At 46.4% G+C, this 71,694-nt stretch overlaps 1 protein-coding gene and 1 long non-coding RNA gene across 2 annotated transcripts in view; one reads left to right on the top strand and one right to left on the bottom strand.

The window, feature by feature from the left end:
- LOC130153552 (uncharacterized) overlaps nt 1-4,440 on the top strand; it is a 5,153-nt gene extending 713 nt beyond the window's left edge. The window contains exons 2-3 of the long non-coding RNA XR_008823453.1: nt 629-826; nt 3,436-4,440. This is a non-coding gene — a long non-coding RNA (uncharacterized LOC130153552). The remainder of the gene's footprint in view (nt 1-628; nt 827-3,435) is intronic.
- A 21,697-nt stretch (nt 4,441-26,137) lies between these two features.
- LOC130153711 (heat shock factor protein 5-like) lies at nt 26,138-54,418 on the bottom strand. Its single transcript, XM_056348956.1, has 8 exons — nt 54,207-54,418; nt 52,853-53,526; nt 49,742-50,116; nt 46,402-46,499; nt 40,882-41,399; nt 36,013-36,172; nt 29,927-31,750; nt 26,138-29,160 (listed from the first exon to the last, which is right to left on the bottom strand). The coding sequence occupies exons 1-5, from the start codon at nt 54,416-54,418 to the stop codon at nt 41,124-41,126; spliced, it is 1,635 nt and encodes a 544-aa protein (XP_056204931.1). The 3' UTR covers nt 26,138-29,160; nt 29,927-31,750; nt 36,013-36,172; nt 40,882-41,123.
- Between the last annotated feature and the right edge of the window lie 17,276 nt (nt 54,419-71,694).

Here is a 71,694-nt window from a genome sequence, read left to right as displayed (position 1 = left end):
TGGCAAGTGCCAGGTTAGAGATGAAGATGGAAAAGAAAGCAAGTGACGCACACGCATGGTGAGCCTGCCACAAGCATGCTGTGTATTGACCTGGGAGAACGCTGCAGGGACTCTCAGAAGTCAAGGTTTTCAGTGCTGTTTCTGTGTTTGATACCCAAGGGATGGTTTCCCTCTGCATGCGTTTCTGGGCAGGCATGTGCATGGACCATAGGTGTGTCTCTATGGTGCGGTAAGTGGGACTGCTGGTAGCTTTTCATTTCATTCCAACTCAAAAGTAAAGAAAGATTGTACCTGCAAAAGAATTCAAACGGCCGTCTTTGTTTCCCAGAGCGAGCATACAAGCATGGGGGAGCGGTTTACAGGTTCAGAACTTCAGCCAGCTCTGGATGGTAAACCCTCAGGAGAGGAAAGAGAAGCCCCACTTTTTTAACTAGAGCTCTGCTTCCCTTAATGTGTCTTCTTGTTAGATTGTGTCGGTAGTCAGATTAAAAGCACATGATTAAACTGTGCTTCTTTATGAAGATATTTGAGGGTAATTTACTGTCTTCAATCCTCTTACGAGTGGGGCACTTTGTTGCCCTGTGGGCAGTACAGTGTCGTGACTGGTAATTTTCCTTTTCTTGCCTAGTGTACGGATGCATTTATGAAGGCAAGTGTTGGGTCTTATTGGCGCCGCACAAGAAACCAACGTGTGAAACCCAGACATTCACTGTTAGAAACAGGAAGAAGCTGTGGGCCCTTGCTTCAGATTCTGCAAAAGATGTACCAAGGCTGAGGAAATTGGCAAAAAGGGAAGAAATGCCGTAGCATAACTTTGGGATGGCAGGTGAGGTTTCCATCAGTCTTCCTCAAACGTAGCAGCCTCATTTGGTTTGCGGATGTGGTGTTGAACTCAAACTGCGAGACTAGTTTCCTTTATTGTGGGTGGTACTGTAGCACACGTACCTTTCATGTCCCAAGTGAAGTTGCCAAGGCTCTAGTTAAACTTCTGCAGAACCACCTCAAATTTTCCATAGTGCGTGATTTCCTTCAACAGTCAAGTCCAGGTCTGTGGCATACAATAACCCCTACCCCATTTGGGATCTGGATGTGGTTGATTTTTAATTCAGACTTATCTGCTGTTAGAGATGTTCGGGTTTTGGTCCAAATAGGGAAATGCTGATTGTTTCATTCTTTTGCTTTTTCATAGTGTTGTTCCATGTTTAGTCATTTGTTCCTTACAAAAATAATGTATGGGTGACTATGGAGCTGGAGGTGTTTACGTTCTTGTGGCTGAATGTAGCAGTGGAGCTATCTTGCTGTATTTAAATCAAGAGGAGCATAATGTAACTTCACTTAAAATCTGGTCTTGGTAGGCAGATCCTACCCTGATAAGCATTTAAAACAAAACAAAAAAAAAAATCAAAAAAAATCAAATCTGTGACAAGGTATAGGTGGAGCACCTGAACGGGTGCAAGGCAGCAATTCTCTTGCTGATATCCACACATTGCAGAACTGTTGCCATCATGACCTTGAAATAGTGAGCCGTTAATGTTAACTACTAGCAGCTTGTGAACCTAACACCTAAAGGTAGAAAATAATTTCCCACTGCCACCTTTTTTTAATTTTCTTTTATGTTTTAAAGTTTCTGATTTGATACTTTCTGATGTATTTGAAACCTGTGTCATATCCTACGAAGTTTGTGACAAGTGTGTGGCAGATGGGACTTTTCTGCTTGGAGAGGTAGTGAGATGGAGAGTGGAGAATGGTTTTATGGCACAAGTGTAGAAGTATAAAAAGAGATTAAGAGGCTTGTGTACCTTGCTGCCAGTTCAGTGGCATGAGAATTCCTGTAATAACAAATTCCTTCTGGCTCTGAAGGAATGAACGTGCCAGCCTGCTGAGTTTCCAACCAGAGCAACACTAGCAACGGATGTCGTTCCCAAATGGTGAGGTGGTTGTAAGCTTCATCAGTAGTAGAAGCTGTGGAGAAAGTCACGAATCATCTGCCGTTCTGCAAGTCAAGTGCTTGGCTCTTTTGTCACTAGTGTTGATTTAAGGGTGCATTGCTTATAAATAGCACTTGACCTTTGTAATTCTTCATACTGCTAAGTTCTGGGTGCCATCAGAGAACCACTGTGCTGTGAAGGCCCTGTAAACATACGGCGATGTTTGTGTTTATCCATTTTGCCTTCCCTTAGATGATGTTATTTTGTCATTTGAAACCTTAGTGGCAGGATTTGGGGCTTTATCCTGATCAGGCATCTAAGGGCCAGCTCTCGGCTGCAGCTGCAGCATAAGTATTCAGGTGGTTTGAGCACCAAATGAAACTTCCACTTGGCTGTCATTTTGGCTTTTCCCTTCCTCTTAATTTTCATATTTTAATTAAGAGTTTTAAGTATTTGGCTTCCTTACAGAAAAAAACCCCAGTGCTATCCTTGTCCTGTTATGATAAGGCCCTAATCTGGAGGGCAGAAAGCTGAGACCACCAGGAAGATGTTGAGAGGAAGGGGAAGAATGTTAGAGCCATGAGTTGGGTGTTCTGAGATCTGAGGAGATGGAAAAGGTGCCTCCCAGGTAGCTAAAGGGAAGTACAGGAGAGCAGCTGGGAGCCAGAAGTGTGGTGTGGGCATATGGAAGTGCTACGCTGTGGTGTGTTAGGCAAATTATTTTTAGGAACCTTCACGTTTGTTGTCATTTCCCAGGCTCCTGAGGTGCAGGAATGCTGGAGGCAAGAAGCTGCCAGCATCAACTACGTGGAGAATGAACACTTCTATCTCCATTTCACTTTCCTCACTTCTGTGTTGCGGTGGCAGGGCAGTACAGACCCTGACCCGGACCCGGACCCTGACCCTGACCCTGCGAGTACGCAGGCAGCTTGTGTGGCCAGTGCCGGTGTGGTTCTGGCACAGAGGATCAAGCTCTTCATGCTTCAGAGCTTTCAGGCTGACACTCTTCAGCACTCAATGAAGCTCTAAATTACAGCTAAAGGAAGACAGAAGTTTTGCTTCAGAGCTTGATAATGTCATTCTGATCCATCCTTTTGCTTGTTCAGTGGCTACAGAAGGGAACCACTGCCTTGGTAGGAGCATCCATTGAGTTCTTCATGTGTGATATTAGAGGATCATTGTGTCTGTTTATGCATGAGACCATTACAGTAGGTGTTTTGAAGATGTTCACGTGTGGTACATAAAACCTTTGCCAGTAAAACAGTAAATCCACGCAGTGGGGTCTAAAGCACACAGATCCAGTGCGATCCTCCAAAGAGCTTTGAAAGTGTCTCCCCAAGGGTACAGACCTGGCTGTTAGTGATTCTGTTGAACTGCCTTTTATAGCAGGTTGCTTGGAGAAGTTGCTATGTCTGAAGTCATCTTCTGGGGGCCGAATGCTGCAAATGGTAGAATGTTTAAGGAAGCAAATGAATAACCTTCAGACTTGATTTTACTCTTTTAACAGATTGTACACAAATGGGAGGCCTGAGCAGGCTGCATTTAGCAGGGGAACATGACCTGACTGCACAGGAGGCAAGGAACTCTCTTCTCTCGCTGACCATGAGCCCTCAGTTTCAAGGCAGATGTGAAGAGGAATATTTGACCCGTGGGAAATGCAACTTCAGATACGTAACCCAGGTGGGACTGCCATGTGAGCCCTGTGATAGGAGCCGTGTATCCCAACCGTGAACGTAGAGGTTGGGCCCAGTTTTTAGCTTGGTTCAGTATGAACTCTGCTGACTGATTCTGTGATCAAGAGCAGGCAAGTCTGCCCCCTGAGAGGATGTTGTCGTGGGTGGAAGGGTTGAAGTGCAGTGACTGAATCAACAAACAGGTGGTTTGAAAAGTCTTTTGGGCGAGGATCTGGTACGCTGGTGTAATGCCTTTTCCCTTTACAAAGGTGTCCAGTAAACACAAGTGTTCCTGCATGTGTCCAGTAGCGCAGAGACCTCTGTACTTTCTTTGAACTGATTGTTGTGTAAGATCTGGGGGTTTGGGGACAGTTCTGAAAATTGTTCAAAAGGTGTCTTGAATGTTGGGTGAAATGGGTCATCACTTCCATAAACCTCTAGCCTGTAAAGAAGAGCCATGGATGTAAGGAGATTTTCTTTTTTTCTCTTTTTATTGTTACTGGGAGGAAAAGCAGTGATTAACTATTGGCCTGTGATACCCCCAGGTGCAGACTGTGCAGTGCATTTGAGGTGGATCACTCCTGTACTGCCAGGACTGAGCCCAGACTCCTCAATGCTTTGCACACTGGCACTGGAAGTCCTTGTGCAGCTGTGGGTACTGGCTTTCTGTGCTGCAGTGTGAAAAACACAAAACACTGGGGTTAAGGTTTGCAGAGAAGTGGGAAAAAGTTGATTATTTTGTGCTAGGAAGGGAATGTCCTGTAGTTTTCAAACTTTGCACCTCTCCACTTGGCATTTAAAACTGCTTTTAACTCTGCTGCTATGTTTCAACGAGAGGGAAGGTGTCTGGTTGTCACAGATGATGTGTCCCATCAAGAAGGATCTTTCCCTTCTGAGTTGAGCTTTCTTTGCTTGACGTGGAAAGTGCCTTAACCTGAACGATTTCAGATGGCAGTGAAGGAATTACATCGACATGGGGATTTAGAGACAAATCCAAACGTATGTCGTCTTACATTTCAGTATATGATTTTTTAAAATCAGGATTTGCTGGGTTTTGAGCAGCAGACCCATTTTGCATGTGCCTACATAAACCCCATTTTTATGGATAGATGCATGCAGTATGTTTCGTGATGTGATACTTAATTACATATAAGCTGTTCTATGCTGTGCTTTTCTGGGATTGTCGTAGTCCTTTGAAACGCAGCCCTGCGCATCAAAGGGGCAAGCTGTGTCATCTGCTTTCCCCCACAACACAGAGCAATGTAACTGTCATAAATACAGGCTGAGCAAAACTAGTTGAGAGATTTGTGGGCTACTGTTAGCATCACAGTGGGCCAGGAATTAGCCCATGCTTACTAATAAGTTCCTGTATTTTAATTGTCCTATGCCACCTGAGAGGCAGGACAGTGTCAGGACACTTTCCCAGGGAATAAAACTGGACATGTTTGCTTCTCTCCGAGGGTCCCCTATGTACAAAGCATCCTTCAGCACAATCTGGGTGCTTGGTGTTCTCAAAAGGACCCAAAGGGATGAAGTTCACTCCTCCTGCCTGTGTGACAGCAGGAATTATGTCTGCAGCTGTGCTTCTGCGCACTTCGAAACTGCCTCCGTTTCTTTGCTTAGCCAACCAGAGAAAAAAGCCAAAAAACCCTAAGCTGAGTTGGCAACAGTGTCTTGCTGTCCTCTCTGAAGGAAGTAATTTACCATCATCTCGCAGCTTGTCAAACGTGCACCAAGTGTGAAGAAGAACATGACGTGCACTGTCCTAAGCTCTCAGCAGGTCAGGTTTTGCTGTCCTCTGGAAACTGTCTAGCTCCTCAGTTTTTCTCCACAAAGGACACATTGTTTGGAGTAGTGATGAGGTGGCCCCCCAGATGCCCCAGCTTTATTTCTAAGTCCTATTGAAGTATTTTGCCTCCTGAAGAGACTGTGTTCCTCATGAGGAACGGTTACTTCGAAATAAAGTGACCCCCTTTCCGTCTAAAGGGATGGAGCTTGAGACTGTGGAGGTGGAGGTGCTTGGTGAGGGAGGCAGTCAGGCAGGGCCAGTCTGGGGTGCCCAGCTGCGCAGGGCAGTGATGGCACCCGTGTGCCTGGCGAATGCTTCTCTCACAGTGTCGCAGGGAGAAGGTGTGAGGGTGCTGGGAGAGAGCCGGCGCCCCTGGGAATGACAGCAGCTAAAGGTGAGGGCTGGCTGCGTGGGCAGCAAAGGGTGAGCCAGCCATTCCCTTTGCAAATGCAGTGGAGAGGGAGGGAGCCCCTCCATCAGCACAGCAACGTCTGCTGGGGCAGGGCCAGAGGCACCGGCACCCAGGGCAGGGCTGGCAGGGGGTCTGAGAGAGCCACTCCGCCACCGCCTTGCTTACTGACCTTGTGGGGAAATCGCTTTGGGGGCAGCGATTAAAAAGTGCGTGCAAAGTTTTTAGGTCCAATTGGAACACTGAGAAGGGGTTCGGGGCCTTTCTCAGAGCGCCGCACGTTGCATAGTCATGTGTCATACACAGGTTTGGTGGCTGGTTTCTCGCTTCTAATGCAAACGCGTACGCATCCTCAGTAGCACTGCTGAAGTGTTTTACGGACTACGCATGCTCCCCAAGTGGGATTTTGGCCTCTTTGGGGCAGAACTATTTCAGTTAGAGGTCCCCATCTCCCACTGCCACCATTATCTTTGTCCTATTTTAAACTCATTTTCTGTTGATGTCAGTGGATCCCAAGACCTGATCAGCTTGTGTTCTCTTGCAGCCAGAACTTTCCTCATTGGAAGTCTTCTTCCTGCGCAACTTAGATAATGGTGCTCTTTCCACTACCTGCTCTTTGTTTCTCACCCCTGCCAAGGCTGCCTCCCTTGATGGGAAGTCCCTTCATTTGTAAATACTTTAGAGAGTGGGTCAGCTCGGTGGAGGTGTCACCTCGACAGAGGAGAAGGTGGAGCGTCAGATCTCTGCATGTGGCAGGGGCTGCATTAACCCTCATCTCCCACTGCGTGAATGACCGCAGGCAGAGGCACTGTGCAAGGAACATCAAACCTTTAATGAATTAAGAAAGACAGATCTGGTAGAGGGCTGGGGCTGCAGTGGGTGGGTGCAGGTCACACGTCAGAGGGATCTGTGCTCCACACCTTCTCTATCAATATATCAACGGTGACTGGAGCAGCGTGGAGCACCTTGTCTCCTGGTGTTCCTCAGGGTTCTGGCTCGCTTGCTGGGCACGTAGTCGCTATTGGATGGCCTCTGCTTGCTGCTGCCCCCCTGCTCCCCACTACAGCCCACTGCCGTGGCATCCCTGTGTGGCTTCCCCTCACAGAGGGTTTTGGAGCTTTTTGCCACCGGGCACACCACCATCTTCTTCCTCTTCTTGGGTGGCATGCTGCCCCATGGGGACATCTCTGGCATCCCGAGGGTGTCAGCCAATGTGGGGCGCTTGGCCTGTTTACCAGCAGCCTTGCCTGATCTGGGCACCACCCGGCAGGAGAAGATGCCCGGTGGTGGTGGCAAGCGGGTCAAAATGACCGGGGGCTGCCTCCGCAGCACCTCCTCCACCAGCTGGGCCATGCGGGGCGGATGATGCTGGGGTGCAGTCGGGGGGCTGGCCAGGGGACTATTCAGCAGGATCTGCTGAGGACCCTCTGGGAGACCCTTGTGGGCACCCTCTGAGCATCCCTTCAAGGGGCTCTCCTCTGAAGTGTCCATAGGACCCTCCTGAGAGGGCTCCATGGGGCTCTCTGGCAGCCGGGTGGGGAAGACCGCTGCCAGCCCACCCTGCTTGCCTTTGGCGTCCAGCAGGGGGGATGTTGCCACCCTCTGCCAGGAGGGGTTGGTGTCCTCCTGCATTGCGGCCACCACTTGGTCCTTGGGACAGTTGCCCTCCATCATGCACTCCAAGAGGTCAGGGATCCTGTTGAGGGTGGTGGTCAAGACAGGGACATCAGGGACACCACGGTCGGTGTCCTCGCTGCCCCCCAGCCCTGCCACCAGCGATTGCTCCTTGGAGCAGCCGCCCTTTGCCATGTACTCTGAGAACTCCGGGAACTTGTTGAGGAGGGTGGTCAAGCAGGAGCCGCTGAGAACTTCAGGGAGCTCCAGGATGCTGTCGAGCCAGGCGAGCGGGTCGCTGCTGTCCACGGTGGACGAATGCTCATCCTGAAACTGCAGATTGTCCTCTGCCAGCTCAGGGAAGGCCTCGTTGAAGGCATCTGGCCCCAGCTCGGGCAGGTCCAGGAGATTCTCTGGGCTTGGCGGGGTGGTCACCACTTCTGAAAAAGCAAACGAAGCCAAGCCACCCCCAGGGTGATGCAAGCCTTCCTTGGTGCAGGTCACCCCCTATGGGCTCTGCCACCCTGCAGACCTCACCTTGGTGCTTGATCCTGCTTCTGCCAGAGAGCATATCCAGGGCGGGCTGGCAGGGGGTGTCAGCAGGGACGCCATCCTCACTGGCCACCACGTCGTTGTTAAAGGCCTCCAACAGCTTCTGGGCGCTGCCAGGATGGGTGCGGAGCACAGGGGAGACCTGCACGCAGTGCTGAGCCGCAGGGTGTTGGGGTGGCAGGGGCCCAGCATGGGCAGGGACGTTCAGCACAGTGCAGCCCGTAGGGTAGAGGGGCTGTCCCTGGCCCACGTCCCATGGGCCCAGCCCCGCTGGCTGGTGGGGCAAAGTGTCCCCATCACCACTTGCTGTCCCTGGCCATAGGCAGGGGGACAAGGAGCAGGCAGCGGGGGCAGCTGCACACCGCTGGGGAGCTGCAGCACGTGTGGCAGCTGCACGACCTGCCCCGAGTCCCCCAGGGGGCCCTGCACCCCCTGCCAGGTTGCCAGGGCGGGCTGGTGGGTGACAATGTGGAGCTGGGAAGGCCGAACGGTGATCAGCAGCCCCGGGACAGAGGGCAGCACACCAGAAGTGACCGGTGGCGGCATGGTCAGGGTGGTGAAGCTCATGCTGGGCACCTCTGGTCCTGTCGGCAGCTGGAGGGGGAACCTCTCTGTGGGCAGAAGCGAAGGGGGGTGATGGGGTGAGATGCTGGCCGGCACAGCTGGTTGGGGGTTACCCGAAGGGCAGGAGCACCACGAGGAGCGTGCTGCTCTGTGCTGCGGCAGTTGGCCAGTGTGGCATTTGTTGGGGCAGTGTTCTGGGGTTCCATCTCCATGGCGATCATTATGCCAGCACCTGCGTCAGCCAGCGTTGTGACAGTTTGACTTTTAATGACAGAACAACTTCCCAACTCAATGGTTTCCCATCCTGCTGATGCCTTCCTGCCCTCAGCGCTGATTTCCCACCCCCACCATAGTTTCCCATCACAACTGTTTTTTGGGTTGGGAGTTGAGTTTCATGTCAAAGGGGAGTTTTCACCTAAATTTCTGTTGATGTCAGTGGATCCCAAGACCTGGTCAGCTTGTATTCTCTTGCAGCCAGAACTTCCCTCATTTGAAGGCTTCTTTCTGCCTTCTTTCAGCCAGGGCAGGGCTGGGAGGGAGTTTGAGAGAGCCACTCCTCCACTGCCTTGCTTAGGGACCCTGTGGGGAAATTGCTTTGGGGTGGGGGCAATTCGAGAAAAGTGGGACCTCAGAGAAGCATAGTATTACAGGAAGCTTTTTAGGGTAAGAGACAGCTATCGCTTTCAGGATGGCTGGCATTCACCATCCTAAATGTGTGCTGCCACGGCTCCCTAAGCAGCGCAGCCTGCAACCTCAGCACGTGCTGACAGGAGTAACGGGGGCTGGAGCGGAGTGGAGAGCCCGCGGCCAGGCCCTGTTATGCTCCTGCAGGAAGGGGAACTTGACGGTACCACAGAGCTGATGAGATGTCCACTGCCATGATTTTCCCTTTTATAACAAATTCTACCAGGGACGAGCAATGACGGAAAAGGCAGGAATATGGTTATGCCAGTACTTCACAGTCCCTTGAACTTGTTGTAGTTCCAGCGTACTGGATGGGTTGTGCCCAGATTCTTTCTTTTCCAGTGTGTCTGGTGGAAGAGAGGCAGCTCCTGCAACCCACCAGACTCCTTGGAATTTAGCTTCTCGTGCTGGCCCTTGGCACTTTGACTCTGGGACTTCCAGTCCCAACTTGATTAGTGTTGCCCAAATGGTTTTCATTGCATCTGTAATGCTTTCTGGCCCTTCTGCCCTGCTGAGGATGCCATCGATGTATCGATAGACTGTGAGGCCAGGTGGAATGGTGATCTGTGCTAAGGCTGTGGCCAGAGCATTGTGAGCGATAGTGGGGCAGTGTTCGTATCCTTGCGGAAAACTGTTTGAAAACATACTGAGTCCCGCTCCAGGCAAAGGCAAACCGGGCTTTTTCTTGTGCATGGAGCAGAATCACGAGGAATACATCTCTAACATGTAAAGCATCTAAAGCTAACCTAACATCTATGCTAACCCTAATGTCCCACAAGAATCACTGCGTTACTGACAATGAAGGGAGAGGAAACAGCACTGTGAGAACGAAAATATCCCACTAAGTCAATTTTTTTGTCTACCTATACAGCAGAAGTGTTCTTTCATGTTAAAGTCAGAGTATGTTCTGATTTGCACTGCCCCACTAAATGGTTTTATGCTGGAAAGGTTTACTAAGAAATAATTGTTAGTGTTCTTCCTGGTTATGCACCCACATCTTATAATGAAAAAATTAGATGATAACGTCTTTGCTGTGCTACACTGTTCTATAACTGAGAGTTAGGTTGTGTTTCATTTTAAGCATTCTCAAAAAAATACGGATAGTTACAGCTTTTACTAACAGCACTGCGGCAAATGTGAATTCACAGGTGGGCTTTTAAGCCTCACCTCAGCATGTTTGGTGTAGGAACAAACATTACAAGTACTCTAGTATTTTTGCCAATGCTTTCCTGCACAAATTGTATTAAAAGCATAGATTCTTCTGGTCTTCCATGCAGAAAGTATGGTGAGAATAAATCTGATATTAAAATGACTTCTTCAGATGTCAGAGGTTTATTTAGAAATATCCACTACCTGTATTTTTTCTTATATACTTGCAGCGGGTCGTAACAACCTGCAGAGAAGATATGCAAAGTATGTCATCCCTATTATTTCCATTCCTGGGTTATGATAGAATTTGGCACAGAATATTAGATCAGTTGCAAAAAGTAGTGCTGGGCCACGCATATTCGGATTGATCCATGATCCCAGGTAGCTGTATGGGATTTGGTAATTTTCTTTAGTAAGTAAAGGAAAACTGCATGTATTATAGAAATGAGAATTTAGTGAGACAAAGGGCAGGTCCAGTTCCTTTTCGACTACTACACAGAGATATTCTAACACATCAAATGAAAAGAATTTCTAAAGAACTAGACCTTTCTGAGCTGGAGAAGAGGTAGATGAAATAGAAAAGATAGAACTAAAATCTGCAGCAAAATATTGCCTCTAAAGGAAGATGTGTTGGGGTTTTTTCTTTCACGGAAACAAATGAACAATTACTCTGCGATTCTCCAGACTGGAAATTTGCAAAAAGCTGTGTAGTGTGGTTTTCAGTAGTATAAAAAGCAAAAGCTCTTCAGGGTTTCAAGTACACCTTTGCAACAGCTGTGAAAAAAATGCAAGCATGCAGATTGTTCCATTGTATGAAAACACCTTCATTTACTACTTATTTGTCATACAGGGAATAAACTAGCTGTGACGACTGTTGGAAAGTTTTAGGTGAATAAAAAAATCCTCCAAACCAGGAAAAATACTGTGCTATCAGGTAGCTGCAGCTTTGCTGTGTGAGCTTAATATTCACGTAGAGACTTTTTCTAAATGTGTCACTTAAGGCAGGGATGGCTTCTAATTCTAAAAAGTCATATGCCTAGAGCAGTCACTCATGTGCCACATACAGGATTTTTATGCTAACACTATTAAAAAATTTCCCTAGAAAATTTTCCACCTCCTTCGAGTAAATACAACCGATGTCCCTAACTGTCTCAGTTTCCTATTCCACCATAGGTTGCTGTATTTCAAAGACAAAGTTAACCAACGGCTGGTTACTAACCGAGGGCTCAAACCAATTTTTGCAGCAGTCAGGTAGAGAGTGGCCATTTGGTCTGGACCCACTGAAGTGCCAATGTAAATACAAACAAAATAAGGTCTATCAAACTTTAGATTCTCTAGCAAAACAACGGAAAGGATATGAAGAACTACGTCTTGTCTACTGTCTGTTTCCCATACGTGTTGTGATCGGCTCCCTGGAAAACAAGAGGCTGGACTGGTCCTGGCTGTGCCCATGAGCTTGCCAGCTGAGTGCTAGGTGGTAGCAAGGAGAGCACTAGAGAAAAGCACAGACCCATTGACCCAGCACCACCGTTCTCGTGTTCTTCATGCATGTGAGGCCTGTTAGCCATTGTACTTGTATTTATTCTAACACGGGACATCAGTCAACAGTCACAACACCGGTGGATTACCAGCACTTCCGTCATATGCTTCACATATAGTGTTAAAGGAGAAATTTACACAGACGTGGGTACCACTAGGTTTGCTTTAATCGCCACTCAGAGCTGGGCCACCGCCCCAGCGAGTGGCAGAGAGCAAAGGGATACAGCACAGCTTATATACACTTATCAAATCATTAGTCAACGTCCAAAGTTTTTAGAAGTTTCCTTTGGTCTTGTCCATTCTGCAAATCCATCACCTGACCCTGTCCCTGTTGATTCATCTATTTGCTTCCAGTCTCTGCCTCGGTTCCAAGCTCCTCCTCGGATCGTGATCTTCTTTCTGCCTGCTTTAACTCACACACTCCTTCAAGCACACTTAGTCTTTGAACAGCAATTCCTATTCACATATACTGATTTTTTTTTCTTGAAACACCTGCATTTCTGTGAGCACCTGTGTGCACAAGGTGATCATCTGTTGTTTCTCTGTTCTCCCAGTGATTAACTGGACTGGGTGTTAAACCAGCCTTGGATTAGGGCTATACTGGGGACGAGGCCTGGTTCTGCCACTTAGCTGCTTTAGCACTTTAAATTTCTGAATTCAAAACACATTTTCTTTAACAAGCAATACCAGAACAATGGAGAACAATTAACAATGGTTTGGTCACTGCCGTGACAAAATAATGACAATTATTATTTCTGGTGTAGGTTGCTGTATGTCGTATTTATGAAACTAGGATTTGCCGGAAGAAAAATGTTCTATTTCACACCCACAGATGAGCTCCCTGAGATGAGCATCCATGTTTTAACAAGCCTTTACATCAAAGGCTGTAAACGAGTGTCAGTCTGCACAACCAGCTGGGAATCTTGTGTTGTTCCAGGCACATATTTTTGTCCCATTCAATACCTTGTCTGTGTGATTTGCCTTTAGTCTGTCCTGTGCTTTCCTGCTAAAGATTTATAGGCTTCAGTCTTCTGATACTGCTCCAGCTCCCGCATCTAATGCTCCTTATCTCTGTCTGCTCCATCAAGGTGTCGCTGAAACAAAGAAGTCCAAGAGTACCAGGGAGTTGCCTCCCCTTCAGGAGGACGGGAAGAAAAACAGCTTGCCAGATGAAGTGCTGATCCATTTCACCTATGCAAACAGGAAAGGAGCGAAGAAACAATGAGAATGTACGTGAGATGCAAAGACGCAGGATTTCTGGATAATATTGCTGTATTCTGGTGTGTCGTGTCCGTGTCTCCCCACCCTCCCGCCTTTCCCTTTTTTTTTTTTAAATTCAAATCACTGTTCTGTTAACTCTTTTATTTTTAGATCAAGCTTTAACGTTCAGACCTGTCACAGCAGGGTTCCAATACGCCCTTGGTTTTTTGCCCCACAGAAAAAAATGCACTACCATTCTACAACCACACACTTTTCCCATCTGAGAGGCGAACAAAACATCATGGCTATTGGAAAAGAGTAGCATAAAGATAAAAGAGCCTAGGTGATATCAATTTAAGCTATCTACCTTTAGGTTAAAAGAAAACTTCAGGCTAGGAAGAAAAAAAATATTTCACACTTGCATAATAGAATGAGCTTAACTGGAGAACTCTTTAGGGGGAACAATGAACTGAAAACCATTTAAGGAGTGGTCACAACACTTGCTAAACGGCTCTTTTCCAGAAAAAAAAAAAGTTGCTGAGCAAGTTTTTCATCCAATGAGTTTAAAATTCAATGGAAATAAGTATTCAATCTGAGTGAACATTAGTCACTGGGCATGCCTTTTTATTTTCATTACGTCATCACAAGAATACATGCAATAGTTATAAATTTCGTGCATTTGCAAACCTGTTTTGATGCTGCTGAGGACACAGTTAACGTTCTAGATTGGGGTGCAAATTTAGTGATGCTGGGTTTGCGTTTCTGTTGGACACTGTATTCTTCCAGAAGACATTAATTCTTCTCTTCTGTCTCCAGCAATGTGCTGCTGACAGAGTACAGTAACCGACTCAAAAACAGCAGAAGTGTTTCCTCAGCTTGTGTCTTGGATGGATTGTTTTGAATCACTAAGGAGGAGTTCTACTCTACTACCTGTAAGTAGATGTCCTAGGTTTTCTAGCACAGATCTATACAGTTCTTTAAATATTTCTTTATATATATATATATATATGTTTCTTATAAAACTTAAACAAGAAGAATGATTTTTAGGGTGTTTGCTGTATAACTATAGTAATGGTCTTTTTCTAGGGGAGACTCGCTATTCGGTCAGCTCAACCAGTCCTTATTTCAGTCAATTCCAGCCAGCTCAGCGGTCCTTATGCTCACCAAACACAACAAGCAGTAGCAGGACTGCAAGGCTGGAACAGGGGAAGCGCGAGGCTTTCCCTTCAACTGTTGTATCGGACAACTAGTTTGCTAGTTGCTGCAGCTCAGACACTTTTCCCCTGGGTTGCGGGACACTCACCCACACACAGTAGTATACTATTGTTATCGATTTGTTAATAAATTAAGATTGATTGACTTTATTTGATTGATTATTTGATTTTATAGAATTATTTTATAGAATAGAAATATAGAAGGATAAAAATATATTTTGAGGAAACTTATAATTGCTCAGTAAAAGCTGCTATGAGACCCTCTGTACATCCTGTACCAAGGCCAGAAGAATGGGCTGGAATTATTGTTGAAACTTCGGTAATAATTTAGGGTTTGAAAGGTTTCTTTGTATCTGACCAGTCTTCTGTATGTAGAAAGTGTATTGAGATGTCAGAATATGAGATTAATGGAAATTGGGAGGAGTCGACTGGAACAGCTTGTGGTTACCTGCCAAGAAACCGTGAACTTTAGTGGCAGGTAATTCCGGCAGGGGGAGATCGCAACCACCGACTCACATACCACCTACCCAAATCGTACCCCAGACCCATTTCCAGACCTTTCTAAGCTCTACTGCGCAGAATCGGATATAGGAGGAGAGTATGTTAATGATTTACTGGAAATGTTATGATTATGTATGAATACTTAATATGTATGAATAAGTTCTATATATGGTGTCTGATTTTGAGACCTGGCGTGCATTGATCGTGAGAGGACTCGCTCACGCACCCGACCGTCAATAAAGAAGTGTCTGCTTATCTACATCACATTGGTGTCGGTAAGTTCTTCATTCCGAGATTTCGGTAACAGTTTTGGCGACCCAGATGGGACCTCGCTGAAGGAGACCGGAGGAGTCGGGGACCTGATCGGTTCCAGCCGGCACCGAGGATTTCTCGGGGATACCCATCGATCCCCGATCCGTAAGGCTCTTCGCGACGTTCCCTGGATTTTGGTAAGACACTTCTTCTTGTAATTGTAGTAAGTGGGTAGGAGTCCCACTATAATAAGCGTATGGTAAGGAGTGGGTTGGAGACCCACCAGTGGGTTTGAGTCTCACTGAGTAAGTCTGCCTGTCAGACGCGGTGAGAGCTGCGCAGGGTTGGACTATAAGGATCCTTGTGGAAGAGGAAGCCTAGGCGCCTGCCCGTAAGACATAAGCGAAAGCTATTGCAGGGTTGGACAAAAGTGGAAACAAGAGAAACTACATGCTATAGTGTTCTCTAAGGTTGTGCCTCTAACAAGAAGTTAGAAGAAGTTTTGGGGGTTTTTTGTTGTTTTTGTGAGTTTGTGTATTAAGAAGAAAATTAAGAGGTATAATATTGTGTTATATGTTTGTTTAAAGTAACTGTGGGAAAGTGTGAGTGTGGTTGTAAGGGTGAGATGTGTAATTGAGAACAAAAGCGAGTGTGGAGTGTGGATCCGCGGATCGGAGTGACAGAGTTGAATAATTGTGTATTGTATTGTGAGTGATTACACAATGGCAACTAAATTAACTCGGTTGTTTAAAAGTAAAAGCATGGGTAATCTTGCTGTAAATGATAAAATCCCGAAAAATTTTTTGTTGGGATGTTTATTGGCACATTGGGGAAATTTATATGATGATCTGCAAAAGAGCCAGATGATTGAGTACTGTAATAATTTGAGTATTGTAATAATTGGTGGCCTTTGTGTATATTGGATGATCAGGAAGAGTGGCCCACGAATGGGACACTGAATTATAACACTATTCTGCAGTTAATGCTGTATTGTAAAAGAGAAGGGAAATGGAATAAAATGCCAAATGTGGATTTGGTTTTTTTTCCTTAAGACAAAGAAAGGATTGGCAGGATGAATGTAAGGTAACTATTAGAGATAATTTGGTAATGGCTATAACTTCTGATAATAAGAAAGTGGAAAAAAGTGTTGTTCAAATTGTGAGATTGGGAGTGGATACAGGAGCAACATTTTTTTTATTAAATACCTGTAAAGGAAAAATTGGAACAAAAACAGGCCATTCCTGCAACCCCTGGATTTGAAATTTGGAAATAAGATAATTGCACATGAATTTTTGTGTGTACCAGAATGTCTGATACCCTTCTTAGGAAGAGACTTGTTATCCAAATTAAATGCACAGATTGTTTTTGACGAAGGAGAACTTTTCTTGAAAATACCTGAGTCAAAACCGGGAGAAATCCTGATGATACAAGAAAAGGTAAAGGATCAAGAAATTCCACTGGAGGTGGATTTGGCAGTGATCCCTACTGTATGGGAAACAAATATTCCTGGTAAATCGAAACTAGCAGAACCGGTTAAAATAGATTTGAAGGAAGGCGCAGGAACAGTGAGAATTAAACAATATCCAATCAAATCAGAAGTGAGACAGGAATTGAAGAAATTGAGTGATAAATTTTTGGAGTATAAAATTTTGGAAGAATGTGAATCTCAGTATAATACTCCTGTTTTACCAGCCAGAAAACCTTTGGGTGAATATAGACTGGTACAAGACTTGAGAGCAGTAAATCAAATAGTTAAGGACATTTATCCTGTAGTAGCAAACCCTTATACACTGTTAACAGCATTAAGGGACACTTGTCAACGGTTTACAGTGCTTGATTTAAAAGCTGCTTTCTTTTGTATACCTTTGGAAAAGGGAAGCAGAAAACTGTTTGCTTTTGAATGGGAAAATCCTCAAACCGGGCGAAAGATGCAGTTGACATGGACTAGATTACCCCAAGGATTTAAAAACAGTCCAACTATCTTTGGAAATCACTTAGCCAAGGAACTTGAAATGTGGAAACAGGATAAATCAAGAGCTGGGCATTTACTTTTACAATATGTGGATGATATATTGATTGCTACAGAAGAAAGACTTACCTGTATACAGGTGACTATCGACCTCTTGAATTTCCTGGGACTAAATGGATACAAAGTGTCCAGGAAGAAAGCCCAGACAGCCTGCCAGACTGTGATATATCTGGGCTTTGAGATTTCAAAAGGACAACGACAATTAGGAAAAGATCGCAAAGAAGCTATTTGTGGTATACCTGAGCCGAGAAATATTCATGAACTCAGAGCATTTTTGGGAATGACTGGGTGGTGTCGCCTTTGGATCATGAACTATGGGCTAATAGCTAAACCGCTGTACGAGGCCCAAAAGAACTCTCCCTTTGCATGGGGCCCACAACAGCAAAAGGCTTTTGTAGAGTTGAAGCGTGCCTTAATGTCTGCACCTGCCTTGGGACTGCCGGATCTAACCAAAGATTTCCAGCTGTTTGTTCATGAAAGGCAACACCTTGCACTGGGCGTGTTAACCCAGAGGATAGGAAGCTGGAAACGACCAGTCGGATATTTCTCTAAACAACTGGACACAGTGAGTAGAGGGTGGCCAAACTGCCTTCGAGCAGTGGCAGCAACAGTGATGCTCATACAAGAAGCTCGGAAATTGACTTTGGGAAGAACAATAACAGTCTATGTCCCACACATGGTGATAACTGTCCTAGAACAGAAGGGGGGACACTGGCTGTCTCCCAGCCAAATGATGAAGTACCAGGTAGTACTGACTGAACAAGATGATGTGATTCTAAAGACAACTAACCTGGTAAATCCTGCAGTGTTTTTAAGTTCCATACAGGAAGAAGGACGACTGGAACATGATTGCTTGGCTGCCATCGAGTATGTTTATTCCAGTCCTGAGGATCTGAAGGATGTACCACTGAAGCGACCAGACTGGGAACTGTATACTGATGGAAGCAGCTTCATGGAACAAGGAGTCCGATACGCCGGATATGCGGTAACAACAGAGACTACAGTTATAGAAGCAGGAGCATTGGTGAGTACCACATCAGCCCAAAAGGCGGAACTCATCGCTTTAATTCGAGCCTTAGAACTAAGCAAAGAAAAGAGAGTAAATATTTGGACTGATTCAAAATATGCCTTTGGGGTAGTGCATGTCCATGGAGCTTTGTGGAAAGAGAGGGGGTTATTGTCCTCTCAAGGATCAAACATTAAGCATCAAAGAGAAATTTTATGATTATTGCAAGCAGTTCAAAAGCCAGATCAAGTAGCAATCATGCACTGTAAGGCACACCAGATTGGGAATACAAAAATAATAGCTGGGAATAATTTAGCTGATAGAACAGCAAAAAAAAAAAAAAGGTAGCAAAGAAACAAGCATCGCAAATGGCAATAATTCCTTCTAAAACAGTAACCCTTCCTAGGGAAAAACCGAGATATTCAGAGGAAGATGACAAATTGGGTCAGTTATTAAATGCTAAGAAAAACTTAGCGGGATGGTGGGTAACTCCTAATGGACAGTTAGTAATTCCACCTCTTGTGATGAGAGAGAGAATTCAAACGAGACATCAGGAATGTCACTGGGGAGCAGAAGCCTTAGTAACATCTTTACGAAAGCAAGTAATATCAGTTAAGATGTTGGGAATAGCTAAAATGGTAACTCAAAGTGTGAAGTATGTTTGAAAAATAATCCAGTGATTAAGAAAAAGGTTCAAAAGGGTAGACTGAAATCTGGTACAGAACCTGGAGATGATTGGCAAGTAGATTTTTCAGAGTTACCTATAGACAGAACGGGTACCAGTACATCCTGGTAGGGGTTGATACTTTTACAGGATGGCCAGAAGCCCTTCCCTGTCGCACCACACAAGCAAAAGGAGGTTGTGAAGTGGTTATTACAAGAAATAATTCTGATATTTGGAGTTCCTATTGGAATTTCCTCTGACAGAGGTCCACACTTTGTTGCTGAAGTAGTCCAAAGTGTTAGCAAAGCATTGGGTATTAATTGGGATTTGCATGCGTCTTGGAGAACGCAATTTAGTGGAAAAGTGGAGAGGATGAATCAAACTTTGAAACGACAAATAAGTAAAATTTGTCAAGAAACCAGTCTATAAAGTGGCCTCAGGCACTTCCATTGGCATTATTACGTATCAGGGTACAGCCAAAGAGTGGAACCTCACTCAGTCCTTATGAATTATTATATGGAAAACCATATGAGTCTCCAGAACCAAATCCAAACGTACATGTAAAAGGAAAGCAGGATGTATATAACTATTTGCTTTCTCTAAGGAGAACTTTGGCTGCAATTCGGAGTGTAGTAATTTGGAATAGACCTTTACCCCTGGAAAATTCAGTGCATGATTTCCAACCAGGAGACTATGTCTATGTGAAGACCTGGGCCTCCGAACCTTTGCAGGAGTGCTGGAGAGGACCTTTCCAGATACTGTTAACCACTTTTACAGCTATCAGGATAGCAGAATCAGATGCTTGGATCCATTATACTCGAGTGAAGAAAGCACCTATTCCATGGAAGATTGTCAATCGTGACCCAGAGACTTTAAGATTGACACTGAAACATGTCTAATTTTTATATTGGATTTTATTTTGGTCGGTAGTGTTGGTGGGATCATGGGCCGGCTTGGTGGACAGGAACAAAAGACAAATAGAAACAGAACAAGTGATTGACATTCCCAAACAAATGGCTGAGGAAAATTTGATGGTAGGATTGATTAAAGAATTTGCCAATTTACAAAATGTCACGCAGATCACTGCTTGTTTGCCAATACCGAGGGCAGTAGGTGAATCTATTCCATGGGGAATTTTAACTATGAATCTGACTAATCTGGAACATAAAAATGAAACCACCTACTGTGAACAAAGGCCAGTAACTCAATGGTATGAACAAGTAAAGGTTATTAGAAAACAGTGGAAGTCGCCAGGTAAAGAAACAGATTGTAAAAAAAAAAAACAACCAAACTATTGAATTATGATTTTATAACAGGATCCTGACCTAGTGCCATAGCTTGAGTTCTTCTTCCTGGGGGTCCAAATCTCCACTTAGGATGGTGTTCTTATGATGAACAACTTAAAACCAATGTGAGCAGAAGTATCATGAAATGGAAGTGTAACAAAATGGGCCAAGGTACCCAATTAGTAGCACAATGGGACTCTATATGGTCTATGACCTTATATTCCCATTTTCAGTATATGGCAAGAACTTCTTGGTGTTTTACCTGGGATGGAAAAGTTTTTTCAGTATTACCCTGGGTCAATGATAGGTCAACTTCATCGGGAGAGAAGGAAAATAAAATAGTGCCATGGTGGAAATGTGAAAAAGTGTATGATTGCAGTAATGCAGACTTAGTAATCCAAAGAATTCCTCTGTAGGCCACTGTTTTAACATATGGTTGTTTTTGTCGAGGTCTTAAGAACACTCTCAATTTAACCAGCACTTTTATAGTTAGAAAAGGAACTTTGTTTAGTTGTAGTAAAACTACTATTTGAAGTCCAGGACATTTAGTTCGGGCATTAAGAGATGGAACCTGGACCACTCATCTACCATTAGATGGTAAAGTGAAACAAATTACTTTAGGCGTGCCAACATTGTGTCCGATTTGGAAGAAATCACCATTTAGAGGATCCCTAGAGAATATAGAACTGAAACGAACAAAGAGATCTGAGACAAATGATGGTACTTGGAATGAACCATCTACAGGAGTGAAAATTGGCTGGGCACGTGAATCACTTTTAAATCCTATAGCATCATATAGAAACAGAGCATGGCTCTATCAGTTAACTGGTCAAGTGGAAAAATTAGCAAACATTACTAAAAAGGGGTTTAAGGAATTGAACATACAATTACAGGCGACCTCTAGAATGACTTTACAAAATAGAATGGCACTAGATATGCTCCTACTTAAAGAACATGGAGTATGTGGATATCTCAAGGATGAACTGGAGCACTGTTGTATCCACATTCCAAATGCCACTCAGGATGTGGAACATGATCTAGACCTATTAGGAAAAACTGAAAAAGAAACTGAAACAATTCAAAAGGATATGTCAGAAGAGATTGGCTTGGAAAAATTTTTAACAAATTAGGATGGAACTTGAGTGTTGACGGCGAGGGAAGTCAAGCAGGCAAACTCAATATGAGTGATAGAGCAAGCTTCGATTTATTACGGCGCGATTATGTCTTATATACAGTTCCAGTTAATTATGCCTACAAGTCATCTGCTGATTGGCTAAGCTCTAAAGGGTTACATTTTCATACGTCCTCCTACTTGCGGTTTCTGCGGTTAGCTAGCTACATTTTTTTTTTCTCTCTTGTCTACGCGAATTCCTCAAAGTTATTTACAACATTAGGCACAAGGTCAGTTTTTCTCAGCTTCCTTATCAGCATGCCTCAGCACAGCTGCAAGGCCTGCTTCAGCTAACTTACGCTAACTTTGTTTCACAAAGATCTTTAAGGGAGTCATGGCCGTGATCACACAGCCATTCTGCAACACTTGAGCTCTTGGATACAATCCCTAATCAAAACTTTGTTTTTGTTACCGGTTGTCTTTTTGATGATCATGTTGGTATATGCATGTTTGAAGAAGCAGTTTACCAATAGAACTGCAATCAATCATATGATTATGAGAGAAGTATCAACCAGTCCACCAAGGTATAGCCACCACCAAAATATGTTGAAACAAATGATATGTAAATAATGTGAAAGTATTGAAATAATGATTTTCAACACTTTCAAAGGGGGGAAATGTTATCGATTTGTTAATAAGTTAAGATTGATTGACTTTATTTGATTGATTATTTGATTTTATAGAATTATTTTATAGAATAGAAATATAGAAGGATAAAAATATATTTTGAGGAAACTTATAATTGCTCAGTAAAAGCTGCTATGAGACCCTCTGTACATCCTGTACCAAGGCCAGAAGAATGGGCTGGAATTATTGTTGAAACTTCGGTAATAATTTAGGGTTTGAAAGGTTTCTTTGTATCTGACCAGTCTTCTGTATGTAGAAAGTGTATTGAGATGTCAGAATATGAGATTAATGGAAATTGGGAGGAGTCGACTGGAACAGCTTGTGGTTACCTGCCAAGAAACCGTGAACTTTAGTGGCAGGGAATTCCGGCAGGGGGAGATCGCAACCACCGACTCACATACCACCTACCCAAATCGTACCCCAGACCCATTTCTAGACCTTTCTAAGCTCTACTGCGCAGAATCGGATATAGGAGGAGAGTATGTTAATGATTTACTGGAAATGTTATGATTATGTATGAATACTTAATATGTATGAATAAGTTCTATATATGGTGTCTGATTTTGAGACCTGGCGTGCATTGATCGTGAGAGGACTCGCTCACGCACCCGACCGTCAATAAAGAAGTGTCTGCTTATCTACATCACATTGGTGTCGATAAGTTCTTCATTCCGAGATTTCGGTAACACTATGACTCCACCACTTGCTTCGAGAACAACTTCGCTGTCGTTAGCTAGCCAAAACCAGGCTTACGCAGCATTTTGGCTGCGGACAAGTGCAAAAGGCCGCGGTTCCGCATCTCGCCCCAGAAAGCGGGCAGCACAGCTCTTGTGGTGCGCTGCACATGGCTACCAGGGCAAAGTGAGAAGCACCACCACGAGAAGAAGCACCAGCCGCCCGTTCAGAGCTGCGGCGGGCGGGGGCTGGGCTGCCGTTCCGCGCCGGGCCGGGGCTCGGTGCCGCCGCGGGCTCCCCTCAGCCTGCCGGCCCCGGGGCTCTGCGGGGGCCGCCCGCGGGGTGCGGGCTGTGCCCACAGCGGCTGCCTGGGGGGGGCTCGGTCCCGAGGCGAAGCTGCTGGCCGAGAGCAGCTGCCGCTCGGTGTCACAGCCCCCCGGCCCGCCGCTGACCCCGCCCTGCAAGGCGCTGCACTTGCTTACAGACGCCCTGCCGAGAGCAACCGAGCTGCCCCTGCGAGCGGCTGGCACGGCGGAAAGCAAATCCTCGCCGGAGGGTACCCGCTGCCGGGGGGCGGGGGGCGGCGGGTGGGGGGGAGGGAGGGAGGCAGGTGAAGGAAAGACCCCGCTCCCTTGTCCCACCTTTCAGCCCTGCCGCGTGCTCTGCACCCCTTCACTCCGGTAACGGCTCACTTTCCCGTCGCAGGGAGCGGCTATGAACGCAAGAGCTCGTGATGGCTTAGTGGTGCAAGGGGAAACCTAGTGGGGGCTTCTCCTAAGCCACACATTTACACCGCTCGTTTTTCCCTACTCAGAAAGTGCAGTCTTGCAAAGTCTCTTCTCTTTTGTAAAAAAATAATTTAAAGGTGCTGTTACTAACAGCTGCTTCCAAATGCAAACAGAGCAAATGCACCCGTTTCCCACAGCGAAACAGAGCGCATCATACGCAAAGGACTGAAATGCTTGAGGCACGTAGATGCTTTTGCATACGGAGGCAATGAGTGTGAATGCCGGGCTGCGAGTGGGCAAAGGGCAGAGCGCAGGGAACCCCGCAGCCGCAGCGAGCACTCCCGGGGCCCGGTGGTGTAAACTGGGCTGAGACCCGGCCCAGTGCTCGCCCGGCCGGTGCTCAGCACAGGGCTGGTGGGGACATGCTGCCACCTCCTGACCAAACGTGGGTACTGCACCCGCCCGGGACCTAGACCCCTGGGACCGGGACCCCCTGCGGCTCGAGACCGGGACTGGGACCCACGTGACTCGGACCGGGACCCCGCGACTCGGGACCGCGACCGGGACCCCCGCGGCTCGGGATCGGGAACTGGGACCCCCGCGGCTCGGACCGGGTCGGGGGCCAAGACCCCGGGACCGGACCCCTGCGCCTCGGACCAGGAACCGGGACCGGGACGCCCGCGGCTGGGGACCGGGACCCGGACCCCCGGGACTGGGACCCCCGCGGCTCGGACCGAGACCGGGACCGGGATTCTCGCAGCTCAGGACTGGGACCCGGACAACTGTGGCCCGTGACCCCCGCGGCTCGGGACTGGGAACTGGGACCCCCGCGGCTCGGACTGGGTCTGGGGCCAAGACCCCGGGACCGGACCCCTGCGCCTCGGACCAGGAACCGGGACCGGGACGCCCGCGGCTGGGGACCGGGACCCGGACCCCCGGGACTGGGACCCCCGCGGCTCGGACCGAGACCGGGACCGGGATTCTCGCAGCTCAGGACTGGGACCCGGACAACTGTGGCCCGTGACCCCCGCGGCTCGGGACTGGGAACTGGGACCCCCGCGGCTCGGACTGGGTCTGGGGCCAAGACCCCGGGACCGGACCCCTGCGCCTCGGACCAGGAACCGGGACCGGGACCCCCGCGGCTGGGGACCGAGACTGGGACCCGGACCCCCGGGACTGGGACCCCCGCGGCTCGGACCGGGACCGGGACCGGGACCGGGACCGGGACCGGGATTCTCGCAGCTCAGGACTGGGACCTGGACCACTGGGACCCGTGACCCCCGCGGCTCGGGACCGGGACCCCGGCGGCTCGGGACCGAACCGGGACCCCGGGGACCGGGACCCCCGCGGCTCGGGAGCGGGACCCGCACCCCCGGGACTGGGACCCCCGGCTCGGACCGAGACCGGGACTGGGACCGGGATTCTCGCAGCTCAGGACTGGGACTTGGACCACTGGGACCCATGACCCCCGCGGCTCGGGAGCGAACCGGGTCCCGGACCCCCGTGGCTCGGGACCGGGACCCCGGGGACACAGACCCTAGCGGTTCGAGACCGGGACCGGCACCCCCGGGACCTTGACCCCCGCGGCTAGAGACCGGCACCGGGACCCTCGGGACCGGGACCCCCGCAGCTCGGACCGGGACCAGGTCTGTGACCTCCGGGGCCGGGACCCCCGCAGCTCGGGACCGGGACCGGGATCCCTGGGCCAGGACCCCCGCGGCTTGGATCAGGGACCGAGACTGGGACCCCCGCGGCTCGAACGGGGACCAGGACTGGGACGGCCGGAACAGGGACCCCCGCGGCTTGGATCAGGGACCAGGACTGGGACCCCCTGCGGCTCAGGACCCTCTGCGTCTCGCAGCGAGACCAAGACCTGGAGCCCTGGGACCGTGACCCCTGCGGCTGACGGCTCGAACCGGGACCGAAACCCCCGTGGCCGGGACCCCTGCGGCTTGTGACCTGGACCGGGACCCCCGGAACCGTGACCCATGCGGCTCGGGACCGGGTCCGGGACCGGCACCCCCGCGGCTCAGGCTGGTTCCGAAACCAGGACCACCGGGACCCCTGCGGCTCGGATCGGGACGGGGACCGGGACAGCCGGGTCTGGCGCCCCCGCGGCTCGGGACCTGGACCGAGATGTCTGGGCCCGGGACCCCCGCGGCTCGGACCGGGACAGGGACCGGGACAGCCAGGACAGGCGCCCCCGTAGCTCAGGCCGGGCCTGAAAACAGGACCGCCGGGACCAGGATGACCGGGACCAGGACCCCCGCAGCTTGGGACAGGGACTGGGACCCCCGCGGCTGGGGACCGGGACGAGGCTCTGAGGTCAGGACCAGGACCGGGACCCCCGCAGCTCGGGACTGGAACTGGGACTGGGACACCCATGGCTCGGGATTTGGACGACCGGGACCGGGACCCCGCGGCTCGGACCAGGACCGCGACCCCCAGGACCGGGACCCCCGCGGCTCGGGACCGGGACAAGGACCCCCGGGCTCGGACTGGGACTCACCGGACTAGGGCTCGAGACCTAGACTGGGACCGGGAACCCCGGGATGGTGACCCCTGCGGCTCGGACCAGGCCGGGACCGGGAACCACGGGGCTCGGACCGGGACCGGGACCCCGGGACCGGGACCCCCACGGCTTTGATAAATGAATTGTAAAGGCAAACCAGCTCGTTTTGTCATGACTTGTGGAAATGCATCCGTATCCTGTGCTGACGTGCTGTTTTGTTTTGCTGCAAACCACACAAGTCTGCATCTAGAGAGGACAACGTATTAGTCATCACCAGTGCCCTTACACAGCCTCTTCACAGCCTCACTGCCTGGACTGCAGGCGTGCTCTTGCCTTTTCCAGGCATCCGAGTGATGGGTTTTGCCTCAATATTGCCTCCACAATATTTTATTTTTCCTCAGTATTTTCAGATGACTCCTAATACAGTTTCACATATGAAGCACTTTACTCACTTGCGTAGATCATTCGAAACAAAAAAACCCCACCCACCCACCATGAATAGTGTATCTACGTATTTTGCCACAATGCAGGTATGGTTTTCAATTATAATTTCCAATTCAGTACCAGGGTTAGTTTAAATAATTTAATTCTTCTTCTAAATGCTTTACCAAAACACGTAACAAATTCTCCCTCTATGAATGCTCTGCCAGCGCATGCTATAAGCTTGGCAACTTGATCGCTTGCTCAAAGTGATGATATATTGAGCTGCTTTTGCTTCACAAAAGTATTTTGCTGAGTTGTCAACCCATGTTTCAGTCTTAATATTTTAACTTTTCTCACTTGTCCGACCAAAGAATCATATTTATCTTTATGTTGAGTTTCGTAGTGTTGACGCAAATTGTATTCCTTGAACGCAGACACTGAATTCTGGCATATCAGACAAACAGCTCGCTCTTTGTACTCCCTGAAAAAATAATCAGAAGTCCACTTTTCTTGGAACACCCCGCACTCGGAGTCCATTTTTCTTTTTTTTTGACATGATGGTGCGCGCGCTTCCCACTGGTGCTGGCTTGCTCGTCCTGCCCGGGAGCTGGAGGGAGGGAGAGATGGGGGAGCCGCCCCCCTCCTCAGCCCGGCCGCGCAGTCCGGACAGGGTGGCCAGAAGGGACTGAAGGGACTTTGCCGCGCCGGGGCTCTGGCGACTCGCCCGAGTTGGCTGGGCCTCGCAGTGCAGAGGCTGCCGGCTGAGCTTGCCCGGCAGAGGAGATGCCCGCGCCTCTCGCCCGCCGCGCACCGCAGAGGAGGAGGAGGGGGAGGAGGAGGAGGAGGGGGAAAGGAAAAAGCTCCTTTCTTGAAAGTGGAATGGCAGAAGGTGCCATCGTGTTTTAACATATGTGGACAAAATTATTCTTTAGAGAGCCTCAGTTTACTTTTAAGTAAAGAACTTACTCAAGAACCCAAAGCCAGAGTATGCGGTGCATTTGTAGTTTATCAGTTGAGTTTTTACTCCCAGATTCGTTTGGAGCACAAGGCTAAAGTGCATCTGATACCATCAGTACATGCCATTTAGCCCACAGCAATCATCCAGAAAGCATCAAGTAACCTCTCTGTTATTTTCTGGCTGTAAAAGTGCTCATCCACAACGCAAAGCCAAACAGCTTAGCTTGAAACAAGAAAAAGCCGAGAGAGGGTTTACACAGCTGTCACCTAAAGGTTCCCAGCTGAGAGGCACGTCTACAGGTGCTTTCGTTTCTCAAGTCTCAACTAAACTCCTGGCTCACTCTGGCGTGATCTGAAGAGCCCGAGACTGAGCGCTCAGCCATGGTGCTGGAGCAACGCCCGCTGGTTTCCCGCTGCTGCCCCGACAGCCACTGCAGCATGAACAAGGCAAGGTGATGCTGAGCGTCTGTGAGGAGCTCTCTCGCTAACATAGTCCCAAGGTCTTCTCAAGGTGGCTGTGCAGACAGAGAGTAATAACGAGGAGCGGCTGGCATACAGTGCCCGTCTGCCTCTGCAGTCAGCTGAATAGTTAACTGCATCCTTGGCGTTGTTTTACACAATTCACTGTTGTGCCTGGAGGCTCCTGCATCTCTGCTGTACATCTCCACTGAGGACCCAGAGATGGAGACCTGAACTTCTGCTTTGCCTAACAGCTAAATTACACTTTGTATAGAAAACTGATCACGTGGTACCTTTGGTGGCAAGTTGTATAGATCTGTGACCCAATGAATTCAGAGTTGCTCTCCCAAAGCTCTGAAGTCTACCAGCCTTACGGTTACAGAGTCCCTACAGGGATGCACACACTCCAGCTGGGTTCTGCGCTCTCTCCTGAACTATGAGCAAGGAGGAGGAGGAACTGAGCGTAGGGCTTCTCATCTCTTCCCCTTTCATGCAGCACAAGGCACTCCAGAAGCAGCCACGGCCTCACCGAGCCTCCTGGCCAAAAGACTTCGATCTTGAGGGCAAAGGCTGAAGAGTGCATGAAAGTGAGAGAGACACAGGGGCAAGCACTCGTCCCACCTTGCAACATCACTTGTTGGCATCTTCTCATCTGATCCCAGGCTGCAAAGGGTCGCAGCTCCACTTGTGAATTACTGGGTACCCTTACAGCGGTATTATCAAGTAAGGAACAACGTTAGAGTAGCAAAAAGACACGGCTCTGCCCTCGGCTGGGGAGGCACACTGGGACAGCCTCCAGCGCCAGACCATTTTTAGCAAAAGCAATCACAAATACAGTTAACTTCTTAGCTGACTTGTCTACAAAGAGGGAAAGGCTCCATACGATAAGCAGCACCCATTATTACTCTGCTGCAGAATTTAGTTCTTCCAGAAGTAATACACTCTGTTTTGCCAGCATCTAACAGCAAACCATATAACACGAAGATGCAGAGTTAAGGTACCTGTAAATGCACTGGTTTTGTTTCCCGGCTTTTGTGCTTCCCAGGGCTGTCCTTTGTTGTGCAGCTCTGATATTTTCCAATTTTTTTATATTTGGATATAGTAATTGCTAACACAGAGTCTAAGGCTAGCAATCATAACATCTATTTACAACACGCACACTGGCTGTGTGCACCTATTCCACCAGCCTCCCGTTTGCTTCAAACATGTCAGTCTCCCTGAGGACACGTTCAATGAGAAACCACCCCCCACCCTGCAAAGCCCTGCTTTACTTGCTGCCGAGCCTCCTGCATCCCCCTGGGCAGATTACCTTTGGAAGGCTGACCAGGGAATATTTACCAGCTATGGAATCAACAAAGTTCAGCCACATGCCAACATTTCATGCTGTTACCTAAACGGTGTCAGAACTCTCAGAACTCCATCAAAACAGAACTGGTTTGCACTTTGGTATTAAAAGTTATGTCCAGGCCTGAACACCTCGTTGAGGGCTGGGCCACACAGCAGGCTCCTCTGGGCAAAGATTTCTTTTCTAAGCAGCCATTACGCAAGTACCAATCTGTGAAAAAAATCTGAAACTCAAAGAGAAAGAACCTTGATTTGACATAGTGCTCTTGCTGCATGTCCCGTAGAAGGGAGGTCACCCACATCTTTAGATCTAATGGAAAGTAGGAAAGAAGCACCAAGTGCAAGGTTCTGCATGTGGGCTGGGGCAACACCAGGCTGGGCAGAGAACGGATGGAGAGCAGCCCTGAGGAGAAGGACTGTGGGGTGTTGGTGGATGAGAAGCTCAACTTGGCCCAGCAACGTGTGCTTGCAGCCCGGGAAGCCCAGGGCCGGGGCGGGTGGAAACTGGGCCGTAAATCCTGGGCCAGAGTTATTTCCTGCAGCTTCAGAAAACTGCGTGGGTCTGGTGATGTCTGGTCGCTGTTTTTAAACCCACACCCCCCCCCAGTCGGTATTTCTAATAACAAAGGGTTAAAAGCCAGCAGGCAGTCCCCGCGGTGGCGCGCAGGCAGCAGGCAGGCAGGTGCCAGCGGAGCCCAGAGCCCCCAGCAGCATCAAGGGCAGCACCCACCGCCGCAGGCAGCGCGGCCGAGCAGAGCGGAGTGTCCGCAGCAGCGCGAGCCCCGCGCACCGCCCCCCCGCGGGGCGCCCCCCCTCGCTGCCGCAGCCGCCCCGCAGGAACTGGGACGGGGTGCAAAGGAAGAGCGGCCGCCGGCCTGGGAACTGCTCCGCCGGGCAGCGGCCGCTGGGTGATACACGTGTCAGCGAGAACCGCTGGAACAGGAAGCAGCTGTTTCTTCCAGCTGTGACACACTCACCCCTGGTCATCGAGAACACGGAGAGAACACCGATGCGACACCCGTTGCCGTGCCAAAGCTCCATTTCTTGCAACATCGCTACACGTCTGACAAGGGAAGCCAGCTGGCAGCTGCTGCACATCTGTCACCGCCAGAAAGCACCCCCGCTTCCAAGGGGCGTCCACCAGCAGACGGAGATCTAGGAAGAAAAGGGAACGCTGAGTACACAGCAGGGCTCGGGTATGTTTCCCTCGGCAGCGTACAGAGCAACCGCATTTCTGTCGGGCACTACAAAATACGCTTCCAACGGCAGACTAGAACCTGATCACCTGAGGCCGACCCTGCCTGGGCAGGGGTACAACAGGGCACACACGGGAAACCACATCCCACCCTGCTCCCGGTAACAAGACTATCGGTAAAAACATCTTTATTACAGAAGGTGCTACTTATTTAAAATACCTTATTACAAAACATCTTATTACAAAAGTTATTTTTAAAAAAGTAGTATCTTGTTACAAACCATCTTATTACAGAAGTTACTACTGGTTAAGAAAGATCTTATTACAGAAGCTGTAAGGAAAGGTTTCGCCTCAGTTCATCTTACTGCCCGGTGCTCCCTTAGCACATCCCGGCCACAGCTGGGAGCTACACAAGCCGAGGCGGTCCTGACAGCTTCTCTGCTCCCTTCTCGTGCGTTTTGCTCAGGGCTGGCTCGTATGAACACGCATGAAGCCATTACATGGATGGTTTAGGTGCTCTTCCACATGGATCTCCTGAACACCACAAGTAGAGGATGTGCCCCCTTTATCCTTCAAACAGTATTTTAACATGAACACAAATGTATAGCTATTAAAAACTTAAGATCTGCTATCAACATAAGTACAATCTTCCTCTAAAAGTTTAAAAAATATTTTCAAGACATAATTAGAACAGAGTACTAGAATAATAAATAACTTATCATTACAGATACCATTAGCATCAAAAGGAAATTATTAAACCAGAAGAATTCCCCAGGAACGTAAAAGATCAGCAGCTGTGACATACATACACTTGCTGGTGAAACAGAGAGCTGGTTCAGGAAGGAAGAAGGTTTCCTGGTTAATCACTTAGAAAATTAGCTCATCTTTCCTTTAGCTGCTCTCCTGAAATCTCAGACCCATTCAGACCCAGAATCTTGCGACTTTCCAATGCTTTTGTTTCATACACGATCCCCAGTAAAGGGCCACGGTACGACTGCAAGCAAAGACAGCGAGAGCACCAACCACCACCTATGCCGAGCATACTGTAGCTCCCAACAACGTTAAATAGATAAATAAATAAGTGAAACAGATTCCTAACAGAGCACTAAAACCCATCTGCTTCCCAGTAAGGATGTCTCAAGAAAGTGTTTAAGGGTTCCTGTAAAGTTCAGACTTTCCAAATCTAAAGAATACAAACAGCTAAGGAATTACTTCATATTAATTACTCTGACCACTCGGTGCTTTATAACTTGACAGGTAGAAAATGTAATGAAAGAGGCCTACTGAACAATACCCTACCAAGTTAAAAAGAAAGCAAAAAATAGAGTGGTGTGGGGCTGGTTTTTTTGCTGGTTTTTTGTTGTTTTGTTTGGGGCTTTTTTGTGTGTGGTCTTTGGTGTTTTGTTGGGGTTTGTTGTTTTTTTTTTTTAAACACAGCTGAAATGATCCAAAGTGGCTGTTGTGGGCAAAGCTCCACGGCTGCTGGAGTCTGACAGGGGAATCCAGCTGGCAGCTGCTGCACATTTGTCACCCACTTCTCACTCTCTTATTTCATCCTCCAGAAAGCACCCCCGCTTCCGAGGTACATCCACCGGTAGACGGAGATCTAGGAAGAAAAGGGAACACTGAGTACGTATCAGTGCTTGGATATGTTTCCCTTGGCAGCATACAGAGCAATTGCATTTCTATCAGGTACTATAAAATATGCTTTCAATGTCAGACTATAACCTGATCACCTGAGGCCTACTGTTTAAAGAAACAGGAATTCTTCCAATTTTTCAAAAATTTAAATATAAAACCCCAAAGCAGATTATAAGAAAAGTGCTCCCCTTCTTCAGTATGTATTATTTAGAAATGCCTTTGCCACCATGGATACCAAAAGCCAAACATTAATTACTATAAGCCCCTGGCAGTATCTACAGAAAGGCCTGACCTGCTTGTGCCATATCCCTTTGTTTACCCAGAAAAGGCACAACTGCCTCAAAGCACACCACAGCCAGCACCAGGATCCCAGAAAAAAACTCGTGGCGTCACAGAGAGGACAGACAAGAGGCTCCTTTTTTGACAGTTACCTCGATCCACAGCAACACAGAGATACTTCCCACGTATGGCCAGATCTTGCAGGTCAAGAAAGTGAACAAGTACCCCGATAAAGTCACAACAGCGCTACCACTGCAAACATCACCCACAAGAAATTTAACCTCTAAACAAACACATTCACATCTTCCAGCCTCTGTTCGTTCTCTGTACTACAAAGTTCCTGCCCAATAGGCACCACTTTTGCACTTTCTGACACCTGTCTCCTGCCAAAGCAGACTCTGTTGGGAACACATCTTGAAAACGCATAGGGATGGAGAAATGAGGGGGCTTGTAACAATGCACCTCTAAATTATGGCAAGTTAAGACACAGGGTATGACACCCACTCATCCCAAAGAGCAGACTGCCAGGACAGGCAATTTGAAATGCCTTCAATGAATATATAATGACGTCAAGGTAATGGCAACTGAGCTGGAGCAAGCAGCTGCCGCTCGGACTCCCGAGAGCAACTTCGCTTTGGGCTTCACACAGATGTTCAAGAGCTCAGGGCCAGGCCTGTCCCCACATTAACTCTTAACACCTTTGTAGGAAGAGATCTCACTGTGACCGGATAGGAAAACTAAATGAACATTAACAGTATTTTTGGCTGGAAGGTGCAGGAAACAGTTCAAGGGAACAGATGACAGCATGGGAGACCTTGCCTGAATGAAGATTTGCCCTTAGCAATTGCACCTAGAAATCTATTTACCTTGGAGGGAATGAGAGAGAACACACAGTGACACAACTGCAGCGGCATGGGAGTGGGTGGTAAATGTCTAGGGCACCTTGCAGCATAAAAAAGAAAAAAAGTCAGAGAAAGTCATCAGATTATTTGCAGGACTAGACGACTCACAGAAAATATATGGTCAGCCATCGAGAAAGAAAGATTTTTTGCTTAATGTCTCAGCATCAGCTTAAATGCTTCAATCCACAAGTAACAAATGCCCCCTGCTCCATTCTGAGATGCCTATTTCCAGAAAGACGGGCTGCAAACAAAAATTCCTCCCATCAGAATCTGGTCCTTCTCCCGTGCTCTTTTAGAAGAGGAAGCACAAGCCACAGATATTAGGTCCAGTATAGCTGTGCTCACGAGCTGAGTGTGCCTGTGGAGCACAATGCAGAGGAGATGGGGAAGGAGACTCAAAGTATTTACAGAGTTCCTCTTAATCCTTTGTGAAGTCCAAAAGGACTCCTGTTACAAGTGTGTATGCTGCCAACAAAAGCGGACAGATTTATTTCAAAACTCCCATTTTAACAGACAAGCTCAGCTAGAAAGTAGTGGGAAAAGCAGACGCATCATCAGCACCTTCAAATCTATGTCCTAAGAGTGAGCTTGGGGCTGAAAAAAAGCAGTCCCTGAAAGGTGACCTATTCCTTGCACCTCCGTGTGATAAACACGGCAGGAGCTAGAGCACCATACCCATCGCCTCTCAAGAAAAAGAGTGGGAAGGGAACAGATGACACAGCCCGTAATCATTTGCAATGATGTATCTTAGCGCCGAGTTAAGTTCTGCACCCTTTGTAGCAGACTCTGGCTCCCGGGAGGACTCAGAAGTAGTTGAAGAGGAGGGTTCTTCACCCGCTGTGTAGTTAATCTGCATTAATGACATTAACTTACAAAAACCACAGTGGATGCTAAATGTTTGCACAGCTTCAAAAAGGGACTCTAAAAATCAACTGAAGGTTACTGAGGCCTTTTCTGCTTAATGGTACAGAAATGCCGAAGACACTGTTGGAGACAGGACAATGAACTAGAGACACCTTTCATCTAGATTCTGCTGGGCAGAATGTTCTTAAAACTGGTAAACTAGAATTTAGCTGAGAAGGCTGGTTAAATACATTGGTTTTCCATTTGAAGGAAGCAGATAACCCATCTCAGTGATTTATGGTGCTGCAGAGATGGGCTGGCAGCTACGGAGGGAAACCCTGGGGACGGTGTTTTAGGGAAAGGACGCTTGTCTTTTCTTGCTACAGAACAGCTGTGAAATGCAAAGAAGTCCAGTCCACTCTTTGGAGGGAAGCAATGCCTTCTCCACAAAGGCGGGTTTGATTCTTGGTGCGTTTTTACAGATTAACAGCTCGGGTTGGGCTCAGAGCTGCTCCCAGTCACTGAAATGTACCACATTATATTGGCTCTCGCTGTGTGGTATCTAGAACGTGGTGTCACCACGTAACAAAGAAAAGTGATGTTAAAGAAAAGTGACATTAACATAGAAAAAAACAGCCTACTGAAATAGATGGAAGAAGAGCCTTTTTCACAGCAGGGTGCATGTATCAAACTGCAGGCTCAGAAAACTTGCAAAGGAGTGCCCAAAGGAAAACAGGAAAACAGAGAGGACTCCATCACACTCAGAGGGCAAGTTGCCAAGAAACACCTGGAAATCATCGTGATGCATTTTAGCACAGAGAGATTAAAAAAGAAGTTGTTTCCAGAGTCTCACAGAGGACAGGAGGTGCTGACAGACAAAGGTGTAGTCAGAGCAGCAGAAGTCAGCTTGCACTTGAGCCTGCCTGCTTCAGGCTTACAGCTGACATGCAGCCGACAGGCTATGCCAGCTTGGAGGCTTCTATCATGCACCCAACTGACTTTGGGCTAGCTTGAGCCTGATCACGTTTGGCTCAGGTGTGCTGTCTATCTCTACCCTTAACACGCACACCAAGCCCCAAAGGTACAACAGTGGAAATGCAGACCTGGATGACCGTCACATTTCCCAGAGAGTAGACTATGCCAATCGTTGCTAATTAGCGTTAGCATAACAGTGTTTCATCCCTGTGGAACAATCCCATGGGAATGCTTTCCAACATGTTCCTGTACATAACTTTACAACTGGCACGTTAAGCAAATGTTTTGCTTCAGATATGAAAGCTGAGAAGTTTGCTAGTTATCTGTGATACCAGGAAGTAATTGAACAAGAACTCTTGATTATGTGTTTTAAACAAAAGCTTGTCTTTTTTCAAGGTGGCATCCCACCTTTTTTCTCAGCTTCCTGACAGAAAGACTTTATTCCTTACTTAAATGTTTGAAACTGATGGGCATTATGAGCTGAACTATTAACTAGCATCATGATCTGGAATCTAGAAACCACCCTTTGAAGTGAGCAACAGCTCTTCAAACCCCACCATCGGCTCTTTGATGAACAGCTGTGAGGGAAACAGCTTCTTAGAGACTTGCAGGCTGAACCAAATTCCCCTCTAGAATGGATCCCAAGTACTTTTTGTGTCCTCTTACGTCTCTCTAATCTGTGGACATTTAGGTTTTCCCTTCAGTTACTAGATTTGTGAAGTTTTTAGCCTCAGATACTCTGTGGCTTGTTTTTCTCATGTGCTTCAGGACACTACCAGACTGGTACAATGTGTTCAGTGATCTGAGACAAAGAGTTCAGACTTCTACACTAGCTTCATCAGTTTGGTGGGTTTTGCCCCTGGAACTTCCATAGTTACCTCATTACTCAGTGTTTCCTTCACAGCACTGTCGCCCTCCAGCGAACACGTCTATGGACTTAATCTCAATATTGTGACATCCAGGTTTCTGGCACAACTCCCAGAACTTCAAGTTTTATTTACTTACATAATTTATACCCTTTCCCACATCAGAGTAATTAGCATACATGTCTCTATTGAAGTGTGTTGATAAGTACACTAAGAGGTTGTACAAGTTTAGTATTTTAACTGAAGGAACAATGAGGTATTTACACGGCAGACAACAATTCTTCTACTCTCCCCTTTCTGTAATAGTTAGTTTCAGAGTAGCTGTCACCGTAATCTCTGAGAAAACGTAGAATCTTTCTTACCGAGAGAGTTGCCTGTGTCTGAACTGCGTCTTTTCCAGGAGAAAGATTTTACAGATGAATCTGTCTGTTCTACAGATTCGTTCACAGGCTCAGCTCCTGAAGTGAATTGTCTCTCTTCTGTCTCCGATGTCCTGGATTCACTTTTAACACTAGTATTCTCCTTAAAAAAACACAACACAACACCAAAAGAAATAAAACCAAAGATCACTCAATGTTATCTTATAATAAAACTAATATAAAACCAATAAAACAAAATAAAAGCTATTCTTCTCCACTCCAAAAGGGCATCTAACAGGTGGTGAACACTGCCTAGACAGTTGACATAGTAAGTGTTTTTAACTCAGAATTAAGGTTGCTAAATTGAAACAACCTCTTACAAAACATCATATTAAGCAAAATATGAGATCAGAAAACTAGAATACACAAAGTTAGGGTACATGTCCCCACAGTCTGAACTTTTCCCTCAGTTATTAAAATAGCTAGAAGAAATAAGCTAGAAGAAATATAGGTGCACTCATTCTTACCAGCACGTGTAATAATAACGACAGATCTAGCTCAACTTGACAGAGCTGTGTGATGCAGAACCACACGTGAACCACACATTTCTGGTTGGGAATCTCACCCCACCCCATCCAGTCGTTAAGACGTTAAGTTACAACGTGTTGCTTGCTTTTTAGAGCCCTCTGCTGCTGCTCTACATGTATTTTGCAGGCAACCATTTGGCAAACTGGTACATTTCCATGATCATGTGGCAAAAACCTGTAGCTTAAAAAAAAAAAAAAAAAAAAAAAGACCCGGACAACCAAGTTCTGTTTCATTTTCACTGAGGCAGTACAGGCCCAAAGTTAAGCACCTGGAATCTACCTTTAGACAGAAAAATTTTCACCGTATCACCTGTTCTAGAATAGTCATCTCTTCTGCAAATATCTTATACATCAATAACCTAAAGATGAATGACTGCTCAGAGCCTGCAATGTTTCCTTCTATTAAGGGGAAAAAAAGCTTTTGAAAACCATTATGTGTGAGTTTACAGAAGACAAGAGGTCACACCTGGTAATAAGATAGTCTTTCCAAAAATCATGCTCACCACCTTGAGTCTGTCATTACTCAATGTTGAGTATATAACAGGCTATGTGTATACGTATCAATAGAAACACACATACATTGCTTGACAAAGTTGTATAATAACATTCAAAAAGGCCTGTGCAAATACAGTAATGGAGTACTCCAGGGAGAACTAGTTCCCTCCCACACACCTCCTGCACTTGCTGGATACCCATTTGACTCGGTTTTTCCTCTTTGAAATGTGCTGTCTGGATGTATTGCTTTAGTACTGTTAACAAGGCCACGTGAAAAACACGTGGCTAGCAGTGCCTTTTGTCTGATGTCTGAACCACAACTCCTTCCCAGGCACAAAAACAAAGAAGGCAGGCAGGCTGTAGGTCACTACCTTCACCAGCTAGAATCCAAGTCTCACGAGTGATGATGACTTCTCTATTCCTGGTGACATTTCCATAATAGCAAGTTCTAGAAAAATCAGTGAGCAGCCTTCATCAAGTAGTGAGAGAAGGGAAGATTTCTCAGGTCAGCATTCTAAACCGGATATTCCACCGGACAACTGCTCTAGAAACAATTCTGCAAACTTCATTATTTAAAAAGAAGAGACTAATGAAAAGCAATACCAGGCAGGGGATGTAGATACCAAATTGCAGTGTTTGATAAAGAAAAAACAAGTAACATGCATATTGGGATAACCATTATCAAGAAACTGTTACTAGCATACGTGGTGAAAGTAGTCTAGACACTCTAACTAGCAGTTCTGCAAAGGACCTGGGGATGCTGCAGTGCCCAGTAAGGCTAACGACACCTTGGGCTACACCGGGACGAGCGTGGCCAGCAAACTGAGGAAATTTCATTCCCCCTCACTGGTGAACCTGTACTTCCAATGCTGTGTCCAATTTTAACCCTTACAGCTGCGTGTGTGGAAACTGAAGAGCAGTCATACTGCACAGCACCCCTTTCAGATTTCTTTTTATCACTGTGTTTATAGAATCTTACACACCAACTCTTCAGTAATCTAATGTAATAGGTAATAATACCATTTTCATCCTAACAGCATCAGCCTAGCCCACACAAGTCTGGTTCCCAAGCTATCCCTTTTTTTTATTGTTCGGTCTTTTAAGCGAACATGTTTCTGACCATGGATTCACCGCACCTGTGGACAGACCCTCCACTCAGGTCTAATACTTCTGCAACTTCAGAGTCCAAAACATTGTTTGGCAGAGAATCAAGCAAAGCTACCAAAGCTGACAGACGTGAAAGTTTTGCCTTTTCACTTCAGTTACTGAAAAACGCCAAAACTGCTGCATCTCACTACTTACACGACTTACGAGACACTGACTGGACTATACCTATACCCAGCTGGAACCATGATGGGAAGCTGAGGTACTAAAATTAGCAACTCGCATGAACGGGGTTTGCTGGATTCACCTTCCCCAAAGAAAGCAAGCGTTTCAGCCTTCACATAGGTATGCTGCCAAGGAGACTGAACGAAATCAGAGGCAAATTCCTCTTGATCAAGCATTACAGAAATGTTCTATTTCCACTTTAAGAAGAAAATAAAACATTTCTTAGGAGTAGGAGTGGAATAAGAGGTGCCCATTGAAGGCCAAAGCCTCTAAAAGTCTAGGACAGAAATTCACTGAGGCTGAGAGGACAACGCTGGATCTGAACTGTTGAATGTACTAACTCTTTTCATGTAAAGAGCTGCTCTTTAATTTGCTGTCTTTTAGGAAATCGGGAAAACAGAATAAAGCAGGTTTCTACTAAACTGTTACTTCTACAAGGAAGACAGTTCAAGGCTCAGTGCTGGTCACAAGAGTAATTAAATGCTGGGAAATACTGTGAACGAAACAGAAAACAAAACAGTACCAGCTTGGTCAAAAGGTCCCGTATGCTAAAACCGACAGTTTCAAGGGCTGACTTCAGTCCACAGAGCAGAAACCCAAGATGAAGTACACAGTATCATCGCAAGTCTTCCGGCTGAAAGTAGCTGGAATGTGTAAGCAGGAATGCCCTGCTCTGTTTGCACTCCTTGTTCTTGCTCTTCCCTACACATCAGGTTACAGTTGTTGTTTTGAGACTTGACGCTGGGCAAGACAAACCTTTGATCTGACCCAGCAGAGCTGTTCTGATGCTCTTGTATGAACAGTGGAGGAATTTGCTCCCCCTCTGCTTGTGTAGAGAGGAATAGAGCGGTCTTCTGTGCACGCCCACTATTCTGTCATAAGCTTGCTCTAAAACACATGGTACCAACAGCCACTGAAAGCCTGAGTGCTTCCAGATTCAGGGATGAGGAAGAAAACTGTGCTGGAGCCTGATGTGAGGAGTACAGGCACCGAAGCCTCCTCTGGAGAGTTCTGCACCTGCCATGACCCCAGGCTCTGGACAAGTAGGGTGTTAAAGTTAACCTTCCCTCTCCCGACTTTGGGAGGAGGAGACTAGTTGAAGAGTAGTTCTAACAGAAAGAGGGAATCTGTCAAACAAAACGCTGAACAGTCCCTGAATTGCTTTTCAATTGCTCAAAAAATGAGGCCAGTTATTTAACCCGTTACAGTCCAGGACCAACATCAGGATTCTCACAAATATACAAAACCTCCCTCCCAAACAACTACGTGGTTCGTGTGCTTAATTCCCCCAGTTCTTGACAAGGAAGTTCGGGTCACGGACTCCAAAGGCCTTCAACAAGGGACAACCTATCATTCTAAAAATGCAGTTCCAAAATTCTAAAACTGACAACATTTAAAGTGCGGTCAACACTTAATATAATGAGTGGGCACCAATTAAGGAGTGCTGCCAACTCTATGCACTAGCACAGGGATGTGCTCTTCCCTACACGGTACTGAGCAGAACGGTCTAGTCTAGGCTTGAGCTATGCAGAGGCTTGATCAGGATACACACCCCTTTCTAGAAAGATACCCAAGAGGAAGATACTAATCTTTATAACGCTGAAAGCAACAACGGGAGGTTTGCGCCAGCTGATGATTTCCGATCTAGAAACTTCAGTGAAGGCGTCAAGCTACCGACAGAACAATAAGACAGTAGCTTCAATGCACACACAAAAATGAGATTGAGTGCCTACATGCAAGGTAGGTCTCATGCAGCAGAAACAGATGCAGTCAATCTCCTGAGCTTACCTTGTTTTCAAAACAAAACAAAACAAAAAGCAGAGCACGCATTTGCTGCCTTAACAGAGTAACATCTAGAATGCCCCTCACCCCTCATGAGACTTACAATTTTACATACCGGGAAGACCAGGTACAGGTAGACCGAAGTACAATTACAACTTGTTGTACACCACAAAGTATAAACCAATGAAGATGCTTTATACCAGTCAAATGTCAATAAACTATACTTTCCACAGAAAACAGAACTTACAACTATTTATCAGAAACAATCTAACCGTTTATCTAAATTTAAGCAAAAATCTGCCTCCAGCAGCAATTCTCAAAATACTCTTCTTTGTTGGAGATTAAAGATGGTATGTTACAACCTAAAAAAGCATCCACTTCATCACCACGAACACACCTGCACTACGCATGTTTCCCATGCAAATGAGCACCCTAACTTGGCCAACAGGCTGACACATGTCATGCTCATTAACATGGGAAACATGGGATACTTTTTCATTCCGTCTTCTTTTTTATATCTTGTTTTACCAAGCAAACCCTTCACTGTACATTAAAAGCTTAATTAAAGAAGCCTTCAGTTCTTAAGCAGGCAAGAATATTGAAAAGCTACCGGTCCAGACCCTAGCATTACTATCAAATATAGTTAGCTCAAGAAAGATGTTGGTTTACCTCCCCTTACCTGCTCTGGACTGAACAATTCTTCCTGAAAAAACATGAGGGAGAACTCAGCTGGGCGGTGATCTGGTTCTTTGCTCCGTTTTTCATCTGCTTCCTGTGTGGTCAGAAGTTCTTGTAGTATTTTAGCAGCAGCAGCAGTTTCTATAGACAGAGTGGGATCGGCAGCACAAAGAATGTCAGAAGGCTGTAATGGAGACAAATTCAGTGCTCCATCTGCTTCCACCAGAAATGATGTGTCTGAAGTTACAGAGTGAGACATTCCAGCTGGCCTTCCTCAGTTGAAGGTGGTGCGTAACTATTAACAGGCGGTGCCTGATTTCCATTAAACTCCAGGATCGAATACTGGCTCTCTACAGGTGCCACTCCCACCTTTTCAGCTTTGCATGATGAATGCACCTCAGCGGCAACCTGAAACGTGGCTTCAAGACTGACTTCTGCCTTCTTGTTTTCTTCAGATATATTACATAGCCAGTCAGACGGCATCAGTTCAGCTTCATAAGATGACTGTATTGGAGGATTCTGGAAAAAACAAAATACAGTGAACTTGTGTATCAAAAAATTACCATGACAGGATGTGTATTGATTCTGTTTATCCATTTATCCAAAAGCTTGAAAGATTGTCCGTTATTCTCAGTTTAATAGCAAGTTTAACCAGAAGAAAAAAGAAAAAAGCTACTGCTTTGTCTTGGTTTTCATTAACCACCTTACTCTTGGCACGCTTCCTTTCTTCTATTCATGGTCTATCCTGGAGAGAAGGTTACTTACTAGGAGCTGGTGTATGCCTGCAGATGCATTGTCTGCACACCCTTTGCACCGCAGGTGTTAAATATACCCAAGCATTCAAATCAGAGACTTCTGGTCTTAGTAGGACCTGTGGGGGTACACTAGAACCACCCTCTTCACGTGCCACATACGTAATAGAAAATGAGAGAGAAAATCCACCCGCCTTCAGTTCCTTCTAAAACTCAAGCATTCCTGTTGTTGTAGTATAAAAAAATCAGTATAAACCACAACATTTTTAAGCAAAAGAAAAAGGTCCACATGCTGTAAATGTGCATATGGACAACACAACTTGAGGAACTCACCGCTTCTTAACCAATAATACCATTTTCCTCCTCAAGTGATTGTCCATAGGCACATCTACACAAGGGGTGCCCCCCAGGAACGCCCCAGTCCCAGGATGAGTGGGAGTTCAAATACCGGTGAAAGCAAATACTGCAAAACTGCCCTGCCTGTCACAGCCTCACATCTGGACTCTCCGGTCATGACAATGTCCCACAGAGGCACAACCCAAAGTCTGCATCGATCTGCATAAAAACCCGACAGAATTTCAGGTCAGAAACACTTCTTGTAGAACCTACAGAGACTGCCTTTGCCATCACAGATCACGTCTGAACACTACTAAAATTTTTCACTGTAATGACATCACAGGACGACAGGACACAATCAGCAATCCAGTGATGATTTTTTTAGTAGCATTCCTATATATCGAATAACCTTTAAAACAGAATGAAGACAATGAAAGAGTTTTTCCAAAGCAGCAAGTCCTACCCAAGTGAAATGATAGATGACATTTTAACAGCCAGTGTCTGTACTGCTACTTCTTCTGGAGGTGACTCAGTCAAAGGACACTAGAAGGGTCATTTCTTCTGACAAATACAAGTCATACAATGATGTTGAACAGAAACTCAGGTCTATTTAAAATACAGCCTTCTTTTGGAAGAGATCCAGTATGAAGGAGTAGTCCTTAGTGCCTGACTATCCTTAGACCTTTTAGCTGAGGTCATGGTTAATGAAAAGCTACTTCCAGAGACGAGTAAATTAGAGAACAGGAAGCTACAGGATCACCTACTAGGAAAGCCATATCAGATCAAATGCCAGTGAAGGACTTGGTCTCTCCCTGATGGAGATACCACAAAGAGATGAGATCCTGTCTCCTGGGTGTGTGAAGGCAAGTCCTAGTGTGGATTCGTGTAGATGTGCCAGTTTGCAGATAGCCACAAACTGTGGAGGGTGGGGGGAAACGGAGGGGGAAATAAAACCTGGAATTTGAGAAATTTAGGTTTAGTTAAGCAAAATCTTTTCATTAAAGGCTAAGCCACCTTTATGTTTTTATGAGATAGGTTCAAACATTATTCCTCTCATTTGATTTTTTTTTCAGTTCTATTTTTTTAAAATGTTAATAAGGTGTTTCATTTCTGTTGCATTGCTTGTTTAGTGTCATAAGTAGTCAGGATTCTAAGTAAGATCTGGATTACCAAACCATCCAGGAATAAGATCATCCCTGCCAAAAACCAACCAACCAACCAACCCACCCATACTGAAGCTTTTTCTGCCTCTTCTTAGGGGACCTCAGCTTGAAGCTGTTATAGCACATATTGTCCTCTTGGATGCACTACAGGATCTCGTGTGTATTTCCAACAGGAGAAAGGGGCCACACAAAGCTACAATTTAAATCCTTTTAGTTCACCTGGAGAAGGATGGGGGGAGGCAGCAATGAAACAAGGAAAACCGATAAAAGATTGAGAAGTCAGGGCCTGAAAGACTAATAGCTTGCTGGTCATTCAAGCTCAAGAGGAAAAATGGTCTAACTTAGCAGAAGTGGTGAAAGAGAAGACGGGCATTTCACTTACAAGATTAGCGTAGCGTGTGCAGGAATTAAAGCACAACCACACCTTTTCAGGGACCGCTAGGACTACACAAATCTGGCTTGAGTGCTTGGGCAATCGGAATTAGTTCAGACTTGATTTCTTTTTGAAATAACATGGCTGATTATCATTCCTTATTACAAATAAAAGCAAACTACTTAGGACTGCTTTTAAGGTCAGAAAGTTGTTCTTTTTTCTTGCACGTTTATTTCTTCCATTTCCCGTTACCTCTTGCTTCAGTTCCACAAGGAAATACCGACAGCTTAATAACCATGGTAATAGCAATAATCAAACGGCAGGGCTGCTATTAAAAAAAAAACAAAACGAGGTGGGGGCAGGGAAAAAAAAAAAAAAAAAAAAATCGCTGAAATCCCATATGTAGCCTCAGTTCACATCTATGATAAAGCAGCGGGGAAGTATTGAGCTAATGGTTGTGAGCTGCCAGCACTGCTGTTGCAGAAGATAGCAGGAGGTCTCTCAAAAGACTCATTCCTACCCAAGGATACTGATTCATCACACTAATCCAAACCCCACTTAAGAGAACCCAAATGAAAAAATGGGTAAGAAGTTGTACCTGAGCTCCCTGTTTTGTAACCAGCCGTGATGAGAGTGTAATACAAACCTCTGAAACCCCGATTTCAGAAACCTGGTGAGATACACCATCATCAGCCACCATGTCTGGGTATAACCACCTATGTCCCCTTGCCATTCCATGCAGTAATTCTCTGTAGCTTTTCCTGGAGAGCAAACTGCAGCCAACCAACCAGTTAGTTACCGGCCTGGTCTGCCCATGTTCCAGGCAGGGTCACCTAACACTTTCAGCAGCTCAGGTGCGTACTGTACAAGCCCAGCAGCTGGCCCCCAAGACCCAGAAACTCCACCTGTCTTAAATCTCTCCTAAACTTAAAAGTGATGCTCTCTGCAAGACCCAGTAAGAACAGCACAAGGTTAGGCTTCCTTGTCCAAGAGTGCCCGCTTTTCCTTCTGAGACCACAAAGCACCGTCTGGATCCAACAGAAACGGGGCTGGTAACCAGCTTGCTGACTACTAGTGTGCCGATACGGTTCGCTGTCTTCGGGACTGGTCCAGCAGTTTCATATAGGCTTTGCCACTCCTACCTAGCAGCACACAGCGTGACCAAACAGCCTAAAACGCCCCGCAAACCACACTTCAACAGCATCGCACTGAATTCCTGCAACTGGTAGAAGGTATCGAGTGGAACGATAGGAAATATACCATGCAATAGTTCTATTTTTTGTGAAGAACAATAAAAATGCTTAGTCAGCCAGGGCTGATAAATTTTACCGCTTTTGAGGATTTGTGCAAGTGGTTACTGATGGATGATCAGTACACCAGCCGGGCAGGATGCTCAGTACTGCAGCTTGCCACATCCCCCAGCAGAAGTTTGGGGAAGTATATGCCCCAGAACACACAAAAGGCAAACTGATTATTCCCCACAGCTCAGCAAGAACCGCAGGCAAACTGCTGTCTTCTGTACCACCTGCACAGCCTGTCACCACGTTCCAGGAGAAATGACCTAGGCTATGCTAAGACTCGGAAATCTCAAGAAGTCCCGTTGATCCACGCGGTACGATAGCTGTGTTACCCTGCTCAGAGACAGCCGGTTACTGACCTGGTGGAACTGATACAGGGCACTGCTTGCCTTTGGCCTTCTGTCTGCCCAGATGCTCGGCAGCTTTTTGCTGGGGGTTTCCAGGAAACAAAGCAACCACTAGCAAGTGGCCGAAAGCTCTTCTGACTCCACATGCCGCCCATGGACTTGCTTCTCCAAACAACTGATTTTTACTAGACCCTTTGGACACTGTATATTATCCTTCAATCTAGCCACAACACCACCTCTGACAACTCCTTTGAAATGATTTACTATCCCATGGATCTCGGCCTTCCGAGATAAGCTATTTAATTGTGACTGCCCATCGCTCAGATGGATCCTCATGTCCTGGATGAAAAAAGCAGCTCACAATGGAAGTGAGAGGACAAAGATGCACTGTGCGAAAAATAAATACTACAATATCGACGGCATGACTGGCTGTTGGCTATTTATAGCCTTACACTAACGTGTTACCCTGGCCATAACCTGCCCATCTTGGATAAGCTTATTTTTTAAAAGAAGTCACGAATAAAAGAGAAAGGTTGATATTTGCAAGACAGGAAACTGGATGATCAAGCTTGGGTAGGTCAACCCTTTTTCAACACGCATAAGCATAACTTGCTTCGCTTGTCCTCTGTGAGGGGGAAAAAAGTATATGCGTTATGCTGTAATAGAAAAGGAAGCTCTTGCATTTTTACTTCAGATCTTCTGATATCTGATAAGCCAGGCCCTCCAAATAAGGCGCAGTTTCCACTAAAATTACATAAAGCATTTACAAGAAGTACTGGAGTTATCTTTAATAAGAGATCTCCGAGGTGGGGCCCATTCCACAAAGTCACCTTAGTTTTCCTCGTTCATCAAATCAAACTCAGGACTGCAGGAAGCTGTCCGGGACAAAGAAGTGGAGCTGCTTCTCAGTATTTTCATAATATTAAAGAATCTCTTTTTGTCCAGGCAAGAACATTCTTCAAATACAAATGCAGGCTCATTAACTAAAAGCGATTCTGGTGAAGTCAAGCAAAAACACTCCACTGATGAGGACACCCACTATGCTGCTACCCTGAAACCTAACCTGAATTACAAAACTACCCGTTTAACATTCAGTGGTTCTTTGAAATAGGTATTTGTAAACCACATCACTTTCACTTCATCAAGCAGATCAGTTTTCAAATTTATATCCTTAATTTCACAAGTGTATAAACCTGCAGTTCATTCATACAGTCTCCTTCTCTTTCACCTCCTTTCAGTAGGCTACGCTCACCTGGAGAAAGCTGTCGTGGGTGCACGCTGAAGCAGTAGGACCAGCACAGCCAGCCAGAGGATCTGTGTGGGCTGCTGCTGAACAACTCTGCGGTGTGGCTGCAAGAATTCAAACACAGCTATCAGACTGCCGGAACTTGTGTCTGGTGTGCAGTTCTATTGCTTACTTTGATTAAACATTTCAATAATCACACAGTAAACGACATTCCAGAAATTTATTGTTACCTCCCAAGTCATTTTAAGACCAATTTCTTAACCTTAAAAATATTTAAGATATGTATAGATGTATTAAAAATATATATTGTAAAATTGGTAACACACACACATACATGCAGAAACCTCATAATCAGAGTCTTTTGTGTCTTAGTATCACCTCTCTGATTTGGCTGCTTGAGTTTCTTGTCACAATACACCACAGAAAGCGTATTCACATAGCTGAGCCTAGGTGTTCATACACACTTGTGACCATGTGAATTTTAAGACTTACAAAGAAAATGAATTATCTTAACCAAGAGTGTATCATTCCGAAGAATATCATGACTACTCCTAAACTACCACTCACCAGAAAGGTCTTCATAGGTAAATGAACCCTACAGCCACAGATGCATTCAAAAGGCGCGACTGGACTTGCACTGTCAGGTGGCACCAATAACTAATATTTCTCACATGCTCTCCATGACTGATTTTTCATTATTAGACACTCTCGGATAATAAAGCTTCAACGCATTTCTTTGACGCGATTCTACTACTGTCAAAGGTTTTGCAGATAGTTGAAAGTAAACAGAACTAAATCCTTAAACTAATTATGGTCTAAGGCTAGTGGGGAAAAAAAGACTTAGATGAGCGTATTTTATGTTACTGACTTTTCAATAAGAATCATAATGAAAAACCAGGGAAATCTTTTTGTCACGGAAGTTAACAAACAAGTTTGAATACACACAAAAAGAAATCTTTTGACAAAGTTCTACTTTGATTTCATTTAATGGGACTTCAAAAGTGAAATGAAGAGAGTCAAGAATAAGATTGAACATACATTCTTTAGTTCTCTCACTTACTAAATACATATCTTAAGGTTAACTATCACTTTCCAAACAAACTAATCTTGCTGCTGTGCTTTCATGATGAAGGAAACCAGACTTTTTCATGTGGACATTTGAAGAAACACGCTTTCAGCATTCTGTATGTTATAATATATAGAAGAAAGGATAGCGGAGAGATTAAGAGATACACAGGCACAGAAGTAAAACCGCTGAGACAGTCCTAGAGTGACAGTGAAAATTAAAAGATTTATCATACTCCAGTGAAATGTCACTTACACTCTCAGAAACGCTAATTAATTCACTGGAGGTTTCAAACGCCTCAGATTCCCTAAGTTTCTGTATTTTAGTTTTGATTACACCTTGCAAAATTTGGTATGTTTTCACTGCGTTCTCACACCCACCTCCCACCCCAGAAGGTTCTACCTGAGCAACATAGCCAAGTTATCCTTTAAACTTAAAGCAACGAGCGTCATCCAGTGAGAGAGATCTCCATATTCATGTCTAAATCTACGCTGGTCTCCCTCAGCTCCCCTACAGGCAGTACTTCAAAACAGGCACTTCCAGGACACCAGTAATCTTACCCCAAGACAAACTCTAAACCGAGCTACGTGAAATCGCACCCGAGACGCCCCTTTCCTTCCCTTGACTACGGGAGAGGGCTGGGGCCTTAGCTGAGACAGAGACAACTACAATTCATCATGATGAGTTTCAGCCTATGCTCTGTAACCAATAGAAACGCAAAGCGGGGACCACCTCCCACCTCCCACCTTAATTAAGCAAGTATTCTGGATGAGGCTTGGAGCTACCTGGTCTAATAGAAGGTGTCCCTGCCCATGGCAGGGGGGTGGGAACTTGCTGATCTTTAAGGTCCCTTCCAACCCAAACCATTCTATGACTCTCAGGACACCTGCTCCTGGGAGAAGACTTGATAGTTAGCAGCTGGTAAGGCAGGCTCCACACTCTGGCCACCACAGAAATCTTTGCATAAGGAGCACAAGGCAAGGAGCACGTGGCAGAAGTTGCCTGTCTCTTAAACATTTAAGTGTGTCTACAAGAAATGCCCAGCTCCTCAGAACCCTTCCTTGACAAAAATGACGTTACAGAAACTGTTGATTATTGTCCGAAATGTTCTCAGCAGAGGTCTCAGAAGACATGCACAAAAGATGTAATGATTTCACTGTGTAGGATTTCTAAACAGGGATAGATAGCTGTCTTTGTGAAGGTGCGGCTGCCAAAGGAGGAGCAGGCAGAAGGAAAGAATAACAACTGAGCTTTAGTTTGTTCAAGGAAAGAGTCACTGTTCTGAATTTCAGAAGTTTTAGGGAAACTAAAAAAAAACACCACAAACCCACAACAAATACACCACCACTCCCCAGAAAATACCCTATCATGTGATTTTTCCCATTCAAGGTAAGGGCAAGGAAAAGAACAGTAATTTGCTTCAACTCCTCTTCTGAAGAATAAAAACACTTCAGTGAGACCGATTTACTTTGCAATTGAGTGATTAAGTGAGACTGACAATTGTGGCAGAAATAATTTAGAAAAAAGAAAGGAGCCAAGACTTTTGTACTTTCTAGTTTTCAGTGCATAAAAAAATACAACATAAAGAAGCTAAGCAAGAAAAAAAATGTAGATACAAAAATAGTATGAGCAGAATGAAATATTCTACACCAGGAGTCCTCAAACTACGGCCCACGGGCCGGATATGGCCCCCCAGGGTCCTCAATCCAGCCCCCCCTATTTACAGAACACCCACACCACCCCCACCCGCGCCGGGGGTTGGAGGGGGAAACCAAGCAGACGCAGATGACTTCCTGCCATCTAATCCGCGTGCCGGCCCCCTGTTTATAAAGTTTGAGGACCCCTGTTCTGCACAATACTTTTGACTGATCTTTGAGTTTAAAACCTTAACCTGGAAAAACATGAGACCAAGGCCTAGGATACTACTTCTTAACAAGGTCTCAGTGCTTTAATATCATTGTCCAAGTTTTGCTTAATTAAAAAAACAAAAATGAAAGTTAGCCTCACACCGACTAGTATTGGACAAATATTCTTCTCCTCGCCCTTTCACCTCAACAGAAAGGCTATCCAGAAAATCACCAGGGGACACACAAAATCTGGAGGAAGGGCACGAATACCAAACAGAAACTCCTTTTGCTTTAGGTCCATCTTCCTTTTAGACTTGACACTTTCTAATTCTCACTTGAGATATACACATGGCGGAGTATTGTAGAAAAATATTGGAAAGTCTCACTTTAAAATCTATTTTTGAAAAGAAAATGCAGAAATTTTTTTTCATACCTGTTGGATAGCAGGCTTGTGAGTACGGCACTGAAGATGCAGAGCTGCTGCAATTTGCAATGGATGCGGCAACGCTTTGAGTCCCTTGCTGAAGTGGCGGAAGAGAAGCCACAGGCTGGAGGGTGTACGTGGCTCCCGTTGGAAGTGTCTGGAGTACAGGAAAGGCAGCCCCTTTATCTGGAAAAGCTGGGGAAGCCCCTTGCCCTGGCAGCAACCCAAGTGGTCCCTGCTGGATCCAAGTGGAAGGGACTGGAGTCGGATCTAATCTTTGTGCTGGTAAAGTGCTGGGGGCTTGGCACGAGGTTGCCATGTAGGAGTAAGGAGGGAAAACACCTTGACCGTAAAGTTGATGAAACTGTCCTACAGTCAGCAGTCCTGCAGTGGGTACAAAATAAAGCGAAACAAGTGTTAAGGAAAGGAGTTTTCACAGGCAAAGAAAGGCAATATGAGGAGCCAAGGCTCTACAACATGATTTGGGAAGACTACCTTTGCTCCAGCGTACTTAATCCAGAAAGGAGACTGTACTCTTAGACCCGAGCATGCACTAACTGCTGTGTGGCACACGAGTGAAGCGCCAACCCAGAGGTGTCTGCGTAGCATTCAATCTCCTTAAACTGGCAGTAACGAGTTACCCATATTTAGAAATGTGCTATAAATCAAAATGTGTAGTAACTTACTAAACCAAACAAAAGCAATTTTGAAAGTACGGTGTGTTAAATCAGACAATACATTCTAAAAAAGGGACATCATAAAGCAAGATTTGACCAAACTCCACTACTGACAGCTCACAAACGGCTAAGGGAAGGGCAACGTCAAAATCCTCCAATGGACTTTGCAAGTACTTTATGACAAGTCATTTATTTGGTCAAGAAAAAAATTTCAAAGCCAATTTTTTCTCAGCTCAACTAGTTCAGTGCAGACTAAAATATCCCAGTCTTTGCCATTTTGTTATTTCTTAGACAGTCCTTTTATTCTTCTCTATTATTTTATAGTTTCCTCTCTCAGACAGTTACTGTTTCATGAAATGGTATTTGCTTTTATACCATGACAGCTCAATTTCTGTTTTGGTGACTTTGTGGAAACACTGACAGTAACACCGCAAACGCCTGTGCTCATTGATTTCTGCAAGAACTACTGCATTTGTGACTCCCCTGCAGGATTGCATTTAGCCATGAGAATTACAAGTTTCAGGATGGTTCACGTCAATAGGGTTTATCTAGAAGCCAGGCTTTCTCAGACCTGTAGTTTCCAATTCTCACCCAAAAGGACTTTTTTTAAAAATAGCCTCACATTTACCTCTTGCACTCCTCTGATGAAATCAGTAACATACAGTCATTATTCTGCAAGTTCACATTTAACCATTAAGAATCACTAAACAAATACCAGCTGACCCTGAAGATTTGCTAAGACTTAATGTATAGGACCGTTTATTTCCTGTTCAGTACTTTCACCATTTATAAACAGAGAAGGAACAGGGGTATGAAAATTCTTTTGTTTATATTTTACCTTTGGATAGGGACATGAAGATTATCTAGTTCTAACACGTAAACAAGACACCACGGGATGCCAAGTTACCAACCTCCAGTTGCTGTCCAGGAATTGTTCCTGAATGTTTAACAGAGCGTTACACCCTGCAAGACACTGGGAACAGACGTGCCCCTAAACAGTCAGTACAGAGCGCACAGTGCATTGTCAGCCTGTCAGAACTTGACTGCATAGAAACCCCAATGTTTTCCTTGTTCTGTCTTTCTAGAAAATGAGACTCCTAGAGCAAAAACTCTGAAACTGCAGCCATAAAAACAGAGGACAAAAAATGAAAGTCATCTCTTTCTCATAATTTCCTTTACCAATGGTCTGCATTACATCAGACAAACCACGTCACTGAAGTCTGCAATGACTCATCTTCGCCTTAACAAGGTTAACATCAAATCATTAGTTTAAATGTTTCCTAGCCTCCCTACTGAAATAAGTTCCATCCCTTCTCAGATGCTTCATTTTGTCTTCTTGGTATTGCACGTGCAGTTCCACACACATCACGGAAAACACCACTTGAATTAGATGACAGTTCCTACCCTGACACAGTAACTAAGAGTATGGGGATACCCTACTCTGCTCTAAAGGCCAGCCGGTGCTGCAGACAGCAGTACCGTCAACTGCTTCTCCCCTTCTCCTGGTCGCACAGTCCTGCCGCTCCTCCTACACCGCGCCTTACAGCTCTGCACCCATGGGGTGCATCACTCGGGTCCAAGAGCCAGCCAGGCTATTAAAGTCTTCTCCGATCACTGCGCTGAACCAACACGTTGCTGTATCAGCTGCAAGGAAGATGACAGTTAACACGCCACCAAGGGAATGGGAAGCCGGAGTGCTCTTCTGGCAGCAGCCCAAGAGCACTGCAAAGCAAGATATTCACATCTTCCTTACACAGCACCAACTACAAAGCTTTAGGGCCGATACAAAATTTGTGGAATAATCCTGAGGGCTCACACTTGTCTTGGGAAAACTCAGATCCTCTCAAAGAGGGTTAGAAAGAAAGAAAACACGTTCTAGGGCTTTTCAGCAGTATTATTTTCTAATTAGCTCTCACCTACTCATTCAATCAGTTTTAAAAACTACGTAGCTTGTGAATTCTTTTTCAGGAGACAACTGACAAAAATCTTACTACCAGGTCTCGTCTCCTTTGCACAAAACTAACAGGATGCTCTAGTTATCACTTCACACGACTCACTGCTTCACACACATGTAATGACAGCATATTAAGCATCCCTACTGATGGGCATCCTTACTGACGGGCAAGAAGCAGCAACGTTCATCTGGTAGAGCTGTGCCAGCTCCACAGAGATCGAGCAAGGGTGTTCTTAGTGTAGCACGCAATGGAGACTGTACTGTAGTCTACAGGCAGCCTGAAATACATGTGAACCATGCTACTCATGCTTACTGGCAGCAGATCTACCTGCATAAACAACAACAGCTTCCCTACACCAGCTGAACTGAGATGCCACCGGCAAGGACAGGTAACCCTTCTCCCTCAGGAGAGCGTTGATTTTCAAATCCCATGCCACCCAGCGCTTCTCAAAAACCCACCAAGGCCCCACATGGCCCACTCTGACTCACCAGGCCTGCTGAGCGTCGAGGGCGGAGGCAGCGGCTGCCCGTTCAGTGGCGTGCCAGGCAAGCGCTGGAAGCGGTTGGGTGGGCGGCTGGTCACATCCAGGCCCGCTGCCATCTTCGCCTTGCTGCCCTTCGTCAGGCGCTTCAGGTGGACGAGGAGGTCGGGGCGGTCGCGGCGAAAGTGGGGGCTGCGGAAGCGATGCAGGGGCCCGGTGCAGTTGCCACCGTTGCCTTGTCCACCCTCTGGGCCCGGCCCAGGCCCGGGCCCCACCACACTGCTCCCCGGCAACATCCCCACCTTGCGGAAGCCATAGAGACTGAGCTGCCGGATGAAGCTGCTGAAGTTCTTGGTCTTGAAGAAACCGGCGGCTGCCGCTGCCCCACGGCCACCCGGCTGCGCGGCGACGGCCGGCCCGGCGCCCAGCAGCTCGCACTCACAGAGCGGCTGGTTGATGACCAGCCCCTGGCCGGAGGCACCCCAGCGAACGGAGCGGCAGCGCGGGCTGTTGACCAGCCGCCACAGCCTGGCGGGGAAGGTGTCGGCACCGACGGGGACGGGCTGCTGCGACGCGTCCGTGTCGGTAGGTGGCACCAACCGCCGCGCGCTCAACCGCCGCCCGCGCGGCCTCCGCTTCCGTGCCCCGCCTGCGAGGCGCTGCCCGCCGCGCGCGGCCCCCGGCCCTCAGCCCCGCCGCGGCGCTGGTCCGCGCAGCGCCCCGGTCCCTCGGCACGGCACGGCCGCAGCCCGGCCCCCCCTCAGCCCGGCCCCCCCCCTCAGCCCCCCCTCAGCCCCGCCATCCCCTCAGCTCCCCCTCAGCCCCGCCATCCCCTCAGCCCCCCCTCAGCCCCGCCATCCCCTCAGCCCCCCCTCAGCCCCGCCATCCCCTCAGCTCCCCCTCAGCCCCGCCATCCCCCCCAGCTCCCCCTCAGCCCCGCCATCCCCCTCAGCCCCCCCTCAGCCCCGCCATCCCCCTCAGCTCCCCCTCAGCCCCGCCATCCCCCTCAGCTCCCCCTCAGCCCCGCCATCCCCCTCAGCTCCCCCTCAGCCCCGCCATCCCCCCCAGCTCCCCCTCAGCCCCGCCATCCCCCTCAGCTCCCCCTCTGCCCCGCCCCCCCCCAGCTCCCCCTCAGCCCCGCCATCCCCCTCAAGCTCCCCCTCAGCCCCGCCATCCCCCTCAAGCTCCCCCTCAGCCCCGCCATCCCCCTCAGCTCCCCATGTCCCCTCAGCCGGGCCATGTCCCTCAGCCCCGCCATCCCCCTCCGCCCCGCCATCCCCCTCCGCCCCGCCGGTCCCCTCGGCCACCCCCTCCGCCCCGCCGGTCCCCTCACCCCGCCGGCCCCTCAGCTCCGCTGCCACCAGCATCTGCCGTAGCTTCCGTGAGCGACCGGGCGGCTGAGGCCCGGGGCCGAAAGCTGCCGCTCGGGGCGGCCCCGCTGCCAGCCCACAGCCGTCCCGGGGGCAGCCTGGACGTCCTTGAACCACGGCGCGGGTGGGCGCCGGGCCGTGGAAAGCGGCTGCAGGCGGGGCAGAGCGGGGAACACGCGCTCCGCGACCCCGCACCCCGCCATGGCTGCCCGGCGCCCCGGGACCGCGCGCGGGAAAGGGGGCGGGGCCGCAGGGCCACGTGACACAACATCGAATCCCAGGGAGGGGCGGGGCGGGGCGGGGGCGGGTTCTGCTGAGCAGCCGGACCTGCCCGGGCGCCGCGGCTGCCGCGGGGTGCGGGCGGCGGGGACGGAGAGGGGCGCGGGCGGCGGGGGCTCGGGAGCTGCTCCATGTGCCGGGGGCACCCCGGGCTGGTGCGTACCCCTCCGGGAGGAATGCAGCCGGCAGAGCAAAAGTGTCGGCTTAAAAACCACTGGCAGTTCACAAAAGGAAAAGCGAATTTATAAGGAGTGCAGAGGAACACGGAACAAATCGGGAATTGTGTCACATTTGCCCCAAAACCCCCCAGACCTGTGCAGTTCTGATCCCCACGCCAGAACAGATCAAGTGGAGTTAAAATGGGGCAGAGAAAATCAGCAGCGAGGGTAAGAACTAGCTTCAGCGGAAGGAAATACTGAAGAAGGAATCTTCAGAGGGGCAGTTATATAAAAATATAGGTAGTAAAGTTGTAGTTAGTGTAAAGGAGGCAAGCACGACTCATGGAGGATTTCAAACAGGAGAAATCAAATCAGGTACTTAATCACAGGGAAACCGGGGAACTAATTGCCACAGGATGTTTTGGGTACCACAATGTTACTTGGCTAAGGGAGGGTGTGGGGGGGTGCGTGTGTGTGAAGAAAAGAGAGAGGAAAAAAGAACAAGATTAGCTACATTCACAAAGACTAGAACTCTTAAAGCGGCACCTTTGTCACTGCGAGTGCTTGCACTGTGCGCTGGCACAGCTCTGAGGCGGTGCCTGAGCTGCACTGGTGCAGATCTGCCCTCTTCTCAGCCTTGTGCTGTCAGCTGTGACTGCAGGCAGACTGCAGGAACCAGCAGAACCATCCTTACCGCTGCAGAACAGGAATCTGCTATGAACCAACAGGCAAAGAAGAGCAGGGAGCCAGGGAAGGAAGAGTGCGGTGATCTCTCTCTCTGCTTGCATCTTGCCCACAGGTCACCAGCAGTGGCAGAAGAAAACGACATTCCTCTGTCTTGGCTGCCCTCAAAGCAAGACAGTAGTGAGAAGACTGAGCACCTGTGTGTTTTGTGACCTCAAAATACATTATCTTGGAGTTGTCGTAAGATTTCTTAGCAAGAAGGTACAAAACCAAACCTCTTCTTTAACTAAAGTCGTCCTTATTGCTTTGGTTTACAGCACAGCCCCTAACCACCAAGGCAAGTAAAAGCGCAGTAAGTTCCAGAAAGGGAACAAAATTGAATAAACTGATGGGAAACTGTTCCTATTTTTAAACTGAAAGCAAAATCCCTCTGCTCTTCTGCATAGCTGAAGTGAGGAAAATGATGTTTGGGTGGGGTTGCTTAACAGAGTTTCACACTTCAAATTAAACCAGAAGCAGAAATTTTGTCAATGTTGTCATCAAAGCTGAAATCCAGCACCACAGAAGGATGCTGCTTTACCCAAGGAATTAATGGTCTACGATTCTAGTAAGCTCATGCTGTCATCTTCCCAAGACGCTTTGCAATTTTTTTCCCCTCGGTAATAACTTATTAAGAATTATGTTGCTCAGTGTAAACAGCTAAAACTTAAGTAAAGCAAATCTGAAAAATCCAGAAAAATGTCCATTTCACAATAAATTCTTCTTGGCATTCCTGAGGTTGTCTTTTGCATTACTTCAGTGAAATGAATTTGGGTTTCTCTCTCCTTGTGCAGCAAGAGTGCCAGAAGACCATGACTACCTGATGGTGGGACAGGTGAGGTTTTTAGTGTATCATCCGTAACTCAGGGCAGAGCCAGCAATACGTAGTCCATAACTGAAATGCAGAGCATGATTCCCTAAAACTAACACAAAGAAACAGCGGTCCCTTTCGTACCACTGGCCATTCTTGACTTCAGCCACAAGAGTGGATTCATTTGCCACTTCTTGGTCAGTGGGTTAAATTTGGTCCTGAGGACTTTAAATTGTTACTTAAATCGTCAAAGATTGTTATTAGCCAAAGGTGATGGGAGCTGCAAGAACAAATAGCTTATTACTAATTTGTATCATTGACATATGAACCCAGTGCTTTCCTTCTTTTTCACCCATGTGAACTCAAATTGCTGTTAGCCCGCACGCCCCTATTTGCCATGTACCATGGCAGTTACTCTCTGGTGTGTGCCTCTCTCACAGCTGTGCCTTTCTCTGCAGCTAGCTTTCTTTCTCCTTCCCTGCTGCGGGACACCAGAGATCTGTCCATTGTACAGACGAGAAGGTGGGCCTTTGCCAGAAATTCATAATCCTCTTCTGCCAGTACTTAACCTCCATTCCAACCTTTTGTAATAACCTCCTAGTTTTCTACATTTCTCTTGCTTATACATATATATAGTACAAAAAAACCCTACCAACTTAACGATGTAAATTATACATTTTGCAAACTGATTCGGCAGAGCTGAACAAAAATGTTATTGTTAGCTTGTCTGCTGTATGTCAGGGCAAGGACTCTATGTCAGTGGGAAGAAAAATCCTTTGTGACCAAAATGTAAACCAAAGACCTATCTTCCACAAAGTTCAGAACTCTGTGGCTATCCAACTGCACAGCAGTTCTGTCATCAGAGCAGCTTACCTAAACTCACCACCTGTTAAAGGGGGATGATGAACTTCTTGCTTCCTTTAATTGCACCCTCTATAAAACCGGTTTCATTTCACTCCCTGCTGTTCCCTGGTGTGGGGTCAGCAGGATGCAGACAGCACCCTTCTGTGCTGTGAATTGGGGTCTGATGGGTGAGCAGTCTGCGGGTGTGGGGGTGGGGACAGGAAGGGTACTGAGGTGACACCCCCCAAGCCCAGGGCACACTCGCTCCAAGGACAGGCAGCCCCCCTAATTCAGCATTTGAGAACCAGAAGATGCTGGTGAGGGCTCCCAGCATAGGGCTCCATTGTCTGTGGAGGAAAGAGGGTTGATGACTTTGATGTTTATCAAGACGAGTGCTCTATAAATTCATGCTCCCAAAAATTCATGCACTACTACCATGATTTTGGGGTGCAGAGCGCAGGAATTTAGTTGGTGGTCCTAATCCACCAAGCTAATGCAGCTTCATAAAGAGACTATCTGTCAGCTGAGCTACGGTAGCAACGGGTGTGCTCTGGTCAGCCTGAGTTGCAAAGCAGTTTGGCTAGATAAGCATCTTCTGATACAAAAAGTTTTAAGGGTAGGACAAGCCTTACATGGCTGTCTCTTGTAATTATCCATTCACACAGATCATCTTTTTTGAAATAATTTGGAAAAATTTTGAAGTGTTCCCAAGATGTAGGACAAGTGGCTGGATCGTAAGAGCATAGATATTTCAGATCCAGGTGGGTAAGTATCTGAACTACCTCAGGCAAGATAAACCCAAAGTTTTGTTCCTCACAAATCAATCACAGAAATGAAAAATTACCGTTATTGTAATATGACTATATGTAAAATGGCAAACAAAATATGACAATAGGGAAGTCAGTGGCTTTGTTACATGCTCATATAATCTGGTCCTTAAAAGCTATCTCCTGGCTACATCATTGTTGCAGTGAAATTCATTGCTCTCTTTACACATCTTTGAAACTCTCATGTATCAATGGCTATGAGATCAGAGTATGATCATCTTCAAGGAAGAGTTGGTAGCTCACTCTTCGCCAAGGTTGTAGAATGACCAAATCAGGACTTCTACATACATATTGTCAGGAATTTTGTCTGATTTTGTATTTCGGGGGCTGGGGGGTCGTGGTTGGTTTGGTGGTTGGTTTTTTTAAAGAGGTCATCCCTAGAGGATTCTTAGCTCTTCCTAAAGTTAATTTCCTCTGAAATCAATCCAAGTTAAGGCGTTCACCATCACGCAGAATGTGTTCTTAATTTCCTGTATTCAGTTAATGCTGTGATCATGCTCAGGAAGGTCCTCCACTGAAGTCAGGGCAGGTACAACAAAATGAGAATTCTGGATTTGGCTTCATTGTCCAAATTCACAGTGTCTGGGAGATGAATAAGCCAGGCTGATACTTACAATGATGCATAGCCATTCTCAGACAGTTTAGCATGATACGTTATTCCAAAAATCTTTTAAACATGCCAGCATTTGGACATTCATAAGGTTTTTAACGAAGAACTCTCCCAATGCATTTAAAACCATTTTAAGCCTTGTATCACTAACAAGACCGGAAGAATTAAGTTGCTGTGACTTTGCATTAGTGGCCATGACAGCATACATTCAGTTCTGACATTTACCGTTATTCCCATGACACCCATAAATATTGCAGACAGCTAGCTGGCTGATCACACATTGCTTGGCTTAGCTGCTTCTATAATTTAGGGGGGATTAAGTTAGCATTTGAAAAATAGAAATTTTTTTACATTTCATATTTATTACTTTGCAATTTTCAAAAGGAAAATCACCCCACACACACCATGTTCTGATCCATCCAGTGAAAAGTTCCTCAAGGACCAATAATTCCTATTGTTGTTAGTCAGTTCTCTAATATTACAGATTAATGTGGAATATCTTTTTCTGACTCCTGTTTGTGGCCTTGCCCATGTGATTTCCTTCACAATATTTTGGGATGTGTCATTTAATCATTCAAGGTCATCACAGATATTTTGCCTCCTGCAGCGGTGAATCCCACAGTTTACTTACACATGTTAAATATATTTCCCAATAACTGTAAAACACGCTGCATCTTTCCTTTTCTTTCTCTCCATTGACACTGCTAAATATTACAGTAAAAGGACCTCTAAAGCTTATTTTTCCTGCTACCATTTCAGCTAGTCCCTTTGTCTTAAAATCTTTGCTTTAGCAAATAATTTCAAATACAACAGTAGCATTGAAGAATATAAAGATGTCATATGTTTGATTTTCCTCTGCTCATTTAAAAAATACGTTATCTGTATTGTTAACTTCTGGTGGAGGCTGGGCAGAAATCGATATTGCTATTTATGTTTGCTCCTATGGAGAGGTTCTGCCTACTTAGAGCACAGTAATTGTGCTCAGTAATTGAAGTATGGGATTATTTTAGGCTAATGTGTGTTTACTTACTCCAAGTTAAATTTCATCACTGCTACTTCTATTTCCCTCTGAAATATTTCTTAATCCTCCGTAATTTTTCACCATCTCTGCTGAAGCACTCTTCTCCAACAGTATTACTGACTGCCCTGTTTCTGTCTTCTTCCTTCCGCACATCAAATGTCTGGGACTTTTTGGTTTTGTATTAGAAATTTAATTTGTATCTAATGCAGATTTGGACCATTATATAGATACTGAGCCAGACTCGTGTGGCTTTTGTGATGAGCAGTCTTGTTTCGCCAACCTGCAGGTTCTAGGAGTTGACAAGCATATTAATAGGGGCTTGACTGCTGGTTTTCCAGAAGGCTTTTGGCAAGGTCCTTCACCAAAGGCTCTTAAGGAAATTCAGACATTATAAGGAGGAAGGCAGTTGCATGGTTAAATAACTGGGTAAAAGACAGGGAACAGAAGATAAGGGTAAACGTTCAGTAAATGGTCAGAAGGCTGTTTTTCGCCTTCACGAGCAACTTAGGAGTAGGTATCAATGACAGATGAGGTATCGATCTTTACAAATAATATGAAGTTATTCAGGATGGAGCAACTGTCAAGGACTGCAGAAGCTGCTAACAAAACTGAGAAACTGTTTAGATGTATTTTGCACCCAGTTGTGGATAACTGGCTAGCTGAAAAGGGTCACATAGACATAGTCCAGCTGGCTGGACAAAAATGCGCATCGCTCTCAGCTTATCTGAAGTAAAGCAAAATACACTGTCTTTGGCTGTCCTTGTTACACAGTAACAGGAAGATTTTGGTGGGAAAAGAATGTTGCAGGTGGGAACAGATAACTGCAGAAGAGAAACAAGGGGCGGGCTTGGTATTTAGGCAACTAACCAATAATGAGCTTAACTTTTGTAATATATATGAGCTAATTATAACAAGGCATAAAAGGTGACTGTAAGGGACAATAAACGAAGTCTGCTGATCACTCATATTGAGCGACTGTGTCTTCCCTCCGTCGCAACACCCAGTTATTAAATGTGTTGCTTTATTTGCCTCATCTCATAAAGACAGAGTGGGAAAAAGCTCATAGGAGAACAGCAAAGATCAGGGGTATGGAGTATCTTCCATGTGAAGGAAGACTGTGCAGACCAGGACTCTTCAGCCCAGAAAAGCTCCAATATGTGACAGAGGCATATAAAAGCATAAATAGCCAGAGAAGTTTATTGTTTATTTTCTTTCCCTGTGGGACAATTAGGGTTCAGCCAATGAAGCTCGCAGGAGGCAAGTTCACACCGAACAAAACCGGGTGAATCTTTATACAATATGTAGTTAAACTGGTGGAAAGCCTTGCTGTAGGATGCTATGAATGATGGCCATTTACACGATCTCAAGAGGACACTGTGTAAAAGCCTGGACAGGAAATTCTGTTGAGCTAATAAATGCAAAGATTTTCCTGAATCCCTCTGGAGAGGTCCATAAGCTGCACATTCTTGGCAAGAGTGCATACCAGGAGGTGTCACTGGAGGCTTTGCATCCCCAGGCACCTGCTGGTGGCCACGACTGGCAACAGGACACAGGGTTAGACACCGTGCAGCCATTTCTTATGGTCTGCTCCCCTCAGGACACTTGGAACAGCTTCTCTTCTTAAGCGACAGCAGATGTTGTGCCTAACTGATGATATCCCAGTCAGCAAAGTTACAAAAAGACCCGTCAGCTGTATATTGAGGCCAAGAAAGTTCAGGCTGAGACACAGGTTTTAAACACGTAAGGTCATTTCTGTTTGGAAGCCTTAGTCCAGCCGCAGCACGCTCCTGCTCACTGAAAGCTTTGGAAGCAACTAAGATTTCCCTGTGGCTGCTGAGCTCAGCAGAACGGGAACGGTTTGCTCCTGCGGACTGTCCTTTCTTTTGCTAGCTGCATGCTTCCCAAATCCCTCCCTGCTAATGAGGGCCACAGAGAGGCCACCAGGACCCTTCTAGTTGTGAAGGAGAAGTTGAGTAATTGCTAGCTGCATGTGCCCCTCTCTCCGTACCCTTCCCAGCAGGTGCGCTGGCTCTTCCCTTGCTACGCAGCCCCTCCTCGCTTCCCCAGTTGCTGCATTGCTGCCCCTACCAGATCTTGGGAGCTCTCCTGATGTTGTAAACTGAAGGAGGGTGGCTATCCTCATTTCCCACTCTTACTATTAATCCTACTCCTCTGTCCTTGTCGAGATACTATTTCCACCTTCGCCCTGCTGATCTCCCACCTTCCAGGGCCGATGTCGCCCATGCAGCCGCCCCTGCCAGGCACCACTGCCTGCACCTGCCTGTGGCTCCTGCTGCTCTCCGCAGACCTCACCTTGCCCCCTGCGGAACAGTGGGGCTTGCTGGGCTTCTTTGCCTCTTTGCTCTGTTTTCTTCTGCCTGAGCTCTAACCGTGGAATTGTTCCTTGCTTTGTGCTTAAGGTTAAGAAGCTGAACTAGTTCCCCAGGTGTTCCTTATTGAAAATGTCCCAAACCCAAAAGTAGTTAAGTATTTATATGCCCCTTGTTACTCCTGAAAGCGAAAGGAAAACACACTTTCCCTACCATTGTCCCTGTTTGACATTTGCCATAGCAAAATTTACAGAGGAGTTTGGTGTATGGCCCATTTGTGCATCATATTTTTAATTTGGAAACACAAGAAACCCAAAGCCTCATTGCCATGAAAAAGTAATGCTCAAATCTGTAAGAATATAAACTATACTTTATAAAACAAGCTCTGCTTTTCTCTCACAGCTCCCATCTCAGGTTGCTTTCACTTGGTCCTTAGTGATAAAATGGCACCATAAACTTGTTTTATGTCCTGCTCTGTAGTAAAGCACAGTGTAGTAGGTGGCAGACACAAGAAATTTATATTCTTAGTCACTTCACTGTGAAAGGTATTGATCACAAATGAGCGGTAGCCTCAACATGTCAAATTTATAAACAGCAGAGAAAATGGAGACGGACCAAAGTAAAGGTATGAAGAAAAGTTCAGTCTTTACCAGCCCCTGATGACTGATGGTGTGATTTGCCTCTGAGTGGTGGAAGGGAGTCAGAGAGGGTCTTAGACTTTCTCTTGTGCTATCCTCCTGCAGATGGCTGGGCTCGGGGCTGGTGGGTGTGCACGTGTTCTTCGCAGAACTCTGCAAGGGAATGCTGAGATGTGGTGCTAGAAGACATGAAGCTCGGTGCACGGCAAATGCTGTGTCTGCAGCTCACTGCTTGCAAGTCCCGATGCAGACGGAAGTGGAAGGGTGAATGATGCACCTGATACTGCAACTGTGACTAGCTGTGGCTTTGGAAAGAGCAGAAAACTAGTCATGCAGTAAGTGTGCCTGAAGCTTTGATCTCCCTATAAAATTATCACTTTTCTCCACTATTGAAATAGACGTACCACATATGCATTAAGCCAAATGGAAGAGAGCATTAGTTTTTGGACTGTCACTGTCTTTAAGCACCAGCAAGAAAAGAGGAGTTTGTTTTCCTGCTTCAGATACTACAGATTCTGTGGGACGTTGACATTTTCTTACAAGCCGTCTGTGAACTTACTCAAGAGAAGGGCAAGCTAATGAGGCAAACATTGTTTGCCTTAAGTGTCTGTTTCTCCTGTGTGTCCGGGGGCTGTGACACAGTCCTGCAGACTAAAATGCAACCCCCAACAAACACTAACGATAAAAAAGGAAAGCAAACAGAAAAATACCTTACCGTCTCAGAGATTTGCTTTTCCTTGCTCTTTCTTCTTACTTCCTTGGTGTTTTCCACATGAAATCCCGTGGCTTGACTGTCACATCACGGGCAAACAAGCAGGGCCGGTCTTTCGCGTTCCTGCACTCAGCATGGTCCCCAAAGCTATTTTGATGAGAGTTGTGGGTGGGCGAGAGGGGTGGGCTGAGCTTGGGTGGCCGCTCTGGCTTCCAGATGAAGCTGGATCTCCCTGGTACAAGAGGCAGTCGGCGGCTGCAGAGCCTGGACAACTGACAGACCACCCTAAGCCCCTAACCAGAGAGCTCCAGCCATGGGAGGGATAATAACAGACACCCAGTTGCCTCCCTCTGGAAAACTAAAGGAAGAGGAAAGGCTAGCGCAAAGTTTCTGGAGGTCATAATCCAAGAGCTCTGGGGCATTCTGCGGTCAGTGGGAAGAATTAGTGGCTGCAGAAAAAAAGGATCAATGCAGAGGTCAAGAGTAATGTGGAGAGCTACACACACGGAGGGGAGAGGAGGGAGGGCAGACAGCCTGGAACGTGCCTGGGTCGCAGATGAGCATGAACCAGGTTTTGGTTCGGCCTTGTGGACATCAAGAAAATGATGTGTCCCTGTTGTATCCTGCACAGCGTGTTGTCGGTTTTGTGCGTTGCCTGTGCTGCACCTCTCTGGCCCTGGCTGAGTTAGTGCACAGGCAGAGACCCCCTCTCCTGTCTGGCACGCCACATCCAGCACAGCCCGGACACAGCCTGCCTGCTTCTGGTTCTGCAGAAGCTCGTCTCTTGCCTGTGTGAGACCCTCTTGGGAAAGCTGGCCACCAGAAAAGGCCGTTTCCTAACCTGGAGAAGAAGCTGATAGAGCAGGGCCCTGCAGGTAACTTCAGTCAGCTTTGCATAGTCCTACTCAGCTTCTCCTCCAGCCCAGGATGAGGATGCACAGCAAGGTAAAGAGAGAGAACACAGAGCTCAGAACAGATAGGATGGGCTACCTATGTAGCTGTTTGTGCCTTAATGGCATTTGCCACCGTGCAGGTGGCTGGAGAACCCAGATAGTGTGTAAGGCACCTTCTGACCTTCTTTAGTGCTGTGCGTGTCAGCTCAGCCACATGCACACAGTCATGCTTGCAGAAGGGGCAGGTTGATATCCAACACAGAAGTACTGTGTAGTATCATTCTGTGCAAAGCCCAGGGTGTGCATGGATGAAATACTGGTATTTTGCCATTCTGGTATGTATCTTAGTGACATAGTTCTGCACAGTTGCAAACAGAATTATAAAACGGGTTTCTTTCTACCTTTTCCTTTTTTTTTTTTTTTTTTTTCCCCTAAAGGTGTGAAGAAAGAAGTACAAAAAGGTCAGGATGCTAACAGGCCTGTTGTCTCATCCCCTAAGAGATCAGCGGTAACAAGCACCAGGCTCCGTTCACCAGGTAATTATGAACCAAAACCCACTGCTCAGGGAAGATTTAAACTTGTTGACTTTGCATCTCTTGTCAACACACTAAACGGAGACCTGCTATTAAGTGAGGACTGATTGTGTCCAAGGTTCATTAAGCTGGCTCTGAGTACAGCAGGCTTTATCATACCAACGCATGAGCTGAACAGACTTTTGTTTTCTTTGTTACAACCGCGAAGTCATCTCTCCGTCAAAACAAAGAGTTGTTGCTATTACATCTTTAAGGTCACAGGAACATTTATGTTTATCATTACAATTTTCTTATCTAACAAGAGAACAGATAGGTATAGTGAAATAAAAGACACCTCAGATACCTGGAATGAGAGTATACTGTATATTGCCTGGGATCTACTCTTATTGTTTGCAGAGGCGCTGAATTTCCTGGGCTGTTTCTGTGCATGACTGGAAAAGGGGTTATCTATAGAAATAACCTTCGGAGTGCTATTGGGGCATTGTCAGCTTAGCCCTCAACATTGCGTACAAACACATGGTTTTAGCATTTCTGAAGAATACCTTTGCTTATTTACTAAAATGAAGGGATTTTCTTTCTATTTTTGTTTCCTAAGTGTACATCACCAGATGTATAAGGTACCTAAAGGCTTTTCTAAGGCTGGCCTTTGGCTGATAACGCTTCTGAAATGCGTGGGCATGGTCCCAATGATTTCTTTGTGCTTGCAGTTTATCTCCTGTTCTGTTGCCTCATTTTTTAGACTCTACTTAAATACTTCAAATGTCATCTCTACAGCTATATGACGCTTGAGTTGTTATTATTATGGGGGGCAGAACCCCATGTTTCTTCATTTGATGGTAAAGTAAAAAAAATGTAGAACAGCTCTTTGGCTTCTAGAACATTCATCAAGAGTCTCTTCATGTTTACTAAACTCAAACTCTTCTTCCTCCTTCACACCCAAGAAAATCCAGAAAATGGGAGGTTAAATTTAATCTTCCCAGGCACCGATAGGATTCAGAATTCTCCTCACGAAGCTACTAGGGTAAAAACATGAACTTACTGCTGTCTTCTGAATCATACAATTTTTAGGCTGTTTTGCAACTGGTGAGATCACCAAGAGAGATCCAAAGAAAAATTTGTTGTGCAGAGTGCCTGACCAGCAGCTCACCAGCATTTATAACGGTGGGACTCCAGTTTAAGCACCAGAACTGATTGTGGTGGTAGCAGCATGTTACAGAACAGCTGATTTGCTTCCACTAGAACTGGAAAGCAAAATGAAACATAGGCATGTTTGTACTGCGTATTTCTGTTGTCCTAAGGAGGCCTGCATTTCCACAGGTCACTTAATGGTTTTCAAGGCTGAAATTTTTGGCATATCCAATTCGTAAGTCCTCAAATGTTGCTTCATTGTCATGACAGGTTGAGTAAGTGCCCTCTCTCCCACTGCACAGACTGATTTAGGATTTCTTAAGCTTGGTTGTCTGAGATTATGGCAACCTAAAATTGTTTATCACTGTAAGGATCAAATAGGAAGGTAAACCTCATCTTTATTTTTGAGAGTAGCCTTTAGCATTCTATGAAATGACAACAGCAATAACAGAAATAACAAGCAGACAATGTTTTCACCTATTTAACAATTCCAAAAAACAATCAAAGCAGCCATTAAACAGGACAAGGCGTGAGTGTAGCTGGGGCTAAGGGGCAGCCCTTACTCATGGACTGTGTTAATTGTGAGTATATACTTGTCATGTCCCCTAGTTCAAACAAAAGTAGATAAAAAAGACCTGGGAGTTTTGAAGTGGATCAAAGGGGTTCGGTGATTATTTCAGCATACACGAGGTCTCCCCCCTGGTCCCACCATCAGCAAAAAGGACATTCAGGATCAGGGCCAGCATCATTAATACATACCCTGTTTTGTGCAGAGCAACAGAAGGGAGACACGAAAGGCAGAGTAAGCTTAGTAAGCTGCTTTTCAGACCCAAATGAACTGAGAAGTTCAGATTCATCCCTGAGGAGAATAGCACAATTTCATTTGCAAGGACAGCTTATAACACTGACGAGGACAACACAGAGATGTGTGCTTCAAGTGTTCCAGTGAACAGGAAAGCTAGAAAGATATAAGACAAAGCAACCTGATGGGTTTCTGTTTTCATTAAAACTGGACTGATTTCAAGAGCTTCCCTTTACACTTCTGCCTATGCCTTTTGTTGTAACATCACCATGCTGCCTCAACAACCCAAGATTTTTACACTAGAAAGACAGATATTTGTGGCCGTTGCTCCTATGAATCTCTTATTTTGTGATAATACCTACTGCCTACTGCCCAGCTAAGAGCCCCTTTACATGAATGGAAGAATCTGTAAGTAAATAGCATTCCTGAACAAAAAGGCATACAGGCTTTAACTGACATGAAAATGGATAGAGGGCAATAGCTGTGCTGGTTGAACTCTCTTAATGACAGAAAGTCCTCTCTCTCTCATCCCGTATTGTAGTATTTAGGACTTGCAACATCGTAAAGTTAGTTTTGACATGTTGGGAAACCTGGTATTCCTCCTTACAAATGCCAGTCATGGGCACAAATTGTGTCAAAGGCTGTTTTGCACTCGTGGCTCTCTGCGGTTGCAGCACGAGATACTTGGGGTCATGAGGGATCATCTCTGGAGCTAGTTCCCTGTAAGCTTCGCCTGGAGCCAGGACACAGTCCAGCAAATTGGAAGACATGCTCCCAGTGGCTCCACGCAAGTCAGGGATCTAAAAAAGTAGGAATATGCTCCTGGTGTATTGTTCTGGAAAAGCTATGCTGCTTCCCTGCCTGATGTAGTAAAATTGCCCTAAGGGTCTGTTTGCACACCCAGGCCACAGTCTTAAAAATCTAAAATATCTCAAGCACATCTAACAAAATTACCTCTGGAGCAATGCTCGGCTTCGTAAATTGGTTCTAACTCATACCATTAGATGCATCTCTGTGGAAAGATTCTTCTGGGTTTTGGGAAAGGGGTAGGTAGTATCCACAGTGGAAGACTGTCCCCTGTTACCTTCATTGCTGACAACTAGTTGGAGACATTGTTCCTGTGTTGTTTTGCAGGAACTGCGTGCTACAAGACTGTAAGACCACAAGATACTCTTTTTTTTTTTCTTCCTTTTCTTTTTTCCCAGATTCTTCCGTACCCAACCCTTGCTGCCAGCACAGCAGTGTTCGTTTTTCATCTATCCAGACCAATGTCCTCCATTTCTAGTAACGCATGGGAACAAGGTGTCTGGCTGTTTTCTGCCTCTTTCTTACTGACTCCAGCTCCTCGGCTAAAAGCTTGATACTAGTGGGAGGAGCTCAAGAAGTGAACCAGGAATTCCTGGCCAGTATTCAGGAATGAGCTAGAAAGCAACAACTGAGGAGACACAAGGGTAGCAACAAGAATCATTAAATCAAAGGTGTTGCCCCAGCCTGATGTTTGCAGAGAGTTCTCAGGAAGCTGAGAAGATAAAGACAAAACAGATGGTCCAAGCAGTGGCTTGAGCAACCTGGCACTACCAGAACACTGCCCTTTCTTGCTTCATCCTCCCGAGTATCTCCAGAGAAAGGAGTAGCTGACCCAGGCAGGATATGACCTTAAATTAGGATAAAGGCCTCACTTCCCCAAAGTGGCTTATCATGAGCGAGCTTTAGTTCCTGAGCCATTCACGTGAATATGACACCGTGTTTGAGCCGATATCCTGAACACAAGCTACTCCCGTGGTTCCACATCTTTATACAGGATCAGACTTGCTTCAAGCCAACCTGGAGCACGTCAGAGGAGCCAGAGTCGGTCGGGGCCCATTTCTGCGGGCAAACCGTACAGCGCTGCTGCTGTGACCGACGGTGCAGAGAGAGCAGCCATGCAGGGTCAGTGGTGTAACGGTCAGCACCGTGTGGCACCTGGTGGCATTTCTGTACAGATCTGTTTTGTGCTGCAACTTTAGAAGTGTTACAAAGGGCAGAGCAAGGGGGACTGGCAAGGTAGACTGCAGTATTGCTGAGAAAAAGAAGTCGCGAATCCCAATAGCAAGCAACCCATGCTGTGTTTGCATTCAGGGAAGGACAACTCCAGTCCCACATTGTCCTATTTGGAGGCAAAAGGAAATCTACAAAGGCCATCTGGGACCTCTGTCAAGTCACCAGACTTGGGGTTGAGGTGGCCAAAGAAATCATGTGTAGAGTGTAGACATCATCCTACTGTTTCCCACATCCACAACAGGATAAGCTGAATCTCAGTCTGGACGTGCCCGTTTCTCTCACTGTTATCCAAGGGAGTCCAGCATCATGCATCAAGATGCAGACCTCTGTTGCTGTCGATGTCTAACATAGGTGAGAGGGAACCTTCCTCTAACAACCTCAGTTCTCAGTAAGACGTTCTTAGGAGAGCTCTCCTCGGCTCATAGCAGACCTTCAGGCTCAGAGCCTGCGGTGAGATGACTGTTACGAAGGTTTGAGCTTTGGCCCCTACAGAAACATATTGCGCTGTGCTCTTGCTTTTTTTGAAAGTCATTACAGATCTGTGTGAATGCTACAGACCTTTTTTTCTTTTATAGGGCTGAGTCCCAAGGGCCTTAAAAACACAGGAAGGTCATATCCATACATATAAAGGGACCCTGATGGTCTTTTCTTCTCTCCTTTGTAGGACATCCCAAGCAAAGGCCAACCACCCCAAAGAGGGGATTCTCCCCCAAACCGGGAGAGAGTCGAGATGCTGAAAAGCAGTTCATTCAGAGACTGAAGGAAGAGTGTGATGAGCAGTCCCAGCAATTAAGCAATATTCAAGGTGACCTTAAAAGGGCCAGCTGTGGCTTTGATGCCTTTGCTATAACAACACAGCACTTTTTCAGGCAGGTAGGTGCGATGAGTATTTTCTACCATTGGAAAGATACTTTGCCTTTACACCAGCCACTTGCCCAGATTTATTCCACAGTTGTTGAAACTTTGCTCTTGGGAGAAAAGCATGTAATTTCTTTGCAACAGTTATTATGATGAGGGAATCGTAATTTGATGCCATGTATTTGAAAATCAAGGTTCAGGAACTTGGAAGAGGAAGAATTGTGACTGAAGTATTTCTCATGGAGGGGTTTCAGGATGTTTTTAGGAGTAAAGCAGATGCACAAACTTAGAAGTACAAGTCCCTGACTGCTACAGCTGGAATGGAAAGTATAGCTGAGATCTTGATACTTGTGACCAAATGCAAAAACAATCCATGCATTTAGTCAACCAAAGGTGTTGGATGAAGGAAGAGATTTGCTTTCTCACAGTGCTTACCTACTCCTGCTGTTCACCACAGATCAGTCAGTGTCCCTGTTACAGAGGTGCCAGTTCCTGAAGACGTTAGAATAACATTATCTCAGCATTTAGATTACATTCAGCAGGTATAGAGAACATTAAAGGAAATGTTGCCACTAATTAGAGAAGCTTATTTATTCACTAAACCTGAGACAAAATGAGCAAATTTTAAGACAACCCTGAAGGACTTGTAGGTAGTGCTTGTTTCAAAAGCCATTTACTGATCTGGGAAATCTGGCTGGGCTCTGAGGTCCAGACCTGGTTCACCTGATGCCCATGTATTTTGTACCGTCCTGGGTTAACCTGGTGTTCCAAGTACTTTGTAAAACAGGCAGACAGTCACCAGCAGTAGGACCCAAGGTCTGGAGAATATCCCTGATTGCCTGTTTGGCTACTTCTGGAAGAGGTAAGAGTAAACTTTCAGTGTTAACTAGGATGAAAGAAACCAACAAAACCCAAAGCACAGATTCAAACAGTCTTTACAACTTCTGAAATACTTGGTTCAGTTATTCTTTTTTATATTAGTGGGAAAAGTTACCTTTGAACAAATAACCACAGTTCACACTTTTCCCTAAGCAGGAGCTGATCTTGCTAGGGGGAGCTTCAGTGAACTTAAAAAAAGGGAAATTTTTAATACGTACTGAGTATTTTAAATACCTTCTCAAGGGGTTTTCCCCATCCATTTTTCTATAGTCTTGACACTTTTGGGCTTGATGGGCATTTGTAAAGGGCTTTTTTTTTTTTCCTTTTGTTTTTTTTTTTTTTCATTCGAGCTGACTGCGGAGTGTCCTTGATTAAAGCAGAGGGAAACAAAAAAGGGAAGGGCAGTGTATGCTGAGCTTTGTCTGTGTGTTGTCCACTGGGGAGAGATTTTTCATCTCATGCCTCATTCACAACTTGCTGAAGGAATTCTGGAAGCTTGGGCATACCTCCTGTGTCTCCTCTGGATACGTTTTCAGTGAGAACGGCTGCTGCAGCTGAGCTTTCAGATGACTCTCATCCAGTTGGCGCATGTTAGATCTGTCCTGAGAATGCCTACTGAACTGAACACCTCAGGGGACTTTATTTAACAGAGTCCTCTCCAAGTCCTGCCGGGCGTAGCTGTGCCTCGTGTTTCCAGCTCCCCTGCACCATCAGGCCGGCTGGGGGTTTGCAGTGATACTCCTCTGAATGCCCGGGGCTCTTGCAGGTGAAAAAGAATATACTTCTGGAATTTAAGCACCTTCAGGCTTGGGCAGGATTAGGTGTAGATTTTTTCCAGATCCACTGCTGGGCTCGTTTACCTGTGTTCAGCCTGAGCGTCAGTTTCTTCTGGGCTTGCCTGGTCGCCCTGGAGATATATATATATGTGCACATCATCATTCAGTGCAGTGCCAGACACCTGTATCTTGCCGCTCGCTGCTGGGAGCCATGTAACACGGACCCCTCCCAGGCAAAGAGACCCCCGGCTTCCCCGGGTGGTGAGCTGCACAGTCAGCGTGAGCCCAGCAGTTACCCATTAGTCACTTAGGTGTGGTACCTACATTAGGAGTATGGTTGCTTTAGGCTCCATCTTTAGGGAATGGAGGCAGGTGAGCACTTCCAGGAGACCGTTTTCAGCACCAAAGATCTGAATTTCTGCTTGAGGTACTTGCCTGTACTGTGGCCTCCAGGGATGCCTAAAGCTGCTGCACTTTTAAATTCAATGCTGAAGTTGAGAGCCTACATGTGATGGGATGATCTGGGAGTATTCAAGCAATCGTGTAACTGGGCAGTCTGTTCTCCTGCAACGTAGACACAGGCTTCCAAGTTTTGGAGTCATTCAAAAATACAATCTG

The sequence above is a fragment of the Falco biarmicus genome, chromosome 8 (genome assembly GCF_023638135.1).
Source record: "Falco biarmicus isolate bFalBia1 chromosome 8, bFalBia1.pri, whole genome shotgun sequence".
Taxonomy (NCBI): Eukaryota; Metazoa; Chordata; class Aves; order Falconiformes; family Falconidae; genus Falco; species Falco biarmicus.
Note: the sequence above shows the minus strand (reverse complement) of the source record. Positions and strands in the feature narration are given on the sequence as shown.

Coding starts and splice junctions, on each gene's coding strand:
- LOC130153711 (XM_056348956.1), bottom strand. CDS start 54,418: ATGGCGGGGTGCGGGGTCGCGGAGCGCGTGTTCCCCGCTCTGCCCCGC. Junction 53,527..54,206: donor GGAAGCTACGGCAGATGCTG/GTGGCAGCGGAG, acceptor GGGCTGAGGGCC/GGGGGCCGCGCGCGGCGGGC. Junction 46,500..49,741: donor ACAAGCCTGCTATCCAACAG/GTATGAAAAAAA, acceptor GAATTCTTGCAG/CCACACCGCAGAGTTGTTCA.